Consider the following 72089-nt stretch of genomic DNA (forward strand, 5'->3'; position numbering starts at 1 on the left):
GGCAAACATTATCGTATCGGAGGTTATGTTTTTTTTTTGCTCTTTTTTGGGCTTCTTCTTATTTTTCTTTGGTATCTACGGTAGAGACATTCGATTCATGAACCGAAAACCTATCTCCATAGCAAGCTCCTCAATTTGACTCGATCCGTCACGATTTGGACATCGCCACCGGGATCAGATGGGCGCTTAATTCTAATACAATAGGGGTCTATCAGTGCAAGTCAGTTGTCAGAGAACCAATAAGAAGCATTTTCGGGCCTATCAAACAAACTATAGGTTTCCCTTTCCATGCAATAGGGAGACGGACGACGAAGCCTCCTCCTTAGATAAAGATGTCTGACGCTACTCTCCTAGCAAGCAAAATAAAGATATTTTTATTTTGTTCCAAACGTGTTGCAGAACCATCTAGAAAGCAATTGATATTGTTGCAGTTTGCTTCCTTAACTCAATTAGTATTCCCGCCTACGGCTACATGCCCATTAAGAGCTATACTTGGAGTCGAGCTAACTACATAGGCAGAGGAGAGAGATGGAATAGATAGGGCCCCACAAGTTTGAAATTTGCCGCTGGGGAATTCACACGACTGGACCTTGGAGACTTTTGCCCTCGCCATGTAAACTGAGAGCCTAGGTACCCAAGATCCGAAAAGCTCCACAGAGTGTTGTATGCGGGTACTACGAGGTCCACAGGCCCCATTGACCAAGCACTCCCGCCCCCAAAAGCAGAGATCAAAGAACCGCCAGGTTGATGATTAGGATTTGCTTTCTCTATTTGAAAAAAAGAGATCTGTGTCACTCTCACTATGATTCACATATGAAATTATACAGCTCCGGAATGGATTGCACCTTTCTTTTCCACCGATTTCAGAGCGCTGTTTTCAACCCCATGAGGAGTCAGTAAATGCACGATGAGGAACTACCAACCGGTAACTAATTGATATCGAATTTAGGTGAAGCAAAAAGCATCGGAATGGATTGCACTTTTCTTTCCCACCGATTTCAGAGTGCTTATTTCAACCCCATGAGAAGTCAGTAAATATACGATGAGGAACTACCAATCGATAATCAATTGACGTTGGATTCAAATTAACCCATTACTCAACCGCCCACGTGTGTGTCTGAGTTAGTGCTGGCAGTGATTTTGAGAGTAATTATGTTTTTTTTCAATTAATTTCCTCCAAACCAACACATTAGAGAATTATTTGCTCCATCCAAGCTTAATTCACAAACTATTTTCCACAAAATTCCCTATGTTATAAATTAAACTAACTTAGAAAAGTAAGAAAGGAAGATAATAAGAGAAAGATAGAGTTGAGAAGATCTCAATGTGTATTCATTACATAACACATAAGGCTATTTATAGTCAAATGTGAGTTAAGGAGAAAGCTATAATAATAGAAACATAATGATGGTCATTAAGTGATAACATCATTATGTAGGAAAAAATAAGAAGAAATATTATAGGGTAGGGAAAAGTGATAATGGACAATCACAAACCCACAAACTATTTCACAACACTCCCCCTTGGATGTCCACATATAATATACCTCATTAAAAACTTTATAAGAAACAATATATATAGTTATACTGAACACCCATAGATGTTGTGTCTCGTTAAAATCTTACTAGGAAAAATTCAGTGAAAAAAAATCCTAGTGAAGGAAAAAGAGTACACACATCTGGTAATATGTCTTGATTGCTGGCTCATTAAAAACATTGCCAGAAAAACCCAATGGGATAAAACTTTGGTTAAGGAAAAAGAGTACAGTGCGTATTTTACTCCCTCTGATGAGAAAATTACTTAATATCTCGAAGACGATGCATTCCAATTTTGTGTCTCATTTTCTCAAAGGTTGAAGTCGGCAATGCCTTGGTAAACATACTGCTAAATTTTCACTTGAACGAACTTGTTGGACATCTATTTCACCCTTCTTTTGAAAATCATGAGTAAAAAGAAAAATTGGTGAAATATGTTTGGTTCTGTCTCATTTGATGTATCCTCCCTTCAGTTGGCCTATACATGCAGCATTGTCTTCATATAATATTGTTGGAGCATCTCTTTACAAAGAAATGTCACATGTTTTTTGAATGTGTTGAGTTATTGATTTTAATCAAACACATTCTTGACTTGCTTTATTAATGGATATTATCTCTGCATGATTTGAAGAAATGACAACCATAGTTTTCTTTGTTGAACGTCATGATATAGTTATACCACCACAGGTAAATAAATAGTCTATTTGCGATCGACCTTTATGGGGATCAAATAAATATCCTGCATCTGCATAACCAATCAATTGTGACATGGATTCATTTGAATAAAATAATCACATATCAATGGTTCCTTAGAGGTATCTAAATATATACTTAATTTTATTCCAGTGTCTTTGTGTTGGAAAAGAACTAAATCTTGCTAACAAGCTCGTAGAGAAAGCTATATTTAGTCTAGAATTATTGGCAAGATACATTAGTGCACCAATTGCACTAAGATATGGTATTTCAGCACCAACAAATTCTTCATCATTTTCATGAGGTCGAAACGGATCTTTATTAATATCAAGAGATCTCACAATCATTGGGTACTCAATGGATGTGCTTTATCCATATAAAACCTCTTTAAAATATTTTTAATATATATTGACTGATGGACAAATATCCTATTTGCAAAATGTTTAATTTGTAGACCAAGATAAAATTTTGTCTTTCCGAGATCTTTCATTTCAAACTCTTTTTTTAGATATTTTATTGCCTTTGAAAGTTCTTTCGGAGTTTCAATAATATTCAAATTATCAACACATACTACTATTATGATAAATTCAAATCCAGACATTTTCATAAAGACACAAGGGCAAATTGGATCATTTATAAACCCTTTTTGTAGCAAATATTCGCTAAACGATTGTACCACATGCGCCCTGATTGTTTCAACCCTTATAAGGATTTCTGAATCTTTATTGAACAATTTTCTCGAGAATCCTGATATACTTCAGGGACTTTGAATTCTTTGAGAATTTTTATTAAAATACTGTGATGCAATGAGCCATATAAATAGGTAGTGACCACGTCCATTAGGTGCATTTCAAGCTTTTCATGAACTGCCAAATTCATTAGATATTTGAAGCTAATTGCATCAACCACAGGGGAATATGTTTCCATATAGTCAATGCTAGGTCTTTGTGAAAAAACCTTGGGCTACAAGTTGTGCTTTATATCTTACGACTTCACCCTTTTCATTTTGTTTACGCACAAAAACCTATTTGTACCCTACTGGCTTGACACCTTCAGGTGTTCGGATTATTGATTCTAAAACTTCACGTTTTTAAGTAAAATTAACTCTGCTTAAATTGCATCCTTCCATTTTGGCCAATCATTTCTCTGTCTACATTCATCGACAGATTTTGGTTTAAGATCCTCATTTTGTTGCATTATTTCAATGGCAACATTATAAGCAAAAATATTATCAACCACAATATCATTTCGGTTAAACTTTTTTCCTGTCGAGAGATAACTTATTGAGATTTCTTCATTCTCATTATTTTCAGGTACTTTGACGTCCTCAGTGGTATCACCATTTGTTATGTCTCTGGGATCTTTTTGATCAATTGCCTCTAAATTATGATCATTTATTCCTTTTCTTTTTTGAGGATTTTAATCTTTAGAACCAGTTGGTCTTCCACGTTTTAAGCGTGACCTAGACTCATTTGTCTGAACAAGTTTTCCTATCGGGACATCAACTCGAATTTGAGCATTAGCAGCTGAAATATGCAATTTAGTAACTCGTGGAAGGTTAGTAAATGCATCTGGTAGTTGATTTGCAATATTTTGCAAATAAATCAACTTTTGAACTTCTTACTCACATTGATTTGTTCGAGGATCTAAATGATATAGCGACAATGAATTCCAATCTATCTCATTTTCCAATTGCATATGTTCTCCCCCTAATGTTAGGTATAATAATTCATCAAAATGACAATCAGCGAATCTTACCGTAAGTAAATCTTCAGTCATAGTTTCCAAATATTTTATAATAGAAGGAGATTCATACCTAACATATATTCCCAATCTTTTTTGGGGACCCATCTTTGTACGGTGTTGTGGAGCAATTGAGACATATAACGTACATCTAAAAATTCTAAGATGGATATATTTCGCTCCCTTCCAAAAGCCAACTGTAATGGAAAAAGTTCATGAAAATTTATTGGCCTTATGCTCACAAGTGTTACTGCATGCAAAATAGCATGCCCTTATACCGAAAGAGGAAATTTTTTCCTCATTAGCTATGGTCTAACTATCAATTAGAGGCGTTTGATCAATGATTCTGTTAGGTCATTTTGAGTATAAACATGAGCGATCATATGCTCAACTTTTATTCCAACTGACATACAATAATCATTAAAGAATTGAGATGTAAATTCACCAGTATTATCAAGACAAATTATTTTTATTGCATAATCTGAAAATTGTGCTCTTAACCTTATAATTTGAGTCAACAATCTCGCAAAAGCCATGTTGCGAGTTGATAATAAACACACATGTGACCATCTTATAGATGCATCTATTAAGACCATATAATATTTAAATGGTCCATATGAAGGGTGAATTGATCCACATATATCACCCTATATAGTCTCAGAAATGCAGGGAATTAAATCACAACCTTAGTTACTGATGGTTTAATAATCAGTTTTTCTTGGAAACAAGCAACACAAGATAATTTCTTAGATTGAAGAGTTTTCTAATTCTTCAAAGTGTGTCCATGTGAATTTTCAATAATTCTGCGCATCATATTATAACCGGGATGTCCCAACCAGTCATGCCAAATAATAAAATCATTATAATGAGTAAACCTTTTGTTTACTATGGCATGTGATTCAACAGTACTAATATTTATATGGTATAATCCAGAAAAAAGTGCAGGTAATTTTTTGTGCACAATTTTCTTCTCCGCATTTATTATAGTAATTTAAAGGTATCCAAGATTTTCTTCATTCGCACTTTCAATATGATAGCCATTTTGGCGAATAACCTTGAAAGTTAAAAAGTTTTTTTGAGACTTACTACAATACAATACATTATTAATTACCAATACCGTTCCTCCAAGTAGTAATAAGGTTGCTCTTCCAGAGCTCTCAATCAATTTTGTACTACCAGATATTGTATTGACATAGGCCTTTTTCATAATCAAATGACAGAAATATTTCTTTTCTTTTAATATCGTATGAGTTGTGGCACTATCCAAAAGGCACATATCTCTATTACTCATCTTGGATCCAATTGAAGACTGAGAAATTTATTTATCTTCATAAAATAAAAATATTTAAGAGATAAAATAAGTAATAATATTGCTAGAAAACATAAGTCCTTTTTTTCTTTCCTTTTTTTTAAGTAGATAAAAGTAGTGTATAAAAAGACAACATATTGTAAATCGTACAATAAAATTAAACATCAATTACAATCTCTAAAGAAGTCTTCAACCTCCAAATGAGTAATATCCTTGAGGTCATTAAAATCGTCATCCTTCAAAAATCAAATTTGCTTCAATATTATCATTATGCGAAGGTCTTGCCTCAACATTTTTTTCAGACGTTAAGTGTGACTCTATCCGAGTATTAGAAGAATATTCACCACCTCTATTTACCTTTCTTTTGAAGGAATTTTGATAAAGCCTCACAAAATATTCATGCGTCCGAGATTCATTTTTTCAGTGGCCTTTCATGCCACAACGATGACAGTTACTTCTTGAAGGACCTCTTTGAGAACTCATATTGTTCTCCCTTTTATGTTGACCACCATCACGATGATTATTATACCGTCTTATACTATTGTCACGTCTACGCATATTATTGTGGCCTCAATTTTTATTTTATCTTTTTTCAGACTGGCCATGTGCTTCTACCATATTTGCTTCCGGTAATAGAGTAGTTCTAGTGGGACGGGCTTCATGATTTTTCATTAAAAGAGCATTATGTTGCTCAGCCACCAGAAGGCATGAGATCAATTCAGAGTATTTCTGAAAACCTTTTTCACGGTATTACTGATGTAATATCAAATTAGAGGCATGGAAAGTAGTTAGTGTCTTTTTCAACATGTTTTCATCATTTATAGTTTTCCCACATAATTTTAATTGGGAAGTTATTCTAAATACAGCAGAATTATACTCAATTACAGTTTTAAAATTTTGAAACCACAAGTGCATCCACTCATAGCGAGCCCTTGGCAATACTGTTGCCCTAAGGTGGTCATACCTCCCTTTTAAACCTTTCCACAATTCAAGTGAATCTTTCACTGACAAGTATTCAACCTTAAGGCTTTCATCTAGATGATGACGAAGGAAAATCATAGTCTTCATTTTATCCTGACTTGGTGCTTCATTTTCTTCAATTATAGCATCAACAAAACCCTTAGCAGTAAGGTGAATTTCGACATCAAGTACCAATAACAAATAATTTTTGCCAAAAATATCAAGTGCCATGAAATTCAATTTTGACATAATGAAAACTATCATAAAAATATTTAAATTAGATTAAACTAATAAAATTTTAACTATTGAAATTTAAGAACTTATATGGTATTTTAATAATAAAATTTATTTTCATTAATTAATAAAACCACCTTATATTATATGAATAAGTGAATTAAATTTTAAGAAAATATATCTCAAATTTTATGTCATTTAATAAATATGTCTCCAATATTAATAATCGACCTTTTCATTTTATTTATCTTTTATACTTGTTATAACAGTTTGTTGCTATGCATAATTGGATATCCTTTTTTTGCAATAATGCAAGGGAAAGGTGACCATGCAGTAACAACACATAAAACAAGGGACCCAATTTTGGCAGTTCTTGCACTCCAGCAACTCGTTTCTCGAGAAACTGATCCTTTAGAGCCTAGGGTATTTGTCACTTATTCGAACAGTTAAAATATAATTTATTTTTTGTTCAGAATCCTAATTTCAAGTAGAAGGATCTAAAGATTTCTGTTGATTTGTAGTACATGCAGTATACAATGAATCATTCATTCAAAAATATTAAGATGAAGATAACTTCACATACCTTATAAGAGACTTAGTGCTGATAATGTGTTATAAATTAAACTAACTTACCAAAATAAAAAAGGAAGATAGTAAGAGAAAGAGAGAGTTGAGAAGATCTCAATGTGTATTCATTCCATAGCACATAAGACTATTTATAGCCAAATGTGAGTTAGGAAAAAACTATAATAATGAAAACATAATTATGGTCATTAAGTGATAACATCATTATGTAGGAAAAAAAAAGAATAAATATTAATGGGTAGGAGAAAGTGATAATGGACAGCCACAAACTATTTCACAACACCCTATCATTTGTTGCAAAGAAATAAAGGAAAAATAATGTTGAGAGTGGGATTTGAACCCACGCCCTTTCGGACCAGAACCTTAATCTGGCGCCTTAGACCAACTCGGCCATCTCAACATATTACTGAAAATCCCTCATTATGTTTTAATCCAAAAAATATTCAAATCTTTTCATTAAAAGCTATCATTCATTCCAAACATACCTTGAATTATTGAAAACAACAATGTTATTATTTAATAACTAGTCATAATCATGAACTTCAAAAAAAAATTAAAAAAACAAATCACAATAACAATATACTCAATATAATTTTATAGATGAGGGTCTAAAAAGATAATGTATACGTAACTTTATTTCTATCTTAAAAGGTAAAGAGATTATATATGATATATACCAATAAGTGGAAATTAATCTAAACACTGAAAAGTAATTTAAGCTTTAAAAGATTTTGTGTCTCATGCACGTCTCCTTGACAAATTTTAGACAAAGAAAATAAAAATCTTTAATTTGATTTAAGATAGGAAAGAAGCTTCGGAATGACTACTAATTAATCACATTACCATTACCAACAACCAAAAATAAATAAAATAATTAGCTTCATTTCACGATCATCTACAGGGATTTATTCACCTGTCATATATTAAGACTACTTTTTGGCTTTCAATAGGAGTAATATTCTAAAATCTAATTATGAAAAATCAAATATGCAATGCATGTATTGAGAAAAAAAATTGATATGGTACCTTTAATTTCCAAGCTATTTCTTATTTTAACACTTGTGTATATAAGTAGGAAAATTCTTATATAATTCATATCTCCACAACCACATGTATAAAGTTATTTCATGGATGCGTCATTGCTTTTAAATCAAGGGAGGACTAATTTCATAGGTCATTTTATAATTTCTTATATATTTTTTTATAAGAGATCTTATTTTTATACATAAGATTTTTTACTTTTTGTACATAATAAATTTGAAAAGGTCATTTCTTTTATTTATTTTGTAAGTGGCCAAGATATTTAATTAATTTCTTTTAAAATTAATACTCGTCTATGAATTTAAAGTAGCAAGAGAATAATAATATGTGAGAAAATATTGTAGAAATTTGTGACGCTGAAAATATTGTAAAAATTTGTGACGCTGTTAGGATGGGATGACGAGGATAGGTTAAGCGGGGATTGCCAGACTTATAGGACGACAAATTTTTGAAAATGAAATGTACATGACACTACAGGCAAATCTGACATCAAAATATTAGAGGAGAAAATTAAAAAAATTTATAAGGCACAACTCAAGTTCACATAATATACACACTTTTAATTCTCGATGTGAAAATAATCCAAAAAATAGATCCATGTTATAAGTCAAGATTCAAAACAAAAAATGCGTGTTATGAACTTGAATTGTAACCATACAATATCTATAATTCAAATTTCGTGATTAACCAAGTATTTTACATTTGGAGAGACATATTTTTTAAAGTTAATTTCTGTCAATGTTTTTTAAAACAATTAATAACACCCACTTGATTTAAACTCAAATTTCATATTTGAAATTCAAATCTCACTTCTTCAAGCTTGCAACAATAATGACTTTAATACTGAAAACTTTTTTTACTTACTTGCTATAAATACAGTTTTTTGAAAAATGGTTATACGACAAATTCCACTAGTTTAGAGTTTAATTACATGTCTTTCTTTGAATTTTTAAAATTATCATTCGTTCTAGATTTTGGTCCCTAGTCCCCAGTTCCCAGATACATATATCTAACGCGACTGAATACATATATCTCGGATACCTGGGTCAAGGTGTAATTTATCAGATACATTATATTCAAGTGGATTCGCATGTATTTGGAATATAATGACCCTCTTATTCGCCTCTCCCTATATATTTGTATCTCAGAATGTATGTGGGATACATTGACTCTCTCGCTTGCCTCTCTTCCTATATAGACTAAATCTGGTAGCAAAAATACACATATCTAGGTATATCTTATTTGAAATATGATATAAATTATTAATTAGTGAGACAATATATAATTATTTTAAATTATAGTAAAAATTAATAAATATAGCAGAAATATTTGTATAATTAAGTAATTTTCCTAATGTTTGTGTACTAAAGTAGTTTTTCCTACCTTAAATGACGCTGCACAAATAGGCTACAAGCTGAAATTACTTCGTCTTAAGGTCTCATATTTGGTTGCACCCGGAAAAAAAGATTAAATTCATTCTGCAAAAACTTTGTTTAATTAGTATTATAATATTTAGGAATGTGCAAAAATAGAATTGATCAATAAATCAAACTAAAAAAAATGTTATTGGGTTATTGTTACTGGGTTATTGACTTAACGGGTTTTCAATGATTTTATATAAATAAAAAAGAAAAAATTACCCTTTTACGCATATTCTAATACTATATTTACTTATATTTCCTATTATACCAAAAAATTTCTAAAATTCCTCTTTTTCCTTTAACTCTCTCTCCCTCACTGATACATCACTCTTCCTCCCTAAATCCTCGCCCTAATTCGCTCCTCTTCATCAATTTTTGAGATTTTGAATTTATGAGTGCATCTGTTACTCAATTTCAAGGTTCTAACTAAGGTATATTTTAATTTTTCCTTATATGGAATCTCACTTCATCCTCATTCAATCTGATTTCTCCTAAAATTTGTATCGTTTGATTTCTTCTGTAAATCTTTGAAAAATCTTCTAAAATTGATATCATTTGCTTTCTTCTGTAAATCTTTCTGTTTTTGTAACTCATATCTTCAATGATACATATGGAATCCGTTCATGGTCTCAAACAGTCGAATAAAAATCAAGAAATTCTTGTTTCACCTGGTTCTGATTCATCTTGGAAAGATTGCGACGAGGTTAGATCCAAACATCGTAACGATCCAGTAGTAATGGATAAGCTACGTGAGAAATTGAAGTCAAAATCTCCAGTTAAACATGCACCCAAAGAACTAGACAACAAGATTGAAGGGGTTAGAACACGCCCTAATCTCCCAAAGGTATGGGTTCAATTAATATTTTTTTTAATGAAGTTTTTATGAAGGTTTTTTGATTCTGATACATATCATTTATGTATCAGCTTATCATGTATCAAGCGCTAACTCTTCTGATACATAGTGTGTGTTTTAAATGCCATTTTTTGGAGATTTACTACTTCTGATACATCGTGTTTAAGTGTCAGTTTCTATTATATCAAGTTTTAATGATTCTGATACATCTACATTTATGTATCAGATTATAATTTATAAAGCCTTACTGCTTCTGATACATCTTCTGTATGTATCAGAATCTCATGTATCAAATATTTTAATGCATATGATACGTCGTATTTATGTATAAAGTTCAAGTTGTATTTAACCATTTTTCATGTCAATGCAGAGAATGAAATACGTCATCAAGAAGATCTCGTCCCACCCATTGATATTCAGCACGGCATATAGGGATAATTTTCTTGATGATTTTGAATCATCGATTAATTGATGAAACACGAATTTTGTTTTGAATTGATGCTCTGTTGTTTTTCTTGGAGTCGATGCTCTGTTTTTTGGCTTGAAACTTTATGTACATAACTGTCGCCTTCTTTAACCAATTAATCCCATTAATTAGATCAGTAATTGATTTAAAGAGCCAATCATACCTTATCTCAATCTACTATCCATAAATAGCTAATGCGCATTAACTATTCTACAGCTAAAGTTATGTATCAGTTACATAACTTATGTATCAGCAAAACTAAAAAAATAATTGAAAACGACTTCGGTTTGAATTGATGCTCTGTTTTTTCCATTCGAGACGATGCTCTGTTTTTTGGCTTGAATCTTCATGAACATAACAGTTGCTTTTTTTAACAAATTAATCTCATTAATTAGATCAGTAATTCAATTAAAGAACCAATCATACCTTACATTAAGATACTAACCATAAATAGCTGATATGCATTAAATATTTTATAACTAAAGTTGATGTATCAGATACATAACTTATGTATCAGCAAAACTGGAAAAACAAATTGAAATCGAATTTGGTTTGAATTTATGCTCTGTTTTTGGGCTTGAATCTTCATGTACACAACCGTTATTTTTTTAACCAAATTAATCCCATTAATTAGATTTGTAATTGATTTAAATAACTAATCATACCTTATATTAAGATACTATCCATAAATAGATGATCTTCATTAATTATTCTACAGCTAAATTGATGTATCAGATACATAATTAATGTATCAGGAAAATTAAAAAAAAAAGGGAAATCGGATAATTTTGATACAATGAGGGATGTATAGTATTTAGACTTTTCCATTATGGGATTTAGGTAAAGTTTACAATAAAAAAATATCGGGTTATTGATTGAATATTAGTTTTTTAATATTAGGTTATTGGGTAAACTAATAACCATTAAGACAGTAGTAATTTACTACTTTACCCCTACATAAATATTAAATATTAATATCAGTAGCTTATTGATTACTACCTTTGCCCTTTAGCCTTCAATTCACATTATTGTCTTAATTTTTTTATTTATGTTGCACTAGTATAGTTCTTTTCATTTTAATTACTACTGTTTCTATTTTATGAGCATTTTATAAAGTTACATTATTGTCTAATCGCACCAAATTGTTGAAAAAGTCATATAATTATTTTATGAATATTTTTTTATTGATTAAACTGAAAACCGAACCGTTAGGAGATACAAAAAATCAATAAATGAAAAACTAATCAAAAATATGTAAGTTATTGATTTAACATATTTAAAAACCAATAAAACCGAACCATAACCGATGCACCTTAGAAATACTACTAATGTTTTCCTAATCATAATTTCCAACTTTCTTTCTAAATAAAATTTATGTCCAAAACGCCAATTTAACCTTTATTTTTTTTCCCGACCACTTCAACCTTAAAGTGGTACTATTTTCTAGCCAAAACATCTAATACTCGTGTTTCAACTTTAACCAATTATCGTCCAAAAACTACTTCCTATGTCCTAATTTATGCGATACCATCTGAAACTCGAGAGCTAAAAAATTTTAATTCTAATCATAAATTCAAAAATCAAACCTAAAGTTCTTTTAGTATTTTTTAAATATATTTGCAACTACAAATAAAAATATTATAAATCACAATAATTGAAAACTCAAAATATTTCGCAATAAAAAAACTCTCAAACTCCAAACTGTGGTATTTGCAAATATTGCTTTTGTCTTTTAAACAAAATAACTGGACAATTTTCGGTAACTGTTCAATGCTTATGGACAGATATTATATTTCTTGGACATTGTATACATTTTTTTTTAGATGACCGTGGTGTCTGGATCAACTTTTGCTGACTTCGACTAATTTCACAGGACACTTGCCACCTTCCACCAGCAACAGATACCAAAGTTGCAGGTACCAAATAACTTTGTCCATCAATCATATACTTTTTAGAACATTGCTTTGTAACATTGATAAATTCCCAGAATGCCAGAGCAAGAGCTGGTAAATTAACAGCCAAAATGATGGATTTGTCATATATAATAAGAATTCCTAATTACAATAACATACCCAATGTAATCTCACAAATAGGCTCTAGAAAGAATAGTATGTACGCAGACATTACTCCTACCTTGAAAGGTAGAGAGGTTGTTTATGATAAACCCTCGGCTAAAAGAATATCATATCGAAGCGGTTCAGGGTCAAAAATAACGGAAGTGAAGAAGCCACAACAAATACTAAAGATAGCATAATAAAGCATTCTAGTAAAAGGAGCAGTAACAATAACAAAATAATACTAATCATCGATTTAGATTTAGCTCTATTCGGGTCCATATTTATAGGACCATCAGCTTGAATTGGACATCAAGCAAGAACTTACAACAAGAGTGCATCCCAAATTTAACTATGCATCTCACATCCAAAATACACATAATACACCATCTATAAAAAGGGATTGCAGGACACCCAAATAAAGAGAAGAATTCCAACTATTTTGCGGCCACTAACCAGTGACAAGATGTAATGCTTTACTTAAACTTAAATCCATAGCTCATAGAGAAGGTGATACAGTAGCTTGCTTAGGGCATACTCTGACGTTGCAGTTCGAATAGAAATGCAGCTCGATGATTTTGGTTCAATGGCAACAGTTGCCCAGCAGAGGCGAAGCTGTGATTTCAGCTTTATGGGTTCTGAGGTTTAGAACGGCAACTTCAAGTGCTAATAACTAGCACTTGGGTTCTAAATTTGATGTGTACATATTTTATGAATTTTCTAACACATACATTATTTGAGCAAAGGCTAATGGGTTCAGCCGAACCGCATATGGGCTTCTACCTCCGCCATGTGGCTCAGGACAATGTAAGATACAAAGGATTCAACCGAAATCGGACAACATGATGCCAAAAATGTAAGATTGTCATCTCATTATCACTTAAAGGAAAGCCTAGAAGAGGCTTAACAAGGAAGATGCACAAGCAGTACAAGTAAATTGTACTGAACCTGGATACCTTGAATTAGCATACCCCGTGCAATTCCTTTTAATCCAAATCAAGAAATCAGGCTTTCAACTCCTGCGAATTGAAACAGTGGTATCGAATATAAGTCAAGTAATGATATCTAATCCAATCAAGCAAGGAAGTAATCACAGCCTCACAGCTCACAGTAACTTGGGCAAAGAAAAAAAATACCAAAGAACAATATCAACTACGACAAGCACAATAAAGAAAGTTGGCAAGTCCTAGGCATAATAAAAGGAATGATGGATCCCCAGAAACTCTCTGCATTAAGATTCATCGTCTTTATGTCAGTCCACTGAGTTTCAGTTTTCAACTTAGGCCACAGAAGTTATCTATTTAGGGAACTCAACCGATATCTTAACCAATAAGCACCGAGAACTGAATCAGAAGATAAAAAAGATGACTTAGTGTAAGGGAGCTAAGCATTTGGACCTCATTCAGACACTTAGAGAATCATATTCAAATACAAGCAGAGTTAATCCTAGAAGAAATATATATTCTGTACATTTAACTGTACCAGAGGCATGCTGACATGACAAATACTGTACCAGAGGCATGCTGACATGACAAATCTATCCTTGTTCAATAGCATATAGTGAAACAACTCAACAAGCTTATTTATGACAAATACAAAGCACATCAAACACCAAAAGGTCACCAAAAATACAATACAAACTATATGACACCCTTTCACCGAGTTGATTCAACACAACAATTATCCAAATTTGTTTATACACAGTTCAATCAAGCACAAAAATGTTATACTAAATATAGTTAATACAACACAAATTAAATCAGATCGGTCACTAGGAGTTGAATCTACACAACCATCCTCATTTTTTATTTTATAGATCAGACATGTCAAAGAAAAAACGTATGGTTACCATTGACGTACCAATTTTATATCATACTTAAGCATCCCATTTTGAGAACTTTCTGATATACAGTTCTTGTGGACTATAGGATTCTGAATACCACTTTCGTTCGATGAATTGTTCATGTAAACAGCTCCTTTGAACATCCACTTGTCACTCTCTTCGTCATAAGAATCTTCAAAAAACTGACCACACAAGAAACATATACACTGACCTTCATCAGCAGGAACCATAACCTCAGTGCATTCTGATAGTTTGCTAGAAACTCCAGTTGGTCCTGCCAATATACCACAGTGTGGGACGCTACCGGTTCCAGCAATCCATTCCCCAGAATTTAAATACCACCTCCTTTCACCATGCAACAATTTCCCATCTGGATTCCTTAATGCGTGCCATTCCAAGTGTCTATCAAGTCGCACTTGGAGCTTAAGTCGAAGACCACATATGCCACATTGATGTGGAACGTCATCAAGAAGTTCACTGATGACACCAGGATTGGACTCCCGAATTACACCTGGTTTAAATGCAACTTCTCTCTCTTCTTTGTTGGACTGAGGTAAGGCATCATGGATTTTAGCAGCAGGTTTAGAGAGAGACAGTTCATCCTTTGGAGACGAGAAAGCCGGTGAGAAAACTGGAGCATATACACCAGGAGTTGAACTGATGCTTGCAGGAGGACTCTGGAACCGAGTTTGTGGAGGTGTAGGCGGAGGAGTTGAAGTTGGAGACTCCTCCTTTGACGCAGATATCAATCCCTTTGCCACCAATGAACTCAAAAGTCTTGCAACGGGATTAGAAGCAGAATTAACCACATTTGGAGCCTGCAATGATTCACTATCTACCAAAGCTGGAGCAGGGTCAGGTGGCAGTCGTGGTTGTTCTCCATTTCTCTGGGAATAATTTGGGGGATTTGAAGCATTTCTGTCTAATTGTGCGCTCGCAACAGAAGGTGAAGTCTTTGGTCCAGATGACAAGAAATGGATAGGAGGACCACTTGGTAGAGGAGGCTGTGCACCGGCTTCGGATGACAGAGGCCCCTTATCACGAGAATTCAGTGGTGTGCCGACACTAGAGCTACTACCAAGTACTCCACTCTTCATAACAGCAGCCAACAAACTACTCATACTGGTTTGTCCTGAGGATTCAAAGCCAGGAAGAATGGAAGGCACAGTGCCAGAATGATCAGCTAAACCAGAAAGTTGAGTGACTATTGACTTTTGGGTGTGAATGGAAAATTCAGACTCAGGGCTTTCTTGCTGGATTTTTTGAGGAAAGGGGACATGATGCTCTTCTTGAAGAGATGACATCAAGGAAGATGGATTATATCTTGGAGTCTGTGATATCTGTGAACTAACCAAATGAGCACTCTGAGATGTCATTGGCAGAGTGTCCTGGGAGACTTGGTTACGGGGATCTAAATTTGACCTCCTTGAAAATTGAGACATTCTTGGATCTGCATGAGATTCCGTCTGTGTATGATACTCTGTAGTAAGACTGTTAGCTACTTGATTGAAATTGCCAGTCAAGATTGATGGAGACGGAGGAAGATGACGCATTGCTGACTCTAAAGATGGAGGGGCAGCTCCCTGAATTTCTCGTGGTTGCATCATGGGTCGCCTGGATCCATTTGCAGTCTTTGCTATTCCAAGACTTGGTGTCCCCACATGACTTGAACCTTTCTGTGACTGGAAAGATTTCCCAGCTATGGAGTTTGTAGCTACTGACAACCCACTGAAAGAGGTTAGATAACCTCTTGGATGATCTGGAGTACTCCGAACAGAAGCCAAATGCCTAGCTTCATCTGACCACATCGATGACATTTGATTCTCGGAAGACGCTTGGCCTTTGTCTTCTCTGGAAAGAGAGTCAACCGAGGCTTCACTTTCAGCCTTTAACCTAAACATACTTTGGGGTCTTGGATGTTGATTATCTAAGCCCTGTACATTCATGCAAATAACAAGATAAATTGCCCAAACTAGCATAGAGAGGCTGTCTATTCACAATTTCACATTGCAGAAACGCCAGACCAAAAGAACAAGACAAGAAACCATGGGCGAGGTTCATTAAAAAATAGGACAAACATCCAATCGTCCAATTAATAAAAACCTCCCCACAATAAAATTAAAGCATGATTATAACAAAGGTAGCCAACTTTTCTCTGGGGAACTACTTAAGGATTCATCCTCAGTTCACCCTAGGTCAGAAGAAAGCTCATAGATATAAGATAATAAGTAGATTGGTAGGGTAGAGAGGTACACAAAACGTGCTTTGAGATCTCAATAGAGAGAGAGAGGGAGGGAGGGAGGGATAGAGAGAGAGAGGGCAACAAGGATCAGAAAGATGGGGATTAAAATTTCTTTTCATGTCTGACAACTAGTAGTCTTACTCAAAACTGAAGTTAGTTGTGTAATGCGAAAATTACACAAAAGGTTGTCAGCCTACATAACCAACTTCTCATACCAAGAAAGCCAGGTATCAGATCCCTGTAGTTCGAGAGTGAACATTTTGAATTGGATGTAAAAACTACACTAATAGGTTAGATATTGCTGAAAAAATTTAAGGATATAATCAGCAATGTTGTCAATTTAGAAGGGATAATCTACCCGGAACAAAATCTACAAGGGAAATGCACTGCATATGAAGAACAAACAGGTTGCTTTCTTTTTCTTTTGGGAGGGAGCGTGAGGGGCAGAATCAGGTAAACACTTACACTTACAGATTTATATGAATCTTCGGATGCCCGTTGATCTTTATCTGCACTATTGGCATCATCCCACATATACTCCTCTTCATCAGAACTCTGCCAGCTCCGATCCATCAAAGTACTACTTCGATTGGCAAGGGAGTGTGTTGGTTGTGGATATGCATCAGAGTTTGCAGTATTCTGGGATAGACTTTGGACTCCATGCTTAAGGTCCAAGCCATTTCTTTGACTTAATATTTTACCATTTGCAGAATTGTACCAAGATTTATCACATTGCTCTTCCTTAAGCTTTTCACCTGTTATTCTTAATCCAAAGCCAGAACCCCTTGACAAATCAGAAACATATTCAGGATCTCCATATGCTGCACTTGTAGTTTTCTCGCGGATTCGCTCATTCAACTGCTCTTTCTGAACACACTGCATATATTGCCAAATCAACTGGCTTAGACTCATAGAAAAATCATGCATGTATATGTTAGAAACACATACATATCACACACCTTAGTAGACATATCGACCCAAGATCTTCCAGAACCTAGACTGGCTGCTCTCTCTGGTTTCTGTATGTCCCCTGGAGTGATGTCATCAGCTGATCCTTTTGCCTTAATCATAATAAACCACAATAATAAGGATAAATGACCAGGAGAGATATGCGTAAGGAAAATCCTCAGAGACATTTATAAACATGCCAAAGCATTGATACTACTTGCTTGAACCAGTTTACATGACAGGTTGGCAAAACATCATTAAACAAGTACACCCATCAATGAGAAATCCAGTATTGAAACCTGTTGAATCACATTTATATGTGTATCTATATTTTAAGTATTACATGATGTAATTCCTTACATATTTGTATTGTTTTGATGATAGATATGCAATGAAGGAGATGAGGAGGAAATACACAAGATTCAAGCGAAAGAGATGCAAGAAATGAAGAAAAATTGGTTGAAGAATAACTGGGCACAAAACAGCCCTGACCGTTGCAGCGGTCAAAGTTTTGATAGCTGCGATGCTCCTTCAGAATTTGTTGGGCAGCCCTGCCGTCACAGCAGTCAAAATTTCTGTCACTGCGACTTGAGTACGAAATTCCAGCCCTTTTATTTTAGGGTTGCAGGAGGGGATAGAAAAGATAGACTTTGGAGGGTACGTAAAAAGGAAAGGAGGCCGCACACTATAGACAAACACAACTTTTGACAGAAAGAGGAGAGAAGAGAAGAGAAAACTCAAGATTTTTAAGGAGTATTCAAGAGATTTAGAGTTTCGTCTAAACCTTCTTCTCTTAATCTTTTTGTTATGAACATGACGACTCTCAACTTTTCTAGGGTTGTTTTTACTCCATTTATGGAGTAGCTTTCTCGTAGTTGAGTTTTGATGAAACCTATGGTTTGATTAGTGTTTGATTTACCTTTCATCTCATGTGTTCAAATGATTTCTTGAGGAGTTCATTGATTTATTACTTGCAAGATGTCAATTTCTCCATTGATTTGATTGGGTGTATGATATTCTTTTGTTGAATATTTATTGATTCTATTCGCTAGAAGGGATAGGTATTTTAACTTAGTAGTGTCACATAGATATTCAAGAGAAGTCTATATGTTTCTATATATAGGGAATCATTCAACACTACTTTCTCATCTTTATACATCTAGTTCTTTCTATTAATTGTATAACCGAAAGGATTACAATAATGATAAAGGATTAGATAAATTGAATGTATTCATGAGAAACGTTCATATTTTAACGAGGTTTGATGAAGGTATTGAAAATCGTTAGTTATTCCATATGTGGATTCTTGACTCAACTCATTTATCTCCCTATGTTATAAGTGTTTGTTCTAATTTTGTTGATTATTTCTTTTTCCAATCATTTTTAAGTTTTATAATCATATTTCCAAAATATCAGATTTCCCAAATAGAAGCAAAACTAATTAGCATATTAGAAACTCAATCCTCGTGGGATCGACATTATCTATACTATCTTTGACAAGCACGAGTTCAGTTTTATACACCGGTTTTGTGCTCGGCAAGACCACTAATATTTTACCATCTAGACTCCACTACACAAGTGGTCAATAGTTCACTTACCTAACAATTCATCCCAACTCCAAAATAAAATTAAAACTGCAGGCACTATCATAAGTGCTCCACAAACATAAACGCTCAGAAAACAAAATCTTTTTTCTCCAAATAAGAGTTCCAAAAACAAAATCTGATAGTAAAAACAAACAGAATTTGCAAACTTTTCCAAACCAAGCATAGCAAATACTAACTCTGGTTGGTTGCTGTAGGCACTGTCTTGCCTCCAAATACTTGGGATTTACATGAATGCTATGTGCAGTCTGTTGAGCCTTTGAATCATCTCTACGCGTTCCTGATGAAGAGCCATTGACACCAGTTGTAAATCCAAGCTCCTTCTCAATTAGTTGAAGTTGCGGAGGAGGGAATACTTTTCTCCAGGTTACAAAAAGGCGCTGCATCCCAGAGTGTACCGAAGGTTCAACCTGTCTATAAGCCTTGCAGAAAACCTAAAAATATAAAAAGGAAAACCAATAATGACTAAAAACTTAAACAGCCTATTATGCACCAATTAGCACGCTTTCCAAACTACAGGTATTTACTTCTATAAGAGATGAGTAGATGACAGAATAGGTCTCATTTCTACATCTTCATCCATTCAGATGTGTATTACACCATGGGGGGGGGATATGAAAACCAGAAAGCAGACAAGAATATTCTACAAAGCCTTTCTCAGGAGAAGAGGCAAGACATAAGAAACTACAAAATTTAGAGAGAAAAAACAGGATCTCAATGAACTACATATGGATCAAATTCTGACCTCAGGCAGCCTGGCAGCAAAATACTTAATATAATCCCTCCCGATGTTCTTCACAATACTGTCCAAAAGATAGAGAGATGGCAACTTTTGCTCACTAGGAATCTGTAAATGATGTTCAGGGTAGATTAACATGAGCTTGTCATAGCCATCGACAGTCAGGTGATACAGAGTACAAGCAAGGAAGAGCATGAAAGCAAATTCTCAAAATGATGACAAAAAGCAAACAGCAAGATAGACAGCATAATCAGTCAAAGAAGGGCAGAGAAGACTGTTATGCCCCTTTTCAATGTGAAGTCACACAGGTCAGTCTAAAATGATGGAAGGAGTTACTGGACACTCATACATGTCTATATAATCTGCATACAGAAACTGAGCAGTAACATGGCTGAAGAATCACCATATACTATTTGAAATATTACACTGTCCACAAGTAGCAAGCTACAACTAATATCCAGAAAGATGGACCCTATATGAACAAAGACTTCCTCATGTTAACATAGGAAACAACTGAATCCACTACCTACAACCAGAAGAAGAACTATGCCTCGATTCCGAACTAACTAAAACAGCATGGTAAACTAGTTTTACCTGCATAGTCCTTATTTTCCCAATGCAATTTAATGTTACAAGGAGAATAACCATTCAAAGATTAAAGAATCCAAGACTTTTGATGAGCGGTAGAGTGAGAAACCTGTTTATTGAAACAAGTCATGAAGCAGCTGCAACTTCTTTCAGACATAACTGGGACCATAAATACGAAATAAAGGTACGAGAACCCTACTTTTATGCTGAGTTAGAGTACTTGAGACACCACCCAGAGATTGAACAAAGATTCTTCAAGACAACATCAACTCTTGCTAAAAGGGTTATTCAGGTAAACAAGATCAGAGCTGATAGGGGCTAAGAGTGCATTTAATCTTATCCTTCTAATCTAGGCGAAGAGGGGATCTAAGACTTAGCAATAGTCCAGCAACCAGTGAACAGTGATGAGTTGGAGGTATTTTTCTAGGTCATGAGCTACCGTATCAGAAAAATAAAAAATACTGCGAGATCGCATGATTCAAGAATGTAACAGAATTAATGACCCTCTTTGTCGAGATGTTTAGCAGCTATGAGGTTTACTGTCTTTGGTAAAAAGACAAGCAAAACTTAGCCCCAAGTGAAACTAAGGTTCTGAGATCTCAATAAAACATGTACTCAAAGAAGATTTTCCGCAGAGAGACATTGATTTGAAAGATCTTATGATTATCATATGATATTGTCCCAACAAGATTCCTCCATCTCAGTTTGGTATCACAAGAATTTCTCAGAATCAGAGGTGTCGCTAGAATTACTTGAAGGTGCATCATAGGGTCTATTTCCTACAACTCCAACATAAGTCAATTTGATGAGAAAGATTTACTAACATGTACCATAAGACAGCTGGAAATTAGATCCCTAGTTACCCTTTAAAACCCAAAGATCCGAGATAAACATAGAAATATCAACTTCTTTCAAAAATAAATGGGCTGAGAAAATTGCATAATTGAGAAAAGCAACATTATTTGAGACAATATGCTTTTATCATGGAGAGCACTTCAATACTTTTTTGAACAAATAATAAAAGAAAAGGAATTTATCCTGCATACATCCTTCATACAGGTTAAGTGTGCAAAACAGGCCCCAATGATGCTCTATGTAGCTGAATTATTTATAGACATGTTCCCAACAAATTCAATTACTAGACAAGTAATAAGAACTGATTCACGATTATGCGACTGGAGCATCCCTTTCACTGTTCAAAGTAAAGCAAGACTGGGAGTTGCCTTTTTTCCTTTTTGATAACCATAGTTCTCCGGGCCAGCTTGCCCATACCCCAACTAATTTCACGGGGTACCTGCTACCTCCCACAAGCACAAAGTTCCGGGTGCTTGGACATATGAAAAGAAACCACCTAGTAATTGTTGTTGGATGCTGCCCTTCCAATATCTAACAAGATTAATAGAGTTGAAAGGACCTTGAGTTGTCTAAAACCAAGCGGTAACGAATAGTGCTTGGAATTCAGCAGATGAGATAGCTTTTGCAAGTCTGAACAAAAAACTCTAAATTGTATCCACAAGCGCTTACACAATTGATTACTGCTAATAATCACAGTTAAAATTTTGTTTTTGCTCATCACTCAACGTTCGTAAACACAGCAAAGAAATTGTGACTGACTACTGATCTCATAAGCATACCATTACAATCACCATACAGAATCAACTATATATTAAAGTAAACGACCAAATTGCTTCCACAGCCAATTTTCTTTCACCTAAATCCATATTTGTTACAAAATTGTGCACTCTACTTTTCACTATGCACTCACATTTACAATAAGCCAGCTACACTAATCTAAATAATTTATCGTCATAATGTCTACTGAACACTAATTGAAGTCAATTAACATACACAGAACAGCACTTAAACCGGAATATCACCTCAAGAATGTTCCCGCAGATAATAGCAGCAATCGCCTTCGCATCGCGCAAATTTTCACCAGCAATAATAGTCAAGTTCGTGATTATTGGCTTGGAATTAATGGTGAGCTCAGCTAAAGCTCTCTTGTATTCGCTGATAAGCTGCACCTGCTGTTGTTGGTAAGGTCCACGGAGTGAATCACTGTCCTCGGGATCTTCCCAGCTGTCAATTACCCGAAATCTCGAGGCAATAGAGCCCGAATTCGCCTCCCGTTGTGGTACAAAACTCCCTCCATTTGAACTGCGATTGGTTCCAATAGGATCTTCGGTTAATCTGGGCTTCTTTATACCTGGTTCCAAACATGATCTACGAGAACTTTTCATCTCTAAAACCAAAAACCCAACCCTAACCCTAAAAATGCAAACTATTTTACACGAATTACATCACAAATTGGCAAATAAAAACCGGAAATTAAACATATACTACTTTTTAACATCAATGGTATCAGAATTACAAGAAACATTAAATCGAAGCTCAAATGCAACGAGTAATATTAAATAAAATGATGAAATTTTAGTTCGATCGGCGATTTAGAAACTGAGCAATCGGAGAGAATTGGGAATTTTGGGGGTGCGGGGGAGAAGGGGGGTGGGGGTGCTCATATGGTTTCGATTGATTTAAGCTAGAGAAACAGTACCAGCTCTTATCCACACGAGAGGAGCCCTTGTTAATAAAATGAGGAAAAATTGGTGTACTTTGACCATTTTGATTGGTAATTGGCAAAAATTACCCAAAATCAAATCCATTTTTATTTGGTTTGGTTTTTATTCTTGAAAAAATCGATAATATTTGATTTTGAATTTGAATTTTGTTTTAAAAAATTGAAGAAATAACTGAACCGATAAATAATATATATTGTAGGACTCCGAAAGCTCAAAAGTCAAAACGAGAGAAATTTGATGATTTTTGGACTGTGCCAGTTTAAACGAGTCGACCTACGACTCGTAGAGGATTCTACGGATCGTAGGATGGATTCGTAGGATTGGCACTAAGGAAGAAAAAATTTGACCTAGCGTGAAAGTCTTCTATGGGTCGTACTACGAGTCGTATCTACGACCCGTAGACTTGACTTGTAGGGTAGAAGTGCAATTTCCAGTAGCTTCAGTTTTGTGTACTTGGATTTGACAAATTGGGTCTACGACCCGTAGAGTTGGTGACGATTTGTAGAAGCCAGTCATGGAGTCCTCCGGCCAGATTTAATGAAGGATATTTTCATCTTTTTCCATTCCTAGTTCAATGAATCTAGGCTCTTTTTGGGTACTATTCATAACCTATAATTACCCTCATTCTTCAAGATTTCCTTACTCTCATTCATTCTCTAAAAATTCTCTAACGCAAGAAGAAAGGCTTTGATAGTTAAAGTATGTGGGTATTCATCCATGATTTCTTCCACCCATGGAACCCAAATAAATCTCTACTTTTCTACCCAATTCAAGTATGTAAATTTATGGGTTTTCTCAATTTCCATTCAATTGCATGAATTTTGATGATTTACAAGTAATTTCTCTATAAATCTATTTAGGGTTCATAAATTCCTTAATGGATCCTCTCGATTATGATTTAATTGATATTGTCCTATATGATTAAACATGATTTCCATTTAGTTACATGATTTTAAGATGATTCCATATAGTCTTATGCATTATGCTATGATTTCCAACGATAAGCTATGTATTATGAGTATGATTTGATAAGGCTTTCAAGCAAGTTACATGAAAAGTATACAACAACAATAGCCTAGTGAAATCCCACAATGTGAGATTTGGGGAGGGTAAAGTGTACGCAAACCTTACTCTTACCAAGATAGGACGACTGTTTTCGGGAGACTCTCGGCTCATTAGAAACATAAAAAAAAGTCAGATAAGGTTAAGAAGTTCCAAGCAATATGAGAAAGCAAATAACGAATAACGCAAATAACGAAAGCGACACAGATACAACAACAACAACAATCTAGTGAAATCCCACAACGTGGGGTCTGGAAGGGTAGAGTGTACGCAGACCTTACTCCTACCAAGGTAGCACGGCTATTTTCGAGAGACCATCGGCTCAACAACAAAAGCGACACAGATAAAATAGAGTAATAAAAGTACAGAAAATAATAGAGAGATAATAACAGAAGTTAGAGTACAAGAAATTATAGTGCGCTAATGATGGTGGAGAACTATAGTGCACAAGAAATTTATACATGAAAAGTATAAATTGAGTTTTTATGATGAAATTCAAATTAAGTATGAATGATGGTGGAGAATCTCTCACATAGTTAATGATTAAGGAGTTACTCTATGATTGTATTTTTGTACATAGTGGACGGGTAGTAAATATGACCCCTTCTATATGATGTTGACTTTATGACTTATGATTTGTTTATTCCGTTGAGAGTTTACCTAGCACCGAGTGAAACTTGGGATAGGCAATCTCTATCGTAGTTGAGGCAAGAGACTCGTAGTAAGATCCCATTGTCCCATAACTACGTGCCACCGTAGGATAAAGGATTGCCCGTAGTAGAGGCTAGATTCCTTAAGGGTCACTCATAGTTGAGACTCGATCCTTCATGTAGCTTAGTTGATCCACTTAGGCATCTAAGCGTCTATATTGACGAGTAGCCTCCCTCTTTACTCCGATATATGGGTAAAAATTAGGACTACATGTTATAGCTCACATGGTTTATGTCGGTTAACAGTATCTCTCACAAAAAGGTTTACGTGAAGGTATAAATTTCTTATATTGATGATGATATTTTTGATGCATTGACCAATGAGTTTAAATGTTTTAATGCTTTCATGATTTTACTCATGTTTTAAAGATATTGGTCTTACATCCATGATTCATATTGACTATGTCCTATGTTTATTGTTCATGCATCTTCTCACATACTTAGTACATTCTATGTATTGACGCATATTTGCCTACATCGTATCATAATGTAGGGACGGATGACCACACGATGCATCCTATTTGTGGCTAGAGCTTTGCTACTATTTCTAAAGAGTTGGTGAGTCTTCATTCATCGAGGACAAGACATTTCTTCATATTGCTACTTTTGACTCCTCATATGTTAGGGTAAGCTAAATGCTTGTCCTAAGCCCCCGTCTAGTATGTAGAGGCATGTTTAGACATAGAGTGGATGTAGTCCATTTGTACATATGACTTGAGTTTTCTTCGTTCATATCTAGATTTCTATGATTGAGATTGTTCTTCCATTGGATTTCATTATATCTTACTTGACCTTATGAATGCAATATATGCTAAGAGGCTTGGTTGGAATCCTTCAGGTTCCCGATCATCGTGTCACTCCTATGCTCTAGCTTGGGGTGTGATATACATAAAATATTATTTTATAATTATTTTTTATTCAAAAAAATATAGCACTCTAATAAAAAAGAGTACGGTATGATGTGCCTTTTATTTGTGCAGCAATATCAGTAGTTTATGTATTTTCAGTAAGTTTGTATATTTAATACATTGGATTAGCTAACAAAATAAGTAAAAAATTAAACACAATTGAAATTCTTATATAAGAAAATCTCTCTAAATTAATATTATCGGGACTATAAAATATTATTATTTTGTAGGGATATTATATTTAATCGTTAAATTAATATTTATTAATTTAAAAGTGGTTTTCGAAATTCAATGAAGGTTAATTTTGATTATATCATTCGGGGGATGAAGCCTCAAAGAATTTAAATAAACTCTCGTGTGAAAAAGACATATATTAATGTGAGGTCATGATTAATAGTCTATATTACCCAATAAAATGAATGTCAATAGCATGTTAGATTATTCAGGTGAAAATGATACATATTTAGAGGTCCAAACTTAGAAGAAATTATAGATATCATCAGAGAAAACACTATTGATTATAAAGTTGAAACGATACAATGTCTTTGGAGCCAGCTATGCATAAGGAAATACTTATCGCGTCTAGAACTCCTCACAATTTTTTGGTGCAGTTCGAGAAGATAACTAGAGCTGTCAAAACGGGTTGACCCAACCCTAAAGAGCTAGCGAGTTAAGTGGGTTGGGACAGACTGACCCTTTTAACTAAAGGGCCTATAAAATAGCCCAATTCAGCCCTAACCAGGTCGCAAGTTGGGATGGGGTGACCCTTTAATCCAAAGATGGACGTCCTCTTAGAAAGACCATCGAACATTGATCAATACAATACTAATACGTCAAAAATTCACATGTCCATGAGTTCCACACACTTTAGTGACTTACAAAACAATAGAACATTCATGATACAACAGTCAACAATCATAAGATTCATCACAACAACATACATTACATGATCATTTTTTCATAAACTAGACAAGAAATGAGAAATGAGAAATTAGGCATAAACACAAAAGTAAAAGAGGTTAAAGATTCATCATTATAATAACTTCAATTGCCTAGTGTTGAAGATTTGACAAAATAAAACACTACTTAAAATATATATAATAAATATTTTTAAAATTCATGACCCACGGGCCGACCTCTAAGGCTCGCGAGTTGAGCCCACGAGGCTAGCAGACCAAATGAAGTTGTGCTAAAAAACCTCGTTCCTAAATGGACTGCAAAAATTTAGCCCAACCCCACTTAATTCAAGGGTTGGGTTGGGCCGACCTCACGGGTCAAGCCCATTTTGACAGCTCTAAAGATAACGCCGAAATTTTTGGATGTAACAAGAAAAGTTAGAGATGAGCTTCAATTAGGTTTAAATTTTAACAAAAAATAAGAAACATTAAAATCATATTTCACTAAATTGTCTTAGATATTTTTATAATTTTTTAAAAATTATTAATTTATTATATTAATGGGACCATATATTTATATCGAGACCTTCCAAAAATATATTATCTTATCGAAATCAGTGATTTTTTCATTGGCCCAAGTCGGGATCGTAGAAAAATATTATCTTAAAGAGCTTATTCATTTATCGAGTACTGATTTAGAGAGGTTCTACTGTAAGAATTATAAAATCCAAAATAGTATAAAGACAATTTATTTCGTATTGAATGAATTGTTGTCTTTTTTCTCTTTGAATAAATTTGTGTGTATGATTGATAACCGAATCGATAACAACTAAATTGATAAATGTATGTTATAATTCATCTATCACTTCAAATTTCAACAAATTAGGACTGAAATTCGATCCAAAACTAACTCAAATACCATATAGTCCTAGATTTTAGATTCAAACTTGCTTGAATGTTCCTTTTTTTTTTTTTTGAGATACCACTAGCTCAAAACAAAGTATGTTTGCAAAAGATCAATTGCGTCGAGCTCTTTTAATGTTTGACAATAAAGTTTTCTTGTTGTCCAGGTTTTCTCCAATAGAACAGACTCTTGCTCATTTCTTGTGCATAGACAAAATACAAAAAGTGAGAGAAAGTAGGAAAATGTACAAAGTAATTATAAAATGAAATTTTTTTTCTTGACCTTTTTATTCATTCCTTTTCATATTTGGGTAAAACAAAAAAGACTCAATTTGCCTTTTTTCTTTTTTCTTTTCTCGTTATGTTTTTGCTCCTAATATAGATGTGTTTTTTTGAGTATCAATTACTTCACACGATTGTTTTGTGGGAAGGCATGTTGCCTCTTGAATTTCTTCAAAACGGAATAGGAGATGCAAATCTTCTTTGTTTTGTAAATTTTTGAGTCTGTTCTAATTGACTTATTTAGATGTTTTTTGAGCTAAAATATTTTTAAATTAATTTTTTGAATCTTAATTTATAAGCCAAAATTCATAAGCGCACCCAAACAAGCTCTTTGTCATGTTTGTTAAATAAGAACTCTATTTTTATATGGGAAACTTACATAAATTCTACTAGTTTATGAGTTAATTACTTAGATACACTCTAATTTGCAATATTAATGTATTTTATCAGATTTTGGTGCATCTAGGTACATTCAGATCCATGTATCTCGAGATAAGTCGGATCAAAATTAAGTGAACTTTGTTCTAGATAAATCGTAACCACATGGATTCACACGTATATGAGATACATAACAAATCTCCCTCGCCTCTCTCCCATCTCGCTCAGCACTCTCTTATGTATCTGATATTCCAGATACACGTGAATCACACTAGATCTGATATCCCAGATACATAACGAATTTCGCTCATCTTCCCTTCTCGCTCTCGTCTCTCTCTGTTTTAGTGTATCTGATTGCAAAAATACATGTATCTAAAGTGTATCTTTCTCAATATATAATAGTAAACACTTAAATACTGGTAAGATATGTAATATTTTGAAAGTATATGTAATAATAGTATATATCGTAGTGAAATATGTTTAATTATGTAGTTTTATTTAGTTATAGCCAGTGATAATTTCCTTCGTCTCTTTTGGTCCATCAGATATTAGCCCAATATAGTTGGGCCTATGCATGTTTTTCATCACTAATAGGCCCACGATTGAAACCCGCACAAAACCTCCGAACACACCTCTTAAACCCTAATATTTGCATCTGTTGTTTCTTCTTCCTTTCTTCACCAGTGTTTTCCCCCCCTTCTTTTGGTGAGTTAATGCTTAACTTTTTTTTTTTTTTTGAAGAATAAATACGAGGGATTCGTAGTGCTAATACGATAATTGTTTTTCGGCTTTTTCTAGTTAATCATGATGAAATTCAAAACCCCTCAAAAAGGAAGAATCAGGAGGGAGCTTGAAAAGCGTGCTCCGAAACTGGTGAGTTGCCGGAGCAGAATTAATGGGGTTCTTGAGTTTGTTTGTTCCATTATTGAGCTCATTTTTTATTTTTATTGGCATTATTATAGTGTGATTTCAAAAAAATGGTGATAATTATTAACTAGCCTGATCGCCTACATGTTGTTCTATGTGGTATATGTAGGATCCGAGCTTGATTTATATTTGGTTTAATTATATTGCATATAATCGTAAAGACTTTCTCTTTGAGGAGTGTATTTGGGCGTTATCAGTTCTAAGTTTTCGGGTTTTAAAGATGGTGTTTTGACTGTGATGACAATTGTTTTTGGCAGGTTGAAACTGGGAAGAAGACTTTGATACTACACGGTACGAAAACAAGCCAAGTATTGAATGATGTGATGACCGAAATTTATCACTTGAAGAGGGATAATTCTGTTAAATATACCCGGAAGAATGACAACATTAGACCATTTGAGAGCGGAGGCGAGACTTCTCTGGAGTTTTTCTCTCTTAAGACAGATTGCAGCCTTTTTGTGGTAAGTGGGGTTAGGGGCTTTTTTCCTTTTGAAGCATTTTTTTGGGTTCATGGGTAGAAAGGTGCTGTTTTATAACTTGTTCCATGCTAATCTGGATTTATTTTGTGACTTCCTGACTATAATGGCTTGTTACATATCAATCTGAATTTCTTTTTTTGGCTCCCTGACTATTATGTTGTTTTTTTGGGGCTTGTTCTGAAGCTAGACATAGCTAATCTTCCCCAACTATCTAGCAAAGGAGTAGTAACCTTTTTTTCATGATAAAGAGTTACTTGTGTCAAAAGATATTAAATTAAATACAAGAATAAGAAATTAGGTGCAATATTGAGCAGTTATTACGTTTTTCGGAAACACTCCCCCCTAACCCTGACCAAAGGAAAGGTGCTCACTTTTACATGGATTGCCTTATATTCTTAATTAGGTTAAGCCTCTGGCTCCTAAGAGACAAGAAACAGAGACTAAGCCATATAATGTTTTTTGATGGGTAGCTTGCAAGAATGGTGGCTAGTAGTTGCTGCCAAAGTTCTTTTTGCTACTGTAGCACTTCTCCAGAGTCCACTTTTGATCCTTAACTGTTTGAGTTATTAGTTTCTAGATTTGCAGACAACTAAATAAAGATATGATGGATATGCTTTTGTAATTTTCACTATGTAATCAAATTTGAATGTTAATTGATTGTCTGTGTAATTGACTTTTGGAGCGCAAATAGATATCGTGAGAGGGTTATGTCTGAGTGGTAAAACCATATTCATGTACCCAAATGTCTTGACATGATTTTAATCGGTGATTAACAGTAGTCTTCTGGTATCCTGTTGCTTGGTAAAGCGGTTTTCTTTTACAGTTAGGATGAGAGCACATTTAATCAATTGCATTATAAAATAAAGTTTTTTCCATAATACTTTTATGTCTAGTTTACTCATTACTCTATTAAGTTTTATGCTTTGATGAGTAATTCTCGGTCAAGACTAGCATTTAACATTCAATGTTAGAAATTACTAGTTTACTACTTAACCATGGCTTGCTTATGATTTCCACTTGACGCGAAGTCTCAGGTTCTACATAGTTCAGTTCCAAGTCCTATTGCTCTTGTTAAAGCATCTATTACATTATTATTATTATTATTAGTAGTAGATGCCAATTCTTTATGCAAATGTACACGTACTTTTACTTTAGATACTCAGAATGAGATGAGTCCTTTTGAACTCTAGTTACCGTGTTGAATAGCTTGATTTCAGCAATAGGCTATCTTTGTATAAACTGTTGAACATATCCCTTTATCAAGATTTTTTTTAAACCCTTCCCTAGGAGCTCCCACCTTTATTCTCGGTTGGCAACTCGAACCCACAACCTTCGGGTTGGAGGTGGAGGGTGCTTACCATCTGAGCAACCCCCTCTTGTCATCATGATTTTTTTCCTTTTGAGTTTATGTTCATGACATTTTTGTTGTTGCTTTCTACCTTTTGTTTTCTGTGCCCACTTACAGTTTCTGGTTGTTTTTCAGTATGGTTCTCACTCCAAGAAGCGCCCTAACAATCTTGTTCTTGGACGAACCTATGATCACCACATTTATGATCTTGTAGAGGTAGGAGTGGAGGAGTTCAAAAGCATGAAGTCTTTCAAATATGATAAGAATTTGGCTCCTAAAATTGGGTCAAAACCCTTTTTCACCTTTATAGGAGAAGGATTTGAGAGTGTTGAAGAGTTAAAACATTTAAAAGAAGTTTTGCTCGATCTATTCCATGGCGAGGTTTGTTCTTTTTCTCAATAACTTCTCTGTTTGCTTCTTTGATTCGGAAAGAGTGCCATTAATTATTTGTGGGTTCAATAATGCAGGTTGTGACCAACTTGAACCTAGCTGGGTTAGATCGTGTATATGTATGTGTAGCTGTGTCACCAAATAGGGTTTTCTTCACACATTGTGCATTACGTCTTAAAAAATCTGGTACAGTAGTTCCAAGAATAGAATTAGTGGAGGTTGGGCCATCCATGGACTTAGTAACTCGGCGACATCGTCTCCCAGATGACAGTTTGAGGAAAGAAGCTATGAAAACTTCTCTTGAAAAAGCAAAGAAGAAGGTTTGATTGGCTTAGCTACTTTTTCAAATCTTTTCTTTTTTACTAACATGAGTTGTGAGATACCGATTTTACTTGCGGTCATTTTCAGGAGAAAAATGTCGTCAAAGATGCTATTCAAGGAAAACTCGGGAAGATTTACATTCCTGATCAGAAGGCAAGAAATTACCCCTGGTTCAGTTTTTTATATAAAGATTATATTGTCTCTGTTTACCAGTGAAAAATCATTCTTTTCTGTAGGTTGGAAGTGTGGCACTGCCTCACAAAGCTAAAGGAGTTAAAAGGGAGCGTCGTGAAGCTAAGTTGAAACATGGAACAACAGAGCAGCTGCCCGAGGAAAAGAAGCAGAAGCTGGATTCTGAGTAATTTTTATTCGACCCTTCTGCAGTGTGATGCCTTAGAGGGTTCTCTCCTGCTGGATCAAATCAATTTTGTTCTATCTGCCTTTGCTTATATGACAGAGGCACAACTTATTTGGCTCTAACCCTCGCTAAACAAATGGTCACAGTAGGTTTCGGATCTACTACGTTCAAAGTAGTCTAATGCCAGTTGATATGTTGTGAAAAATATCATCTGGGAGCTTTCTGACCTCAGAGCCATGCTAATCATTGTTGTTTTGATTTTTCTTATGTTTGAAGTTCAGTACATGAATTTTTCTCCATTTGGTATATTTGACATGTATTTCTAGTTATATGGAAACATCATTACTAGTAAAATTCCTATTTAGTTATTTTTAGTTCATAATTAACTTGAGAGTCTCTTCTGTTAGCTTTATAGTTCAACTAATTGAAGTCTGAAAGAGAAGTAACTATGCTTAAGCACTTGTGTTTTCCAAGTTAAAAAATACTCTGTAGCACTAATTATACTGTCAAAGTACTAAATCAGACTACGGTTTGATGCCACTCTAGATAATGGGTATTCTATATGAAAGAAACGTATTTTTCATGAAAAATACAATGGGCCTCTTGGGCGGAGCAACATTTATGAAAAAGTTTACGTTCTGTAAAAATAGAATTCAGTTATTTTCTTATACTCACTACCTTTAAAAATATTTTTTGCATATAGTTTAGACATATAGGGGTGGAGCAGGGGTAGGGGGTAGGGAGGAATTGGGGTGAATGTGAAGTGTGTTGAAAGGCGAGTACACAATTAATATGAAATGTCAATATGTAAAACTTTTCTCCTACTCACTAGAGTTATTTTCCTCATTTTAAAAAATCAGCCATCATTCTGTCCGCAACCAAAACCATGTATGCACAATTACAAGCCATGTACAATTGCAAGAAGGAACTCTATTTCCCAAGTTGCGCGTATTCTCTATTTATTCCTTAAGGGAGAATCAATCAGAACAAAGGAAAGCCACATGTGAAACAAGCGTACATCGGTACATGCCATCATAAAGCGCACACACTAACATAGTGTGATTTATGTGAACATTTCTATGACCCAAATTTCCATTGTAATGCTTTTACATACAGCTCTGCAACATGAATTCTGGGCAGAAATTACAAAAATTGACATTGAACGAAATCACTTGTTCAAACAATGGTTCAAGAGGAAATGGACATGCCCAGTATAAAGGATCTTCTGTAAGGCAGTGACTACTGCTTGAGCTTGCGAAGAAAACTTAGCTTTCTCCGCAGGCAATCTGAATTAATATGCACAGATACATCATACAAGCCTGCAAAACATACAATGTATCTATCCATTAGACTTCACCACCATATAAACGGGCGGAAACTTGCTTAGAAGTATTGTCATAAAACATGTGCCGTTGAACTGCAAGAAAGCAAAGAGCTACACCATATAATTGAAAATAAACTCCGATATCACTCAAGCTGAAGCTTGATGGTGGATTATTGACGCCTATCTAGGTTCGTTAGGCTGGGCCTCTCGGCAGAATACCAACTGCATGGCAGTCTAAAGTAACGCCTTCTCAATCCACAAACAGTTAAGATGCTCCAGGCTCGAGCAGTTTCCAAAGCATCCACCAAAACCCAAGAAAGTGTCATGGAGAGAAGTTATTCCAAATATTCTACCAAATTATCCAACTACTGCTGGACCAGTCACCTAGAGTTAACTTACCTAGAATTGAACTAAGATGTGACATCACATACCAAGGGCAATAGCTTTAAAATTCAGTATAACGAGGAAACAGATATGGAGATAGACAAACCTGACATAATCCAAATGTTCTTCCTCCCAAAAACATGGCATGTAACGAATGCAAAATATGTGCAGAAACCATCTAGTTATCACACATATTCATGAGAACAACTGCATGTCTGTGTGACCTGGTTGAGGTAGAGGAGATTTAATTTGTGGTCTCAGCATATCCATGATAGTGGAAAAGGAGGGGCGTTTCCACGGCTCACTGCAACATTATCAAAAGTAACTTTAAGATAACACATCAAAACAATCACGAAACTAAATGGCGTAAACTTGTAGACAAGTAAAAGAAACACACTTAGCCCAGCAAGCTTCAATAATAGTTGCCACTTGAGGATTCAAGTCACTTGGAATGTCAAGCCTCTTCCTGTTAAAGCCGACAGCAGCTATAACCTGCAAAGCCGGATTCATTACAGCACACTTCATGCCATTTACAATATCAAAAAAGAAAAAAAAAGGAAACAGTTCATTAATCATGAGGCTTGACAGATGGTCCCCTATCCGATCTTTCGAAAAACAAACTTTTAGCAGAAGCTAGAATGTACTATATCAAAGAGAAACAGTTTCAATAATCATGAAGCATTGATATTGTATCGTAGCATTGATATTGTATCGTCTCATTTGGTCTTTCATAAATCAAACTTATTTCTACATGAATATAGGAGTCTCTAACCCGATTAAGAAAACTCCTCACAAACATTGGACACAACACAAGAACAACTAAGCCTTAACGAGTGCTTTTCCTAGAGTAAGTTCAGATCACAATCCCCTAGTTTTGCATTGTGGAGAACTGACTCCAAGGAAAACCTATTTCAAGTTTGAACAATGGTGGATGGGAGTGGAGGGTTTCAAAGAGAAAGTCATAGAATGGTGGACATCCTTTTCAGTCACTGGTACAGCTTCCTATATGCTGGCCACAAAGCTGAAGATGTTGAAAGGAAAGCTAAAGGAATGGGGGCTTGAAAACAGAGGTAACTGGAAGCACAGGAAGGAAGACATCCTAAATCAGATAGCCAACCTTGAAGAAGTCTAGGAACAAAGACCACTGAATGAGGATAAGATACTTCACAAAGTCAATCTCACAAACGAGTTTGCAGAAGTGTCTAGGAATGAGGAAGTAGCATGGAGACAGAGATCAAGGGCACAGTGGTTGAAACAATGGGATAAGAATACCAAGTACTTCCACAGAGTTGCCAGAGCTCACAGAAGGCACAATACAATTGAAAAACTAGAAGCGGAAGGAGCAACTATCACTGAACCTGAGGAGATCAAACAGATGATTGTAAGCTTTTATCAAAAGCTTTACAAGGAACCAGAGCAATGGAGGCCAGGTTTCAATTGGCAGGGAGAAGGAGGAGTTGATGAAGAAGAGAAGGTTTGGTTACAGAGACAATTTGAGGAAGAGGAAGTTCTGGAAGCACTCAAGTTGTGTGCTAGTGACAAAGCCCCAGGCCCTGATGGTTTCCCTATGAGTTTCTACCAGAGCTTCTGGGAAATCATCAAGGTAGATATCATGAATACAATGCAACAGTTTCATCATCAACATGTTTTTGAAAAAGAGTTTGAATGCAACTTATGTAGCTCTAATCCCTAAGAAAGTGGGAGCTATTGAATTAAGGGACTTCAGACTATTAGTGTAATAAGTGGAATCTACAAAATTATTGCCAAACTTTTAGCAGAAAGACTGACAAGGGTGATAAGCAAGCTAGTCATTAAACATCAAATGGCCTTCATCAAAGGGAGATAGATCATTGACGCAGCTTTGATAGCAAGTGAATGTGTTGAATCAAGAATTAAAGGGGAAGATCCAGGTATTATGTGTAAATTGGACATAGAGAAGGCATATGACCATGTAAACTGGGAATTCCTACTAAAAATTCTAGAGCAAATGGGTTTTGGGGGAAAATGGTTGATGTGGATTGGTTTCTGTAAATAAACCGTTAGGTTCTCCATTCTGGTAAATGGAGAACCTGCTGTTTTTTTTCCATCAGAAAGAGGACTCAGGCAGGGAGACCCATTCATTTTAGCCATGGAGGGTTTTAACAGCATGATGTGAGTGGCCATTCAAAACCATTGGATAAGAGGTTTCGTAATTGGCAATATTTCAGGGGAGGAAATGCAGATATATCATCTGCTATATGCAGATGACACAATCATATTCTGTGAAGCAAAGGCAAGTCAGATTACATTCATAAGGATGACCTTGGTGGTTTTTGAGGTAGTTTCTAGGCTATCAATAAACTGGAGGAAGAGCTGCATATTTCCCATTAAGGAGGTTCCTCAAATACAAAGTTTGGCAAATATTTTGGGGTGTAGAGCTGAGAAGCTTCCAACAACCTATTTAGGGATGCCGCTGGGACACAAACACAAGGAGCTAGAAATATGGGATGGCAATCATTGAGAAGACTGAAAAGAAATTGGCTAACTGGAAAGCCCAATACATTTCACTGGGAGGGAGAGTTACTTTGATAAATTTTGTTTTGGACTCATTGCCTACTTATGTAATGTCATTGTTTCCCATCCCTGCTAAGGTGGAGGCAAGACTTGACAAGCTAAGAGGGGATTTTTTGTGGTCTGGAAACAAAGAAGGAAAGGGCCTACATTTAGTTAAATGGCAGGTTGACAATTTCATAAGCAATCAGGTGGACTTGGAATCAGAAATCTGAGACTACAAAATGCATGCCTTCTCTTAAAGTGGCTATGGAGGCTTACCAATGAAACACAGGCTTTGTGGAGAGAGGTGATAGTAAACAAATATGGTATGGATGAGAATTTGTGCTCCAACCTAGTGAACAATCTATGGTGTTTCAGTGTGGAGAACCATCAGGAATTTGTGGCCCAATCAAAACAAAAACATAGGCTACAAAGTGGGATCTGGAACCAAAACTTCATCCTGGAAGGAGAACTGGATTGGAAATGAGTCATTGATGGTCTTGTTTCCAGACTTCTTCCTCCTGAGTACTAATCCGGAAGAGACAGTGGCTGATGTTTGGTCCCAACAGGGATGGAACATTGTGTTTAGAAGATTACTTAATGACTGGGAGATTGGGAGAGTCGCTGCTTTATTACAAATATTGGAAAGGTTTACAGGGACAACAATGGAGGAAGACTTTATCAGATGGAGACATAGCAGAGATGGGGTACTATCAGTTAAAAGATTGTATACCAAGGAAGTCAAAGAGTTACAAGGTGGACCATGCTAGAGTACACAGCAGACTTACTCAGTTGTTGGATCAGGGGGGGGGGGGGGAGGGGGGAAGTAAAACTCAGAAAAAATGGAGGAGTATAATACCATCATGTATATGGTGGTCCATATGGAAGGAGAGAAACAGTAGGTGCTTCAAAAACAAGGCTAATCCATTTGAGAAGGTCAAATGGTTGTGTATGACAACCTTTTATTTTTGGTGTAAAGAAGAAGGAATAGAACAGAATGCACAAATTATAGACTTTATAGGAAATATGTAATCTAGTAGATGCTTTATCGTAGTTTGAAATGCTGTAACTCAGGTTTTGGAGCTCTCCAGCATGTCCTTAATGCTGATGAATACAACTTTACCCTTGTCAAAAAAATAACTAGGCCTTAAAAGTTCATCCAACTAGCTAATGTACCCTATATGGATCTTTTGATTCCATTACGCTTATTCTTACAGAAGCTTGTATTGATCTTCTGAGACAACTTTAGTGCTTGTCACCTTTTTATCACCTTCAACCTGCATATTGCCGCACCTACAGAATGGTGCATATGGAGGTCTACAAAAACATGAGGAAATTGTCTTCTTACATTGATATACTCTTTAAAGGCTTTTGATATTCATAATTCATTTGTTGGTAACTTCCTACGTAACTGTCTTTTTGTTTTAACAGCTCTTTACTCATTTCATTCAACAATCATGACTTCTCTAGTCGAACTCCCAAGTCCTAAGCATCCAAATGCACCAAACACTTCTCTTATTCCTTTCTTAATACAACTTGTCATTTACTTCCTCGCAATATCAACATTAGCTTCTAACTCCCATTCACCTTCCTTCTATGGCCTCTAGTCCCATGGGATCTCTTGGACCAAGGTTATCCTACTATTCATATCTTCCCAAATTTTCGTTTTAGTTTTCTTGACTAATTCTATTTGTAGTACATAGACACTCATGATGTTGAGTGCATACTTTTCCTACAATAAACTTAATGAGATAATCATATCGCTAATTTTCTTTACTTCGACAACTTCACTTTAAATCCTAATACTGCAATGAGTCTCACCTGCTTCCCAATTTTATTTATCCCCATAATACCACAATTTATAACATATGTTGCCAATCTCTCTAGATTTCCCCATCCACATTTTTTTTGAACTGAGGAAGTGTTGTGATTACATCCAGAAAGAGAAAACGAAAAGTGAACCCTGTCCATCTATACAAAATATCTATGAACTGTAACAGGGTTTCAGAAACCTACACAGAAACAGAAAGCAGTATCCCTGGAACTCTTCCATTCAATGGCTCATGAATGCCTATCTTTCTACATTAGCTACATGAAGAAGAGAGGTAGATGACGTAAAGCAAATTGAAAAGACTCCTCCTGGAATGGCTCATCCCAACTTGTGGTGCCCTAGTTCCTGGCAGAACCATATGAGACTGACTCATTTTCACATCCAAGAGATAGCTTTTGGTCCTTTTATTTGATATATTAGCTATTCACCTCTAGATTGCATTGTTTAAATCATCATTTTTACCTAAAATACTCTTATCATAAAATAATTTAAACTAACAAATACCAACCTGTGGTGCGTTCAATTTACTCCATGGCTGTTGAAGTGTTGCCAGCTCCCACAAAATGACACCAAAACTGTATATATCAGATTTCTCATTTGACGGTTCATCACGTATAACTTCAGGCGCCATCCATTCCGGCTGTCATAATAAGCACCAAATCATTTTTTTTATTTCAATACAATCATCATGAAACAAGTCAAAGACCAACAGAACATAAAGGCACCAGAGTCGAATCAAGAATTTACAGTTCCAGCAGCAGTCTTTGATGAAAGGAATGTATTCGCTTTGAAACGAGAAAGACCAAAATCACAGATCTGATGAAGACATTAGACAAGAGAGAACATTTAGTAACTTTTACTGAACAAAGAGAAAGAATAGCTTCATATAATATCCATATTCTGGCCAAACTCGAGAGTAAATTATAATGCAATATATTTCTCATCGTTAAGCATCAATCACAACTAAACTCAGGGTAATATAAGACACAGTCACACTACATTACAGATACTGCTGAGCTATAAAGGACAGAGCCTTCTTAAAAGTTACGGACATTCCAAAACGCCTACTCTTTCTCAAGCAAATTCTCAATCAGATCTCAAGAGCTTTTGAGTTTTCTTTTAAAAATCTTTTTCGGTTGTGTTAAAAAAGTCAAATTGAAGGATCAAGAAATTATTTCTTTCCCTCGATGGTCCAAGTTGATTAAAAGGAAGAGGACCAGACACATGTTTCCAGAGTAAGAGGAGACACATCTACCCTAAATATTTCCTGTTAAGAAAGAAACTAATACACCAAGAGATTGAAAAAGAGGAGAAGACATGTCATGGAAAAACATAAGAAGAAAATTTGAATGACAAACTAAACAAGAAATAGATTCTTCCTTCTCATATTGACTCCTCAATTTCTTGAAATATGCTGGATTCATGGCAGTTGAAAAAAGCACTCTAGAGATTGGCATATATCTAGAAGATCGCAAAGAAAGATTATGGACCGGGATCCGCCCGTTCCAATCCTTGCGTACTAAACAGTTGCACCCCCGGATATGTATGTTGGGAGAAACCCATGATCCTTCCCAATAAACGAAAAAGGATTTCTGGTGACACGAAAGTTGTGCTCCACGCTCTCTTTCCTATTCCACTGCGCTAAGTGGTCTTTCCCACCCCAACGCTATCTTCCTTATCAGTGAACCGGAACATAGTGCATAGGTACTCTTCGATGCAGCGGGGACGAGACGACAGTAGGGGGCTTAGCCCGCCCGCCTATCAATCAAAGTCTTACCAGCAATCTTAGCGACCTCTATGCAATGCAGCAACCTCTTTGATTGATAGGCGAGCGGGCTAAGCCCTGGCCGGTGCATTGGCCTTACCGTAAGAAGTCCGACTTCCTTTTCATAAGGTATAATGATTTTTCCCTTTATGCAGAATTTTCAAGATATATCCCCTCTTATCGGAAATTAATCCATTTCATGGAATGCAAAGTTAACTCTCATCAGAGAAAGCTGATAAATACTTGCAGGTTCACCACTTGCTTTATGTTCTTCAGCAAGTTTGATTAGTTAGAAAGACTCTTAAACTACGATTTCTATATGTTTCTCTTGACCCTTGGGCAAATGTCTGAGGAAGTTGGCATTGAAGACGCCTCTCAAATGGAAAAAAAATGCCCTATCCAGAATGATGCTTCCTTCAGATTTGAGTACTCTGACAGCCAAGTCTGAGAATATATCCATCATTAAAAAGAGGATTGAACCTTTATGCTTGCTAAAGAAGTTCTTACTCTCACCTTCACTGTATATTTTTTGTCCACAAGAAGATTTGGAGATTTTAAATCTCTGTGCACAATGGGAGGATTGCGTTTGTGAAGATAATTCATCCCATTTGCCTGCACGGGATCATATTAAGCGATCAGCCCCAGTTGAAAAAATAAAATGAGAAAGAAGAGGGGAGTAGGACACATTATCCATACCACATCGTAAGCCATACACAGCCGCTTCCTTTCATCCAACACCTCTCTGGCACCAGGTTTATGAAGAAGTCTAAATAAGCTACCTCTGAAATACATGATAACATGGCAACCAGTCAACCAAATTGGGAAAAAACATAATGCTTTCTCTAATGACCTGAAGAGGGAACTAGGCTAAGACCTCGATAAATATTCTGTGACTATGGACAAATTTGGTGGCTGAATGACAGCACCCATAAAAAGTACAATATTTGGATGTCGCAACCGCTTCATAATTGCAACCTAGAACAACCAAAGAAATAACAAAATTAGAAGAGCTTAGAACGAAAACATATAACAAAACTGATGTCCGCAGATCCTCAATCTCCATGCATTCTGGTCCCTTTCTTGTTCTTCCTAATTGCTAGTTGGGAGTTGGGGGAGAAAGCCTTTCAGACTTACCTCCCTCAAAAATTCCTTGAATCGCTCCGCATGAAAATCTTGTTCCATGAGAATCTTCACGGCAACATCCTAAATGATACAAACTTCCATGAGATGCAATCAGGAAGGAATAAGACCAACGTAATATAGCAGGCTTCACATGGTTGTATCTCCAGTAGACATAAAAAAAAACCTACCCCTCCTCCCCAACATAAAAAAAATGAAAATATGAAAGAGAAAAAAAACAAAGCCAGTAAAAAATATTTGAGAGGGAGATTCAGAGCTAACTCGTTTAAACTACAATAAAAATATGCCCCCCCCCCCTCCCCCCAACCAAAAAAAAGAGTACAATAGAGATGGAAAAATTCAGATTGCAAAAAATGGATCTCCAAAGTAAAAGATACGTTGAGATATTTTTCCAGATAGAAGATTTCCAAAAACTGAGATCTAAATGGATAATTATCTTACAGAGCCATGCCAATCACCGCGGTGAACAGTACCAAAAGACCCTGAAAATAGACAAACAGTGTTAGCTTAAATCAAATAAGAATGTTATGGTACTATAGAATCCCAATATAATGTGTCCCCTCAAGAGAGAAAAAACATCAGAACATAACTGACATTTAACCAAGCGACCACAGAGCTCACACTATTCAAATGGCTAAAATCCAGGAGACATAAATTACCTGCCCCAATTTTCTCCCTCAAAACCAGATCATTCCATGGAATATTGAACTCTTCTACATCGAGAGCAAGTTCTTCACTTGGTATAGCAGAAATGACATGACCTCCTTCACCAAGAAACCTAGTATCTTTTACTGTATCTGCTCTTGCCATCAGTGGTGGAGCATCTTCCCGTATTGGAGGGACATGTTTCACAAGAACCAGGTCCTTGTCCATGTTCACTGGGTTTAAAATTCTTGGAGGATTATACATTTTAGAAAGTTGAGATTCTTTATCTCTTCCTTTTTTCCATGCATTTAATGGAGGCAGAGGTAACTGAGAAATTTCATCATGATTACTTGAACTAGAGACTGCATTGTTTCTGTCTATGCAACTTCTGTCTGATTGTCCTGTATCTCCATCAGCTGCAGCTTCTGCGTCAAATACTAATCATTATGAATCCCTAAAACAGGACTTGATGGATCTAGTATTCACTAACAAAACTGAAGAGAAATCATCCATAAACATTCATACTTTTCTTGTACTTACTTTCCTAGACAAAGGTCAAGGCACAAGGTAGAGCACTAGTGTTATTAATTTTCCTTTGCATATTATAACTTTAGGTTGTCCTAGAAAAAAAGAAGAAAGAGCGAAGTATATAAATATACATGTATATATGCAGATGAATTTCCAAAGGTTGATCGAAATTCTCTACAAACAAAACTCAACACTCACTAGATATATGGAGGTAAGAAGCAAGAATAGATGGAGTTTTTCCAATTAAAGTCACACTACCACAAGCTTTTGGCGAGAAGGGTGGGCTTCCTGAATATATTAATTTGGATTCCTAGCACACGTAAAAAGGTGTGCTTCGCTTGGTTGGCAGCAAGGGAGCAGTTCTGACAGCTGAAAAGTTGAGGAAGAAGAAGACAACATATGTTAGCTAGTGCTTTATGTGCAGATGTTCAAGCGAAAAAGTGGACCATCTCTTATTGCTTTGTCAAGTGGATGCACGATTATGGATTGTCTGGAACTAGCTCGAGGTGCAGCTGACCATGCCAAGCACTAAAGAAGCTGCTCCTTAAGAATAATAAAGAGAAGAAAGAGGGGATAGGATGTCGCCCCTACCCATCATGTGGGTCCTGTAGACGAAGAAAAATAGGAGAGCTTTTGAGGGGATAGACGCACAATTAAGCAATAGCCTTTTATTCTTAGTTTTTAATGAACCCATGAGGTCCCTGTTTGTACATAAGATAGGAGTCATTTGTAGACAACCATATTTTGTGTAGGCGTTCTACTTTCGGGTGTACTACTTCTATACGTCAGTTTCCAAAATGAATAAAATCATTTTACCTGTAAAAAATGAATATACATGTAGCTTTTTAAAAGAACTGCCCTGGAAACTGATCTGGAAAACCAAAATTCCCTATAAACTTGTTTTACTTGGCTACTTGCTAAACAGGCTGTTTTGACTCGGGAAAATCATGAAGAGGGGAATCCAATTGAGCCCTAGATGTTTCCTATGTGGGGAAGAGGCTGAGACTGACTCACCTATTTCTTCACTGTAGGATCACCAACCTGCTGCGGGACCTATTCATCAATACAAAAGGACTGAATTGGGTGATGCCAAGGAGAGTAACTCAAACCCTGAAGATCTGGAGCAGTTATGCCAACATCTCTGGACATAGGGAGAGATGGAAAATCATCCCTGCTTGTATTTGGTGGTCAATGTGGAAAGAAAGGAACCTTAGATGTTTTTAGAACAAGAGCAACACTATCCAAAAGATGAAGATGAACTGTCCTGTGTGGTTTCATTTTTGGTGTAAACAGGAGTTTATGGAAGATCTAGAATCAGTTGTGAATGTCTTAGGATCCCTGTAATTTTTGGCATAGGATTGAAGATCTTCCTATATACCCTTTAATTTGTAATTAGGAACCTGTAACATGTTGTGGCAGGTTTTGATTTTTTTGGAAATAGAAACACAAATTGTTACTGTCTCAAAAAAAGATCAATCAAAAGAACAATGCAATCTTCAAAAAAACTCAAATGTCAACATCTTGCATTAATATATGAAGTTAGTATCAAGCCTTTAATGGAAAGAACATATATACATATATATATGTGTTGTGCGTGTACACGCGTGTTGTACACATAAATATTATCAATCTTTAAGAAAATCAAAACACCAACATCTAAACTTCATGAGTGGAGCTAGTTTCAAGCCTTTTAATCATATCTAAACCAGAGGATAAATCAACGGAAAAAAATCAAGAAAATAGAGCAAGATGGCCTGTCGAAATTAAAAATTATGGTCTAGACTGAAGGCATTCTGGTACCAGATAAATGGCCAAGCTTGGCAGTCTAAACCTTATGTATATATTTCTTTGCACTTTGCTGATAACTCAGTAATACTCACTTACAGTTTTAAAAGTTTTGGAGATGTACTGGCAGATAAAGAAAAAGAAGCAACAGTAGGCTGTGAGGGATCAAGGATGCCAACAGAAGTGTCCTGTTGGGTTTAACTCAAATTGGCTACCTCCAGAAATAAACATGTATTCAGGGACAAAATCAAGGTTGCTAGCCTATTTGACTGTGAATAATGTTCAAGTACCATTTCTACAAGAGGAATTCAGTGTAATCTGGAGAAATCGCAGGGCAAGTGTCTTGATCTTTATGAGATAGAGAAAAGATTTGTGTATGACCCATTACAGATCCAAATGGAAAGGCATGTACTTTACATAAATGAAACAAAAAATAAGTCTCTGGAACAATATAAACAAAAAAAAAAACAAGATAACTTCTTTTTTTTAGCGGCTGCAGGTTTTCCTTGTCATAAAAAAAAGAGTAGAATAAATGCCGGGAGCTTAGTCTCAGATTCTCGGAATGGAAATAACTTGTTTCGCGGAGATTGTTTTGATTAAAAGGTTCTAGAATGGCGCTGCTATTGAACGATTTAAACAAGGTGGCATTGAACGGAAGAAGTACCTGAAACTTTACGATGGATTAGACAGAGTACTGGAATTTTCTCTGTTAATTCCTGATACAAGGCACTTGACAGCAAAGCGGACAGCAGCTTAGTTTGGCCTTGGAAGCCATCATGGAAGTCGAAAGCGCCCTATAAAGTCAGTTGTTTTTCTGTGGCTATCCTCGCATGATGCATGTCTCGCTCGAGCAAAACTCCAGAGAAGAGGTTTATATATTTGCAGCAGATGTTTTTTGTAAAACAACGCAGAGGATAGCAGCAGTCAGCTTTTTTTACAGTATCTTGTGACAATCCAGATTTGGGGCCTTCTCTTTAATCTATTAGAGTTCCATTTGTAATCCTTCACTGTAAAGGATCTTTTGACAAGCCAGGGGATTGAAGGTTTGAAGAAATCAGTTAGAAAAATATGGAAGACTCTGCCCAGTTGTGTGTGTTGGGTTATATGGAAGGAAAGAAAGATAGATGCTTCGAAGGGAAAACAGAGACTGTTCCAAAGATTAAATTCAAGTGCTAAGGGCTTTTGGCTTTTTGGTGTACCTTACAAGATGTTAAAGATGAACAGAGTATGTTAGAGTTCATAGATTCACTATAGGAATAGGTGCTTATTCTGGTGAAAACCCTCTTTTGTTTTTGTACAGAAGGGTTTCGCACTTTGTAATTATCCAGGCACCAGCTTAGTACCAGGTTTCTAATTTCATTCTATAATATACACCACTTTACCTGTTCCAAGAGAAAACGTGGAACTCTGGATTGCCGATGTATTCGATTGTGTTTTAGGTCATTACAGCGTTGAATAAAGTTACAAGCAAGCTGAAAGTGTACTCCTCAAGTAAGACAAATAACTACATATACTGCCAAACTTTTCAGGAGATTCTAATAAGTTCGACAGATTATCAGATCCCAAACACTTTTGATCCAAAATGACAGGAAACTTGGGACAAGGTAGTATTTTGGTGGAATGAGCATGCTAGACTGGAGCAATTCTAAATTTGTGTATGAACCTGAATATCTCTCAACATATCATGGCAAAGGCCAAGTAAGATGTCGGGAAAGGATAATTCAAAACAAACAAAATAAACACCAAGGATGCATCTTTTAAGCAGTTAAGAGTTAGATAATCACCAGCTGGAGAATCATCAAAGAGTAGATTAAGTGATTGACTATCCAAGAAATACTGTTTGGCCAGTGACCTGAAATCAATTGTAGGTTCAACTTGTCTGTATCTTGAAAAGCTCAAAGGTGAAGAAATTGAGATGGAAGATGGACCATTCAGCAAGGAATCCGGTTCGCTTAAAACTCCGGGCTTACCGATCAAATCAACCAGGTACTCCCTGTATGATCAAGAGTTACATGTCAATACTAGTACTCCTTTCTAATATGAGGCTAACCAGATAGATAGCCCACAAATGTTTAGCATATTTTAAGACTATATATGTCTATCATGTAAACTGAATCCAGCAGAAAAGTTCAACAGATGTAGATAACAGACATATCTAATTACTAATCTAATTCCAACTTAAAGTAGCAGTGAGCAAAATAATTTCCTGTTATTCACTACACCATCTGCTTTGGATATCTGATCTACTTGCTTCTAGTCCTTTGGTTCTTCTTCTCTGCATTTGGGGCTGCACGGAAGAAGAGAAGGATCTTCTTTGCATTGGAATTTGGATAATGATTTAAAATCTGAGTTATTAAGACCATATGATAAATTAAGGTACATTTCCTATCTCGTCAACAGTGGATCAGTTTTTTCAAGTTTCTTTTAAAAAATTTCCAATCTCTGCATATTAGTAAGAACTACCATTCCACTAAAATATCTTAATTCCAAAATTTCTACGAATGCTGCAGCAGGTACTATATATATTGAACTGCTTTTTTGACAAATAAATCATATTTTTGAACTTCTTGTTCTTCACCAGCTTTACGAAACCAAAGAAAGCATTCAAAAAAAGAAAAAATGGAAGTTGAGCATAGCATAAATAAAATACCAGGTAAAAGAAGGCAGAAAGCATTTATACAATGTTACCAGCAGACGCATAATAGCAAAGTAAATCTTGATCCTTTCATACAATATACATGAGGGGTATCAGTTTTCCAAACAAAAGTAAGTGGCGCAATCAATTACCCTCCATTAAGGACTCAACACACCATCCCCAAAACTGTACTTGTCTAGGACAAAGGTATACAAAAGGTGAATTGAGTTTTCGTTCCCACTTACTATCCTACTAGGATTTCTTTTCAAATGAACCTGTTAAGAAGTCCCACAACAGTAGAGGGATGGGAAATTGATATCCTTATATGGACTTGGAGAAACCTCCCCTCATGAGCTAGCTTTTGGGGTTGAGTCAGGTTCAAGATCCATCTTTACATGGTATTAGAGCCAGGCCCATCCCAATTTGTTGTTCACCGATGTTGGGCCCCCAAATAAGTGTTCATACTCCAGTTGAGGTCTGGGCGTGTGGGAGAGTGTTGTTAAGAAGTCCCACATCGGTAGAGGGATGGGATATTGATCTCTTTATATTGACTTGGACAAACCTCCCCCAATGAGCTAGCTTTTGGGGTTGAGTTAGGTTCAAGATCCATCTTTACAGAACCAAAGATTATAATATTCACCATATTCTTTTTTTTTTGAGAATGGTATACTTTACTTCTATATATCCACAAGTATACTACAACAAAATGTAGCCCCCAATCACAAAAGTTGTCACTTTACAAAATCCTAATATCTCAATTACATTATAACATACACCATATGTAATCTGAACTTTTACCTGTCAAGTCCAAATCGAACTAGACATGAGGAAGCATCGGAGCTATTACAATATTTACATCCCTTGGCAATTCGACATGGTAAATCAATGATGTCAGCTAGCACCTGTAATGATTACATTGATGTTAATGATAAAACATCAACCTTGTACCGCGGACATCCAAGCAAAGACTCTATGGATTGCAAACAATATTCAATCTAAGCGCAGAAGAAATAAAACATAAATACACTATCAGTAAGGTTTCTATTTAGTGATAAATACACCATTAATCTGATTCTTATCCTTAGATTCCTTTAGAAATTAGATATACTGTCTTATGACAGAACCAACTAAACAGGTACATACTTTAAAAAGCAAAGCTCGATGCCTGCAAAGCCCAACAGAAAGGCTACCAATGGGAAGCACGATAGATCCAAGACAATCCTTCAGGTCATCACTGCACTCCTTTGACATGGAAACCAAGTCCGCTTCTCCAGCTGGAGCTGCACCCCTTTATAGAGAAAATAAAGCTAATTACAAAAAAAAAAGGAAAAAAGGTGCGTCTGTTGAGTTTCTAAGAAAAAGCTTTTAGTACTCACCCCATATGATCGCAAACCAGCTTGGCAAGCTGATCAACAGCTTCTTTTGTGGTGATGCAACTAGGGGATATGCTATGAATTCTATTCTGCAGCTCCTTCAAGCTGAGATCATTACACCGATCAATTAAAATCACTTCAACAGATGGTGCTTTAGAGGGATCAACTGCCTTCAATGATTCAATTGATGGAATACCACCACTTTCTTGCAGAATTGAGCAGAGAGCCCAAACATATGGATCCATCCCATAAATCCAATAAAATCCATCAGGGACTTTGTCAAAGTACGACAAACATCCATTTATCTGGCATAAAATAAAGAGACCACAGCAAAAAAATGACTTTATGAATGATGACCTGGAAAATCTGGAGACTGTCTCAATTGAGAATGAGAAGAGATTGATAAGATCATAAGATAATAAAATCACAATAGAAAGCCAATCTCTAGTTAATGGGTGAGTATGACTACATTCAAAAAATCATCAAGGTAGTATGAAGTAGCTCCTATTCCCACAAAACATGAAACTAAAAGAAGAATATGTGATCAACCTTCTTTTTTTATCATATCATTTTTTAGGGTCTTGCAGAAACAACAAAGGAGGTAGTGCCGAGATCACATTTTGGGCTATAATAAAGGCTTGAAACTTTTGAGGTAGTGTAAACAGCTCAGCCTCATTGTATTTGGCAACAAAGAAAAAAGAAATAAAAAAGTAGGAAGAAGAAAAGAGGTGATCGAGATTAGCACTTAAAAAAGTTTGACTTCCTCCATTCCCCTACCCAAGAGGTAAGAGCCCATCTGTTGTCTTTTCCCACTTCACTCCTTTAGTAACTTGAACCCCCAACCTTAGAGTTGAAGGTATGGATTACAACTAGGTCATACTCCCTTGTCACAAGCAATCAATTATTTTTCACCTCCATATCAAATTTTGAGATTTAAGAGTCTTGACACATAGTACAAAAGAAAGATGTTGTGAGTAGAATTATTAAGATCTCTTGAAACTGGGAAGGGAAGTTAAAGAAATGGACAATAGGCCTAGCTCCACCCCAAAAGCTAGTTTAAGCAATAAGAATTATGTAAAACCATATAAAGAGAATACAATCTATATTCTCAACCATATGGAAATCTAAGACACCCTCAACTCAATCCACACTCTCAACCAATATGGAATTAACAATCAATCGCATAGCTGGAGTTGGAGCTACGGATCGTGGACTACGGGTCCAACATTGGGCAATGTACATAAGGGATGGGTCTGACATCTGAGAATTTACGAAAAAGCAGGATTACATGTGTTTGGCTAGTTGTAAATAGCCCCAGGACTATGGAACATGTGCTTAATATTTCTATTCAGCGGACGTTGTTATTGGCAAGAACTTATTGAATCCATTGTTTGGGCTCGTAATAAATTAAGAGTTGGTCCTGCTACTCGGCCGAGAGCCTTGAGCATTATACAAGGACGTGTTGTAAGAGTAACCCATTACCTTCTGGGTGGAATTGTCACAACATGGGCATTCTTCTTAGCAAGAATTATTGCAATAGGATAATGGCTAGGTGGATTTGAAAAGCATTATGGCACTATGATTCGTAAAAAAAGCTTTTTATTTTGTGGAGCTTCATGTGTAAAAGTTCAGGCAAGACATGAATCACTTCCTTTCATATCATCAGATAGCTCTTCCTTTTGGTGGAAAATACTGTTTTGGTTTGGTCTTCAATGGGTGATGTCAGGCACTGTCAGAGAAGCATTGTTTTAGCCGGGCCTTTAGAAGACGGAAGAGAAGACAAAAGGTATGGACTATTGCTCCACTAACTCTTATGTGGACGGTATAAAGAGAGAAATAGGAGAGCTTTTGATAGAGTAGAGAAGAATTTTGTACACTTGATAATAGTCCTTATCCCTTATTTCATGCACCCACGAGGTCCTAGTAGGTATAGAAGATAAGGTGTGGTCCATAAATATTATATATTTTTGTAACGGTTCTAGTTTTGGTATACTTCTTGTATACTGGTATTTTTGTCCATTATTAATAAAAAATTATTACAACAACAACATACCCCGTGAAATCCCACAAATGAGGTTTGGAGAGGTAGAGTGTATGCAGATCTCACTCATACCTCATGGAGGCAGAGAGGTTGTTTCGGGAGAACTCTCAATGCGAGTAAAACAAACTAAAGCAGGAAAAGGAAAAACGACGATGAAGAAAACATAGCAGCTAATAAGGAAGCTGTAACAACAACAAAATAGTGCGACAATAGATGATGATAGAAATCAAAAGCAAGACACTACAAGAATAATTGATAAAACTTTATTATGATAAAAAAGGGATGGGTCTGGTTGTAATACCATGAATATACCTTGGGTCTAACTCACCCCAAAAGCTAGCTTATGATGTGAAAATTGTCCAAAACCATATAAAGAGACTTTAATATAAAATACTCAACCAACACGGGACTCTAACAAAGGATCCAGCAATCACAATATATAATCATTATGCATGTATCTGCATTGAAAAGCATTCACTGCCCGCTTAATCGCCTACTTTATGGCATGGAGACATTTATAGTCTAAACCAAATCCTGAATTGAGTTATATTGTTGTCCTGCATAGGTTGTCTAAGAACTTCTAAAAGGATTTTAAAAGGTCACAGATAATTCCACTTAATGTCAAAAGAATTTAGGTTGGACGATCAATTTTTTTGACCTATCAGAGCCAACATTTGGAACGCCCATCCTAACTCCCATATAGCCATGTTATAGGTCATGTGTGGATGATATATAGTCATTTGTTGTTCTACGTAATTATAAAGGTCTTGACTATTTCACGTATTACCTTAAAGTTTTGGATTGGAAACTCAGAGCCTCTCACAATCCACCACTTAATTAGCTAAGACATTTGTAATCAGATATGGATCCAGGATTGAACTTTATGAGTTTGAGTTCAAAATTCTATCATAATGCAATAAGTTCGAAGTCTATTTATTTGTATTTATTTAATGATTTTTAAAGCATACTAGTTTGAGCCAACTAGCTTCTACACTACATCCGTCCCTGTTGGTAAAGTTGAAAACCATTGCAACAAATTCCTCTTAAATCTCTCTTTTGCCATTATGAAATGCTCAAAGGATTCCTAAATCATACAAAAGTCAAGTAATAAACGCCATACCCACAATCGATGTGACATTGTTTCCGCTGATACAGAAGAATCTGAATCTCGGGACGCCAATACATCAGTCGCAGGATCCAAAAAGTTTGGACAATCAGCACATGTTGCTTCTGAAGAGAGCCTTATTGCCAACGCTAACTGCAGCTGATAACTCTCCTCCATCTGCAGCGCCCAGCTCCTTGCCGCCGACGAGCCGCAGCCGTCATTCTTATGCCCAAAGGAGGTCTCCGTGAAGTTCTCCCCAGAGAGCCAGCTACCACCGAAGCTACCGTCGCTTGATTGCCTCTGCGACCCGATCGAACCGGGTACCGGGAATGATCCGACCCGACTCTGTGATTGCATCATGCTGTGATCAATCAAGTCCCAATCAAATACTATATCACCTTTACCTCTGTTCCTCTCACCGGAATTAGACTCGAAGTGCGGCGTTACACCAGCTCCGGCGAAGAACTTCGGCGCCGGCGGCTGGAAAATATTATCATCAGAAATTTGATTCAACAAAGTATAACTCGATCGTCTACCAGACATTTCCCTATATAAAAATGTTCAATTCACAACTGCCATTACACTGTAACCGTGCAGTTTTTCAGCTCAAAAACACTTTTCTCTCTCTCTCTCTCTCTAAATTTTCTCACACTAAGAAAGAGGAAGGAGAAAATGGATGTATTTGTAATATTCTGTGAATTTTTGTGGTGTAAAAAACTATTAAAGTAAAATTGCGGACTTTACTTGTATTTAATTATAGCAAGTGGGGCTGTTTGGTCATGAGGCGGAAAGATGCATAGAATTTTGTGCGTGAATAAGTGAAGGTTTCTGGTTTCTGACCATTTACTTGTTTTTTCCTCTTCTGGGGAGCTGAACTTAACCGATGGCTTTTAGCCTCTGCGTTGAATTAAAGACACATGCAAGCTCTACTACTCTCTCTCCGTTTCATAATTAAAATAAATATTTTACTTTATTTATTTAATTTAACAAATTTACAAAGTTCTTTTTATACTATTTTTAATATTAAATAAGAATTTAAAACATTCTTAATAAGATTAATTTAATAAAAATAGACTGTTAATTAGTTTTCTTATGTTAGGTAAAATGAAACAGAAGGAGCACATAGCTTAATGATTCATTTAAGTTGTTTTTTAATAATTGTGGTGTTCATTGTTTAAAAAAATAAATTGCAGTTAGATACAAATAGATCAAAACGAATAGGCAAGGTATGATGAAGCCCACGGAGTGAATATACGATTGTGCTTATCAGTTTTGAATTGGAGATTGATAATTGACTGAGTGTACTTTAATATCCCAAGATAAAATATTTTTTAATATACATCTTGATTAATTTTATGAAATAACTACGTAAAACTAGACAAATAAAAAGAATGGCGTAATTTTTTTATATGTACTATTTAGTACTCCATTAGATTTTAATTTTTCTAATGATTCTCCTCTCTCTTAAATTATTCCTTTTAGTACTATTTAGAGATTCACTTTATCAAAAAGAAGAAAAAAATATGATTCTTGTTGAACTTCAACGTGAGACACATAATCAAATTACAAATGATAAATACATTACTTTTATCTGGTATGCTTTTTTTCTCTCAAATAAAAAATAATTTACCCAACACATTTAATCACACGTTGTTAGTTGTAACGAGCTGTTAATAAATCTATTGCAATGTGTATAATTAACAAATTTATCAAGATACGAATTTAAAAGGTGACATGATTGTATTTATCATCGACGTTGATGCTTCATCTAAGTCAAAGAGAGTCAACTTATTAATTCGGTACAATTATTTATTTCCTTATCTGCTTTTTTTCTTATTTATGTCATAAAGATAAGTAGAAATTTATGATTTTAATTAAGTGTACTTATTAACATTTAAAGAATTAAACCCTTTGATGTTATTCATTTAAGGAAAAATGGTCAAAAATAGTCCTTGACTTTTATTTATTAATTGATTTTATCTTTACCGTTAAAATAAAATTGTTGCCGTCTACAAATTTGTCACTCGTACCCTTCAATTGAATGGAAAGCCCCAAATCAACTAAAAATACACAATTTCAATTAAAAGTACATGATTTTCACTTTTAATTCGAACAATAACGTTAATCATTTTTCTTTTCCTTTTTTATTTATATATATATTCTATTCTATATACTCCCTCTTCTGCCTTCCTTCACTTTTAATTATCTAATATTTTAAAAATAATTTTTCACTCTATTTATCACTTCTATCATATTAACAAAAAAATAATTATTATTTTACTATTAATTATTCACCAAATTATTTTATAAAATTTAAGACTAAACATCAATAAATATGAATGTTATGATAAGTTATTTATATTAGTAATTATTTTTTAAGGGGCGCGCAAAATCTAAATTGAAAGTGTGAACGGGGTGGAGTAACTTTTTTCTAATGAACTAATTTATTACACTTTCACAAAAAAATGAAATAATGATTTTCAAAATTAATTTATTTATTTAACTAATTTTTGAAGAAAAATTCCGTTGAAAATATACCCTCATGGTGTTGCTGCTATTGAATTTTCGACCGTTGTTCACTTGTGTACTAGTACTATTAAGGAAAAATGATTTTTTAGTCATTTACAAAAAAATAGTTTTATGTTTTTTATTTAAAAAATAATAACATATTTTAATATAAACGATCTGAAAATGTAAATTTTTTAGTGTCGAGTTTGGATTAAAAGAGGAAATTGGGTAATTTTAATTGAATTTGGGTAATTTTAGTTGATTTGTGGCTTTCCATCCAATTGAGGGGTACGAGTGACAAGTTTGTTAACGACAAAGGTAAAAACAACTTTACTTTAACAATAAGAGTGAAGTCAACTAATAAATTAGAATTTAGGGATATTTTTGACCATTTTTCCTAAATTTAATTATAAAGTCTTAATATCAAAAGTAATTTCCATGGTCAAACAAAATAGCTTTAAGCACTAGAAAAAAAAAGGTTAGAAATCCTAACTTTTCATTTTTGACTGACTTTAAGAACTTTATGGCTTAAAGTTAGCATTAGGCAAACACGTCCAAAAGCTAAAAAAGGACTTTAAGTTGATTTTGACCAACTTAAAGCCAATCCAAACGGGCTCTTAATATCAAAAGAATTTCATTTAATGATTTCTGTTAAGATGAAATTTCAACAACACTTTATCCATTGGCATTGCTAACCATTGTTACCGTCGCCATCGTTGTCAACTATTGTGATTACGATGTTCCATTTTGTCAGTTATCCTCACTTACTACTCATAACTACCTTCCTTGTGTGTTGCTATTACGGTCGATCACCATAGTCGATTGTCATCATCACTATCTATCAATTATAATCATCATCATCAACAATTATTATCATAACATTTATCAGTCACCACTATATATCACCAACAATCGTTATTAGTCACATTATTATTATTATTACTATTATCGACCATTATCTTTGCTAACTATAGCCCACAACCATCACTATCAACCATAACCCATAACCACAATCACAATCATCATTATAATCCATCGCCGCCGTCAATCATCACTACTATCAATCGCCATCATTGATCGACAACCACAACCTCAATTGTTATCCATCATCAACGTCAACTATCATATTATATTTTAAAAAATTCTTTTATTGATATAGTATAGGTGAGCTCATGTTTTTATGAAATTTTTATTTATTATTTTTCCAAACAAGTTAAATAGTTTAGATATTGAAATAAAATAATCAGTCTTAACTATCTAGTGTTTAAATTTTAGTACAACATCTTAATATTCAAATATGTGTTTATATTTAGACGCATTAATTTTAATATTCATATTGCATCCATATTCAAGCGGTTTATTAATTATCTAGATATTAAGACCTTGTTACGAGTCTCAGTCATCCAGATCTATTTGAACCAATAAAGTGATTGTAATGTAAAGAAAAAAAATTGAATAAGTGAGATCCAAATGATTAAGATACAAACCCAAAAAGAAAACAAATATACATAATGACTGAGATCTAAATGATTACTATTCAAACCTTCATTATGTGTAGACAAATGAGGTTTAAAAGTAAGATCAATGAGTCGGATGCAAAATATTTACACCACCACACATTACCATTGAATAGATTTATATCCATTTTTCTTGAGCTGATTTTTAGGATTAAGATTTTTCGATTTTCACTTTTAGGGTAAAGAAAAAAGAAAAACGTTGTTTTCACATGTATGTCATAATTTTAATTGTGACTTGACAAAAGAAAGAAGAGAAGGATCGCGAAGCACTTTTTGAATTGAAATTCTCGATGATAGAGGTTTGAGTATTCTTTTCTTTTATCTCATGCTATGTCTTTTGTGTTTTAACATCTATTTATCATAATTTAGGGTTCATATTTCTAGAGAAAACCAAAGATAATGTATCACCTCCCCCGTATGAAAACCTCTCGTCTACATATTCACAATTTTTCTATCTAAATAATGTCTTTAAAATGCTTAGTAAAATTTGAACAAACATAAAAATTAGCATGCATATAAAAAAAACCAATGTTTGGGGATTGGCGTGCTTCTTTTTGTCTATTTTTTACCATTCTCATATTTCAAAATTTAAAGGTCATTTTTACAAAAATTGATTCCCAACCTTCTTTCTCCAAAAATTTATCGTATCCCAATCACAAACTAATCTACCCAATAAATACATACAAAACACTTGAGAAAATTAGAATATAGAAAGAAGATTAATACACTCATAAGATGAAATCCACATTTTTCCTAGAAAATTTATTCTCCTACTTGCTAAGGTTATTCTCCATCCTGAAATTCTGTTAAATTTATTCCAGTTTGTGGTCTTTAGGGAATTCTGCTAAAGCTACTACAATCTATGATCTTTAGGGAAAAGAGTCACCTGGAACCACCATGTATATATGCTCCAAGCAATCATAATAGTCATGACTCTCCACTTTCACGTAACCCTATGACGTCTCTTTTACCTCCTCTATCAGATAGTTGTCGGACTAGCTATTGTTTCACCAATTTATCGTAACGAAAAATCAACTTGTATCAATCAGTCAAATTTGTTGAATATTTTAATTAGCATATTTGCTATGTAAGATATGATCTCTCATATGAATCAAGAAGAACTACTTTGCAAGACTAAATATTCTTGTTAGGCTTTGGGGGAGAAATTATAGACACCTTTTCATAATTTATATTCTTGAAGAATCTTTTTTTCTTCTTTGATTATATAACTAATTGGTTGCCTTTCTTTCAGCTATTCTTTCACCAATTCTAGTCTATTAATTAAAAAAATCGAGTAGTCATGAAGAACTCGCAAGGTCCATATGTGCATCCTATACCATACGCCACTAACAAAATGTCTCAAATACAACATTCTACATCGAATAAATCTTATACATCATCAATATCCCGAACGACCCTTTGTCAGAGACTTATCCTTTCGCAATGCCAACATAATATAATCCTATGCCAGATTCAAACCTCAACACAAACAATCATAATCAATTATCATTCAACAATGAGAGTAAGAAAGTGAAAGAATAATCAAGTAAACAATTTATCAATATGATATGAATCATACTCATGTAATCACAGAATTCATCCGTTAAGAAAATAATCATCATTTTATCCAAATCATAACACTAACACATGCATAAATAATCGTCATCTCATTTATATGAGACCCCCATTATCTATTGCCCCTCAACTAAGTAATTACCGACACAAACACTTCAAATAATAATTTAGAAAATTTTAACTTATCTAAATTCAAACACAAAAATGTCAAACTATGAACTCACCTTTTCGTTAGAGCCTTTAAATAATTCCAATCTAATCAAATATGAAATCTATATAAGTGTACGAGTTCGTACACACTCATATTATTATACTTTTATTTCGGGCCCAAAAAAATAATCCTAAGCTCTCAAGGTTCAAACAATACTTTTATTTTCAAAATTAATTTATCCATAGTACAAGAGTCTCAAATATGAAATTTTATTCAAAATTGAGCTCAAACCGACCTCTAAAACTCAAATATACGATTTCTCCGTGCGAAGCCTTAGTCTGGCAAGCCATATGATTTAATGATGAACTATGCAGATGCTGAGAATAAAAATAAGGGCTAGATGTTGAATGATAAAATAGTCTTTTATAATAAAAAGAGAACTAAAAATAATTTTAACAATGTTAATACTAAAAATAACTAATTGTTAGTGTCTAATGAAGCCTTCAATGTTTGAACCGAATAAGTCTACCAAAACAAAATCATAGATTGTCTAAAAGCAATATAACTATGACTGAATTGTGACTAATCAACCAGAGGCAAGCCGAAAGAAAATTTTAGCATCTTCAAACTGACAATGGATTGGAATTTTGTAACTTATAGTTCAATAACTTCTGCAACAGAGAAGGAATAGTGAGACACCACACTTGTGTCAGAACACCACAATAAAATGATCTTGAAGAACATATGAACAGAACACTTTGTGATAGGACACATAGTATGCTTTCACACTCACGCATTAGCAAGGTTTTTGGGGTTAAGCAATCAATACAACTTGTTATTTGGTCAATAGATTTCCATCCACGCCTATTAAGTTCAAAACTCCTTTTGAGATTTGATTCAGTTCGCCTGCTAATTATTCAAATTTATGATATTTGGTTGCCCTACTTATGCTCATGTGAGGGATAAAAAACTTGAGTCAAGGACAAAGAAGTGCATATTTTTAGATATGCAACTGGAGTGAAAGGTTACAAATTGTGATGCACAGATTAAAAGACTATGGGGTTAATTATTTGTAGAGATGTGACATTCAATAAATTCACCTCACTCGACAGTCAAAAGAAAAAGGCAATAGCAAAATCAAATTATAGTGTTAATGACCACATAGAGCTAGAAGTTGAATTTCCACTAGCTCAGTCCAATAGTTCAGAAATAAATGAGGTACAAGACATTAATAAAATGATAACAATGATACACCTATGAAACAATAATCATATAGCATTGCAACATGCAGGAAAAAGGGGGTAATCAGCCAACCAAGAAGATTTGCAAACGTGGTTGATAAAAATATTTTTGGATATACAAATTTTGTAAAATTTGCTTTATCTGTTGCAAAGACCATTGACGTGTATGAGCCTAGTAGCTATAAAGAATCTATTTCTAGTTCAAAAACATATCAGTGGATTGGTTCTATGGGTGAAGAGATTGAGTCTCTTCAAAAGAATCAAACATGAAAGTTTTGTTTCACTGTCAAAAGATAAAAAGGCAGTACGCTACAAATAGATTTTCAAAATAAAGAAAGATAATTCAAGAGTTGAACCATCGAGATGTAATGCAAGGTTGGTGGCTAAAAGTTTCACACAGAGGGAAGGGATAGATTTGTCACGATCCAAATCCGGATGTGATGTCACTCATCTCAACCCACCGAGACAAGTCAACCTAATATCCAATGAAAAGTAGATGCGGAAGAAAATAAAATAAATTAAAATTTAACTTAATCAAAAACACATAAAACAAACTCAAATTCCCTAAGATTGGTTGTCATGTGTACAAGCCACTAATACATTACCGAAATACAAAAGAAAATACAATCACAATGTCTTTGTCTCTAGAATAGGACTAAAACATATTAAAGGAGTAAGATGTGTCCGCTAGATGGATGTAACAGCTACCTCAACACTTGAGATGATTGCCTCAGATGTGGTATAAAATGCGAGGAGATCAAGCAGGTCCGGACTCACAACCTACACAAGTGTAGAAGCAAGGGGTGAGTACCAAACAACACGGTACTCAGCAAGTGAATAACTAAAACTAAGCAAAGCTCAATAGATACAAGTACTCCTGTCCTCCCAGCCGAACCTCCTTAACTACAACCTGCATAAAACCAGCCCAACTCTACACTTGTACAATAACAGCAGTAATATAGTCCACGAATACTCATCAATAGTCTCATCAATGAATCATATCAAGTCAAGTTCAGCATATACAGAGCAATATAGGGGTAAACACAAATTCACAAATATCAGAAAGGCGCAATGCAATGCAATGAAATGATGCATGTCTGTCCAATCGGTACATATCCGCTGAATCACAGTCCAAAACCCATGTGGGATTTTCTGTCCATGTAACCTGCCACGAAGCGTGTGGCCCATCCCTTTAATATATATATATATCCTGCCACGAAGCGTGTGGCCTGACCCCTTTGTTTCATAATACCTGTCACAGAGCATGTGGCCCGACCTTTTTATTTCATATCATTTTCAGTCTCAGCACAGCATGTCAGAACCAATGCAATCAATTCATGTTCATATGATTCACGATAATAACATGTCAACAACAATAATTTTTCCTATCTCACATCAACATAGTCATTTCACATGGCCAAAATAAACCCATAATCACAACATATCAATTCCACCATTACATGTCATTAGATCACCATTTTATACCCCTCATCTCCATTTTTAAGGCCAATCATACAGTCAATAATTCAGTCCAATTCTCATTACTCCCCATTATACATAACACGAAAATACAAGCATCTACAAGTTTAAACTGATGTTTAGAAATTCACTTGCCTCAATTAAATTAAATAATCACTTTAAAACTTAAGCCTTTTGTAACGCTTTCGAACGATCAAAATCTGTTCAAATACATAATCTTCATAAGAATATGAATTCAATAACACCCATATTGCTATATTTATTTTTGGATAAAAAATTGGATCAAAAAATTATCCCGAGTCATTGAAGTCAAATTTGAGAATTTTTTTTGATTATGTTCAGTCATGATAAAATAAACTAACATGTTAATTTTCAGCTAAAACGGATCGTTATTCGACCCCAAATCAAGATTTTATGTGAAGAACCCTAGTGTCTATTTTCTTATTTCAGCGTTATTTCTTCACCAATATACCATAAAATATGTTCATAATCATATAAACATTTAATGAAAAGGATGAGAATAATTACTTTGACTCTTTGGATTGAAAATCCCTATTTTTCTCTTCTTGTTTATTTTTATTTTTTCCTTTCTTTTCTTTCTTCCTCCGTATTTTTTTCCAGTTTCTGTGTTCGTTTTCTCGTTTACATCTGATGGCTTAATGCCATCAGATTTTATATATATATATATTTATTTTTTTTTCTTTTATTATTTTTATTTCATTTTTTAAAAAAAATATTTTTAACAACAAAATAATTTTTTTTCATTAATATGAAAATCATGTCACACATTCCCACAAATCATAAATTATTTATAAAAGTTAAGGGTTAAATAGAAAAATCAACAAAAGTCACAAAATAAGATCGTTACATTATCCACCACTAAAAAAACATATTCGTCCTCGAAAATAAAGTAAAGGAATATATCTGAAGATTCAAAAAGATAGGGATACCTTGTACGTATATCAGCCTCCGTCTCTCAAGTCGCCTCTCCGACGGAACGGTGTTTCCATTGTACCTTTACTAAAGCTATCTCCTTGGTTCTAAGCTTACGGACCTACGTATCTACAATGGCTATAGGCTCCTCCTCAAATGTCATGTCTTGACCCAACTCCACTGAATCAAGTGATAACACATGGAACTAATTCGGAACATACTTTTGGAGCATAGAAACATGAAACATGTTATGCACAGCCGATAAGCTAGGTGGTAAGGCCAATCTATAAGCCACCTCTCCGACTCGCGCCAAAATCTCAAATGGGCCAATGAATCGAGGGTTGAGCTTGCCCTTTCTCCCGAACCGCATCACGCCCTTCATAGGCGACACTCGAAGTCAAACATGATCGCCCACCATGAACTTCAATGGTCGAACTCTCTAGTCTACATAACTTTTCTGCCTACTCTGGCTGTCAAGAGTCTACTCTGAATCATACGAACCTGCTCCATAGCATCTCTAAGCAAGTCTGTGTCTAAGAAGTCCATCTCAGCTAAGTCAAACCATCCAATAGGGGATCGACACCGCCTACCATACAAAGCCTTAAATGGAGCTATCTGGATACTCGAGTGATAACTGTTATTGTAGGCAAACTCCGCTAGGAGCAAGTATTGATCCCATCTAGCACCAAAATTAATAACACAAGCTCGGAGCATGTCCTCCAACACCTGGATCGTCCGATCGGACTAATCATCAGTTTGTGGGTGAAAAGCTGTACTCATATCAAGTTTAATGCCCAAACCATGTTGTAATGCCTGCCAAAAGTGCGAAGTAAATACCGAACCTTGATCCAAAATGATGGATACTAGGACACTATAAAGCCGAACAATCTGACTAATATACAATTAGGCTAGCTTATCCGTTGTGTACCTCACCTTAACTGGAACAAAATAGGCGAACTTTGTTAGTCTACCAACAACCACCCATATAGATTCATAACCACGGTGGGAGGTAAACCCACAACGAAGTCTATGGTGATCATTTCCCACTTCCAAGTGGGAATAAGCATCATTTGACTCACACCCCAGGCCGCTGGTGCTCATAGTTTACTTGCTGGCAAGTCAAACACTTAGACACAAACTCTGCGATGTCCTTCTTCATCCCACATCACCAATAGTGATGACACAGATCATGATACATCTTGGCCTCTTCCGGATAAATGGAATACCTTAAACAATGAGCCTCTTCCAAAAGAAGTCTAGTCAGGTCACCCACCATAGGCACACAAATTCTGCCGCCAATCCTCAATACGCTTTCCGAATCAAGTATCGCCTCCTTAGCTTCACCTCTTAATACCTTATCTTGAATGATACATAACTTCTCATCCTCAAACTGTCTCTTCCAAATCTGCTCAACCAAGGAAGAACGTGCCTCCACAAAGTCAAGAACACCACTATCCGATAAAATTTGCAACTGAACAAGTCTATTATCCAGCCTATGGTCGTTCCTCAACTCGGATAGCGGCAAGACTCCTCATACTAGAGGACTTCCTACTCAAGGAATCCGCCACCACATTGGCTTTTCCTAGGTGATACAAGATAGTCATGTCATAGTCCTTTAGCAACTCAAGCCATCTATGTTTCCTTAAGTTCAGATTTCATTGACTGAATATATACTGAAGACTCCTATGATCGGTGAAGACCTCGCAATGCATAATGTATAGGTAATGACGTCACAACTTAAGCACAAAGACCACGACCGTTAACTCCAAATCATGAGTAGGATAATTTTTCTCATGGGACTTCAACTGTCTTGAAGTATAGGCAAACACTTTCCCTTTTTGCATCAATACACCGCCTAAACCAACACCGGAAGCATCACAATACACAGTAAAGCCCACACCCTTCTTGGGTAGCGTCAAAACAGGAGCCAAAGTCAATAAAGTCTTAAACTTTTAGAAGCTCGCCTCACACTCGTCGGACCAATGAAAATCCACGGTCTTCTGAGTCAATCTAGTCAATAGAGCCGCAATAGTAAAGAAACCCTACACGAACTATCTGTAATAATCCTCTAACCCCACAAAATTATGAATCTCAGTAGGAGAAATAGGCCTTGTCCAACCTCTAACTGCCTCAATCTTAGTTGGATCCACTCTAATCCCCTTTTTGGACACCACATGTCCTAAGAATGTCACAAAATAAGGTCGTTACAAGATTACAATAAAGTGTTCTCTCCAGTGGTAAAACATAGCTCTATCAAGGTCGTACTAGCTTTGGTAGCTCTTCATAACTTGGAGCTAGAATAGTTAGACGTGGAAATTGCATTCTTGCATAATGAGTTGGAATAACATATTTATGTGAATCAGTCTAAGGGACTTATCACTCTGAGTAAAGAAAATCATGTTTGTTTGTTTAAGAAATCTCTATAAGGATTGAAACAATCGCTTAGGCAATAGTGTAAAAGATTTGACACATTCATGATTCAAAATACCTTTTCTCGAAGTGCACATGATAGTTGTATGTATTACAAGAAGCTTAGAGATGATTCTTTTGTGTATTTGTTGTTGTATGTGGATGACAAGTTTATTGCTACTAAAAATATTTCACAAATTCATCAATTGAAGCAACAACTAGGTGGGAAGTTTGAGATGAAAGATTTAGGCATTGCAAAAAGGATATTGGAGATAGAAATTGCTCGAGATAGAAGAGTTGGGAAGCTAGGAGTTATCTCAATAGTCCTATATTGAGAAAGTTCTTAAGAGATCGATTTAATATAACATGTGCTAAACCTATGTCTATTTTTTTGGCTTCCCATTTTAAGTTGTATGCAAGCATGTCACCAAAAAAGAGAAGGAGATGGAACAAATGTCTAGTGTTTCATATTCGAGTGTAGTTGGTAGCATCATATATGCCATGGTTTGCACTAGTCCTGACATTTCACATGACGTTAGTGTTGCGAGTAGATACATGACATGTCCTGATAAAGAACGCAGTGAGATGGATATTGAGATGCTTGAAGGGTACTACTGAGGTAGGCTTGACTTTTTTCAAAGACAAGCTAAGTGAATTAGTAATAGGTTACGTGGATTCAGATTATGCAAAGGACTTGGATAAGATAAATTCTCTGACAAGTTATGTCTTTATTATTTCTGATAGTATCATCAGTTGGAAGGCAACTTTGCAACCTGTTGTTGCTTTATCCACCACATAGGCTGAGTATATGACAATTACGAAAGCAGTGAAAGAGGTTATATGTCTACAAGGTATGGTATGCGATCTTGGACTACTTTAATGGAAGACTTTAGTGTTATGTGGTAGTCAGAGATCCATTCATCTTACCAAGAATCAGATGTTTCATGAGCAGACAGAGCATATTAAAGTCAAACATCATTTTGTTCGAGGCATTATATCTTAAGGGGTTGTTGATGTGAAGAAAGTGTCTACACATGATAATCTAGCAGATATGATGACCAAGGCAGTCCCGACCAATAAGTTTAGACATTGTCCAGACTTGATTGGTGTGTGTAATGGTTAGTAAGTCCTTTGGAGAACTGAGAGCAAGATGGAGAGTTCCTATTGGTGAAGGGAATTGAAGCCAATGAGAAGATTTGTTAATTAATTGTAACTATATCTTGAATTTTCCCTTTGTACATTTTAGGAAACTCATAATACCTGTTGGGTTAAGAGATCCTTTGACCTAATAGATTTGAGAATATTGTTCTTTTCGGATTTGGAAAATCTTTCCTTATAAGTTTGGGACTACTTGAGATCTATATATAGAGTGTGTAGTCGGGAATTCTAAAGCATTGTAAACTTCTTCTTTTTCTTTCACAATGGAAAACTCTCTCTGCTTTTGCTTAGAGGATTAAGCCTAGTTTAATCTCGTCAAATTCTTGTGTTATTTTTTATCTCTATTTTCTTTGTTTGTGATTGTGAGCTAATTAATCCGTGATATTTTCGCAGCACTAGGCTTAGCTTTTGAGATACTTTCTAATTTTTTAAGTTTTTAGGAGAATAATCGAGTTAATCTAACTATATTACGCATGAGGGAACTAAAACCATATAGAAAAAAGATCAAAATATCCTTACTTAAAGAAGTAGGAGAAGAATTTCACGTCGGAAAAAGAGGGCCGCGGAGCACCTCAATAGGGTTCGCACCGTAGGGCCCATCATGTGGTACTATTGATTTTATGTTCTCTGAAGTTTTGTTACAAATACAGCATAGGCCTCAATGTGGGGTCCCTAAAATATGGCGTATTGATCACTTCTTATGTCAAAAACTCCCATTTAAGTATCGAAATACTTTTCAAATGATTTCCTATCATTCTAGTGGTCTAATAACTTAATTTTCAAACTTAAAAAAGACATGTAAGACAACATAAACACAAAATAAACTTGTGAGGTATTACAAATTGGTTTAACTAGCATCATGTAGAATTTGCCTCTAATATTTAATGACACATTTTCATCATACCAAACTCTAAATGCAAGCCTTCATTTCATCCACCCAACACAAGTGCAATGTGTGACATCATAATCAATTCCCCAATTTTCTTGTATGTTAGATCCAAGATATTTGATTTTTTTTTTTGGATGATTTGTATATTAAGCTTTATTTAACGCTAGCCTTATGTATTACGTCACTGAACTTGCACTTCAAGTATCATGTCTTGATTTCATTCAACCTATATTCTTTAGACTTTAGGGGTCTATCTCCAAACCTTCCGTTTAGCGTTAACTTTGAAGTGAGTCTCATCAATTAGACCTATGTCATTTACATATAGCATACACCATGATACTTCTCCTTGTATATTTTGTGTCAACACATCTATCATCAAAATAAATAAAAATGAATTAAGAGTTGATCTCTGGTGCAAAACAATAACAACTCAGAAATGCTCAAAGTCTTCTTTCACTATCCTTAATCGAATCTTTACTCTATCATACATATTTTTGATTACCATAGTGTACGCCATAAGGATGCAAATAGCCCCCAAGCATCTCAAAAGGACATCTAATAGGACTTTATCGTACGTATTTTCTAGGTCGATGAACATTATGTGTAAGTCATTCTTTGTCTTACTACACTGATCTGTCAGTGTTCTTACAAGATGAATGACTTTTATAAATGAGCGTCCTGACATGAATCCAAACTGATTCTCAGTATAGCTACACCTCTCCTGCCTCTTATCTTCTCTACCCTCTCCTAATCTTTCATAGCGTTACTTATCAGTTTGCTACCTCTATAAATGTTGTAATTCTAAATGTCATCCTTATTTTATACACCAAGATCATTGTACTCTACCTTTATTCTTTGAATAGGTTTGTCGTCTTAAAATGAAATTAAAAAATACAGTCGAACACTGTGTACTTGTCTTTCCTGTGATCTTCTAATAGTATTCCGTTGAAATTTTATTTGACTCGATCGCTCTTCGATCCCCTTCCGATCCTACGAATAATATCCTTAATTTCAGTGTGGTATGATGGAATATTTTTGAGTAAATATTGAAAACAATTCACTTTCTAGTGTTTAAAATGACTTCTCCTCACTTTAGGAGAAAGCTGTTTTTTGTATACCTATCTCGATTCTTAAATTCACATCACCAGTTCAATTAAAGTTAGCTAGTATTATAAAACTTTAATACTCAAATATTCCATCAAAACACAATTCGATCTGTTAGCATTATTATCAATCTTCAAAAAATATTTTCTCAACTAGGTGTATTTTAATATATACATAGATGGTGATAGTTCAAGTAGGAAAAAGAATTGTTGATAATTGAGGTGTAAAGCTCACCAAAAAGTGATAATTTGGATGTTTATTTGACCATTATCTCTTAAATATTTGAAGTTTGAAAGTTCTTATACCAATTTCAAGCTAATACATAATAATAATTAATTTTATAAATACACATATTATTGAAAAAGACAAGCACAAACAAAGGTGCACGACAGGGCAATAGCGGAAGAAAATCAAAATCTAAACTTTCCCTTCTATTTGAACAAAGAGGAGGCAAACCAATTCAGCATAGACGTTGTTTTGGGCAGCAAACATATCACCAAAAATAAATATAGCAAGACAAAACTAAATCAACATAAGAGACATCAAATTACGTGAAAAACTTCTTCGGTGTGAAGAGTAAAAGCCACGGGACTAAAAGCTCCACTATAATCAACAAGAGTTTCAAAAGTGTCACAATGGCCACCAAAGAAGTGTCAAACAATGAGCAACAACAACTACAAGATAACACCAAAGAACTAGAGAAGAAAAGAGTAAAAAACCAAACGCAGCTACTGTTTACGAGCTAAAATATGGAGTACAGGACTCCAAATCCATCCCGTTAGTTTCCAATCAAAGATTAAGTTGATAAGAACAAGTTGTACAAAAATCAACTCAATCGAACAAGAAACGAAGTGGGAATCGTAATTTGTAAAAGGTTGCTAGAGCTTGTGCGGAATTCTGCACTCTCTTACCTTTCTCTCTCTTGTGGCTGCTGATCTCTCTTGTAAATTATAAAAAATAAGACATAGAAGAGTCTTGAGATTTTTTATTAAAGGTAAAAAAGTTTCAAAACAAAGAAAGAGTGACACAAGTCTTAATTATTGAGTAGATGTGGCAAATTTAAGATTAAAGTTAATGACAGTAATTTTAAAAACCTCAAGTTTCATTATTTACACAAAGGCCCTCCTACCTCCCACCCACCCTTCCCCACCCCTCTTCCTCCTCTACGGTCAACGTCATTCCTACCCCTCCTATCGTCACAGCTGTTGCCATCACCACCATCATCTCTTCTGCTACTACCGTCATCTCCTCCGCTACTACCGTCGCCTCCTTCTCCATTACCACCACATTTTTTCTCCCTCCTCCACTCTCACCATCACCTCCTCCTCTATCGCCACCTTTTCTATTTTTCATCCTCCTTCACCATCGCCAACGCGACCGTCACCTCTTCTTCCACCAACACCATAACTTTCTCCTCTTCCACAATTACTATCTCCTTCTCCAACTCCTCCTACACTTTATTTTCTATTAAAAAAATTAACAATTATCGAAATTGTTATAGCAACTATGCAGAAATTGCTACAATAATTCAATAAATTATTGCATCAACTCAAACAATTGTTAAAGTTGCTGTAGAAATCAAGCAATTGTTGTAGTTATTGTAGCAACTGCGATAGTTATTGCAAAAACTATCATAGTTGTTTGATTTTCTGCATAATCTTTTTTTCAACGACTTAAATATAGTTTTTTGAAATTTTCAAAATCAAAGCAAAACAACTCGTAAAAATAAATAAAATAGAAGATAAAAAGAAAAAATATAATAAAAAAGAGAACATTGACAATGATGACAGTAGTGTCGACGACGGTGACAACAATAACGACGACAAAAAAAGAAAAAGAAGATGATGATGATGAAGGAAGGGAGAAAAAAAGAAAAAACAATACAATGGAGAGAGAGAAAAAATCTGAAAAGAAAGGTAGAAAGAAAGAAAATGAGAGTAAGATTGATAGATCATAAAAAAGGGAGGGGGAATTTTAAATTTTGAAATTTGAAATAAGAGGGAAGACTTTGAAAAAATTTGAAATTCTAATATGTACCCCAAAGTTTTTAATCACTCTAATTAAGTCCATATTTTATTTAATATCATTTGACCAAGTCAGTATTACCTTTTTTTAATTGCGAACTTTTTGTCACCTACTACTCAATGATCTCAAGAGTCTTACATATGCACAATAAGAATTGAGCTTATGACAAAAGTGGACTAGTCCAAACTGAGCTTTTATTAATCCATATAGAAAGAAAAAAAGACCAAAACTCAACACATATAATTATGGGAAAACTACACAAAATAAACCTTTAAACAAGCTATTTACTATCCCATACCCCACCCTAAAACAATTCTTCAGTACCCATTCGGCCAAACTAACTACCCCTGTACCCCTTTTAATTATTTGAATGACGTCAGCGCCCACCCTATAGGGTATCATATATCGATGGAGTATCATAGAGGATTAAACTCAGTTCTATATGATACCGATATGGTATCAATATACCGACGGAGTATCACAAATAATATATTTACTAATTAGTTTAATAAATAAGATTGTGATTTTAATATTTTTTTTCTTAATTGTTTTATTTTTATTTCTTAAGAAAAGAGTTCAATCCCATACCGATAAGGTATCAATATATTGTTATGACATCATTGAGGATTTTAAAAGTGTCTAATTAAGGATTTTCAATATCATGATAATATACGAATATACGTTCGTAGTATCATTCATGTAATATCTAATGACGTAGGAAAACCTTGATGATACCATCAAGTATATATATATACTATGATGGTATCATTCAACATTTGTATGAAACGATCCTTAATGATTATATGAAACGATCCTTAATAATACCATGCCAGTATATGATAGTTTCATGCAGATGCAGTTAAAGGATTAAAGTAGACATCAATGATACCACAACAGTATATAGATATACTGTAGTGGTATCATTAAGGACTGAAGCAGCCTCAATAATATCATTTCAGTATATGATACTGCGATGGTATTTTGGTCGCGAATCTCTTGCTTTAGGGGTATGAATTGTAAAAAAATATTTATCTGTAATTATTTTGCTCTTACGAGGAATGTGCTTAGTTTTCCCTATAATTATTAATTAAATATTGCTGAGTTCACAATGAACCCAAGAATTACATCCTACCCAAAACTTCATCATTACTAATCGGGTCGAGTTATAAGAGCCATCAACTAATCGAGTCGGGTAATGGTTCGGAAATGCTGAATCAGTGCAACCCAGTCTCGCGAATGGCGCGTTTGCTCAAAACACCGAGACCCAAAAAAAGGGAGGGAACTCCAAAAGCTACAAGGAGGGAAAAATTGCCCATAAATAAATAAATGCATTAAACACAGAGACTCTGCATCTATCCACATTTTCCTCTCCTTCTCTACCATTTACACACCAATACACTGCTCTTATTTCAAACAGGTAAAACATAGATCATACTAGAATTTTGAATTCTCAACTCATAAAGTTCGAATTTTGTATCCTTTTTAGATTTATGGATTGAGCAGAGGCGGATTCAGGATGTGTTCAACCTTTTAAGTTTCTCATGTCTATTTTCTTTTGCAGTTGAAAGTTATGGGTTCAATTGAGCTCGTAACAGAGACGATGCAGATATCTCCATTAATGGATCGAGTTACCCTGGAGGCGAGAGGATGCAGATATCTGAATACCAAGGTATATTTTAGTTACTAACATTTTATGCTCTGTGTACTATTTGGATATTGATTAATGTTCAATTTGTTGTCAAATTGAAGTTGTAACTTGTGACGTTCCGAAATGAATATGTGATGATTCATGAATGTGTGTAGTTTCTTTTATATTGTTAGTCCTGAAAAAACATTATTATCGCCTATTTATGTGCTTATGATTTAAATGTGAAGCTTCATCTGGGTGAGTTGTTGATAATTCTGGTCCACATACACTTGCACATCATTGTTACCGCTCTCATTTTTGTATTCTTTTTTTCAAGTTGTTTGAAAATGTTTTCTTTAAGTCGAGTATATATTGGAAACAGTCTTTTATCTTTAGTCTTTTATCTTTATGGGTTAGGGGTAAAATTATATTATTTTTGTATAGCACATCATATATCAATATGTGAATGGTTGAATTTATTTCTTTTGTGAATCATGTATATGTATATATGCGAAAAAATTACGTATAGTATCTGTGTGCAGTAACCACTTTTGAACCAACTCGTTGTAAATGTTGAATCTACTTCTGCACTTGTTCAGGTTGAGAATCTGCCATCAAAATTGCTGAAACTGAATGTAGGATTTTCTCAGCTTCACAAAGTTGCAAGGTAAAAAACTCCTCTTTTTTCCAGTTAGTTCGCGTAGTTTTAATGAGATTTCAAGAAGTTAAGATATCATTAGCAGGTGCATTCACATGTTTACTTTTGAGTATTACTATTACTTCAAATTATGTGTAGCAAAGAACAGAAAATATTACAACGTTGTCCAATTTAGGCTATTACATAACACAATATGGTGTTGTCTATCTGAATAAAGTTAATGGGGCTCTGTAAGTCCGTTATACAGGCGGGCTCTGTAAGTCCGATATACAGGCCAATATATAGATATGGTTTTCTTACTGGTGTCAACTCAGTTTTCTTTCCCTTGACTTGAAAGAGAAAGGAGATGTAAATTGCAGAATTCAAGCGAACTAATTGGGAATAAACTGATTGAATAATTCAATAAATTGTTGCTAACTAAAGAAACTCCATAACTTTTACCTACAAAAAATACTTATTAATTCATTTACAAGTTAACCAGATACCTTTCTTCTTTTTACTGACTCGTTTTGAACTGCACGATATTGAATGTTGTTAGATTGTTTTGGCTTTGGCATGAGTACCTGGGTAGCTATATTCAGGAGGCTACCCCTTTGTCTTCATTTGTTTTCCCATTAGTCCTATTTAACTTGCTGGCTGGAAAATGAAACCTTGCCAATAGCGGTCGAGGTGCTCGTGTCTTATGATCAAATCCTCGCACACAAACAAACCCTGGAAAAATACAATAGCTATTCATCAGAAAAGCAAAAAGGTTTTGCAGCAGGGGACGTCAAATTCTTTCTGTTGGCTAATAGTTTATTGTCATAGCTAAATTTTACCATTTGTCCAAACTTTGTGGAACAAAATATTAATCGTCAAAAATGGCGCATTTTTACTATTATTGTATGCTTTTAGTATTTATCTCAGACCTTTTGTAACATATGTTCAAAACCAATGCCCTTTTTCAAATAAATCTTACAGCTACATGTGTGTGTGTACCTCATGTTTGTGGTCCTGCTTCATATATACCAAAAAAGGAGCCCTAGGAATGCTTGTTGTCCAAAGGGTCTCACTCTTTAAATTGAAAAGATAATGTTGAAAACAAGATTCTTGTTCATAGTGTAAATAAGTCATTTTTGCATTAAAATCAATCATCACATGAATTAGACAAAGAATAGAACAACATAAATCGTCATTGTAGACTACCATGGTCCCAAGCTAAAAGTACAACTATTGTATATTCTAGCCCCTAGCCCGGGGAACTTTTTTTTTTTTTTTTTGGGGATCAGATTGGTGAATGTGAGGGTGGGGGGACTCAATGTTGTGAGAGGTAGAAAGCAAACAGAAAA

The 72089-nt window shown here is 35.0% G+C and overlaps 4 protein-coding genes, 1 long non-coding RNA gene and 1 other non-coding gene across 10 annotated transcripts in view; 2 read left to right on the forward strand and 4 right to left on the reverse strand.

Annotated features, from left to right (window-relative positions):
* Positions 1–7378: 7378 nt before the first annotated feature.
* TRNAL-AAG (transfer RNA leucine (anticodon AAG)) lies at positions 7379–7459 on the reverse strand. Its single transcript has one exon. It is a non-coding gene; the product is annotated as a tRNA-Leu (tRNA).
* Positions 7460–13145: 5686 nt separating this feature from the next.
* LOC129875885 (polyadenylation and cleavage factor homolog 4-like) lies at positions 13146–23408 on the reverse strand. Of its 2 annotated transcripts, none has more exons than XM_055951109.1 (7): positions 22736–23408; positions 20277–20378; positions 19711–19965; positions 17939–18040; positions 17445–17855; positions 14755–16671; positions 13146–13913 (listed from the first exon to the last, which is right to left on the reverse strand). In XM_055951109.1, exons 1-7 carry the CDS (start codon positions 23096–23098, stop codon positions 13899–13901), a joined length of 3165 nt encoding a protein of 1054 aa, XP_055807084.1. In that variant the 5' UTR covers positions 23099–23408; the 3' UTR covers positions 13146–13898. The 2 variants fall into 2 exon arrangements, with proteins under 2 accessions (XP_055807084.1, XP_055807085.1); XM_055951110.1 differs by having other exon boundaries at positions 17451–17855; positions 22736–23407.
* A 5767-nt stretch (positions 23409–29175) lies between these two features.
* LOC129877464 (ribosome production factor 2 homolog) lies at positions 29176–32785 on the forward strand. Its single transcript, XM_055952969.1, has 7 exons — positions 29176–29281; positions 29375–29449; positions 29761–29964; positions 31466–31711; positions 31798–32040; positions 32129–32194; positions 32278–32785. The coding sequence occupies exons 2-7, from the start codon at positions 29381–29383 to the stop codon at positions 32401–32403; spliced, it is 954 nt and encodes a 317-aa protein (XP_055808944.1). The 5' UTR covers positions 29176–29281; positions 29375–29380; the 3' UTR covers positions 32404–32785.
* Positions 32786–33314: 529 nt separating this feature from the next.
* LOC129875875 (serine/threonine-protein kinase CTR1-like) lies at positions 33315–52367 on the reverse strand. Of its 4 annotated transcripts, none has more exons than XM_055951097.1 (16): positions 51503–52363; positions 48345–48646; positions 48112–48256; positions 47767–47870; positions 46118–46326; positions 42035–42436; positions 41817–41857; positions 41370–41438; positions 41110–41210; positions 40932–41016; positions 40749–40847; positions 39218–39286; positions 38979–39110; positions 34505–34599; positions 34214–34411; positions 33315–33718 (listed from the first exon to the last, which is right to left on the reverse strand). In XM_055951097.1, exons 1-15 carry the CDS (start codon positions 52028–52030, stop codon positions 34303–34305), a joined length of 2490 nt encoding a protein of 829 aa, XP_055807072.1. In that variant the 5' UTR covers positions 52031–52363; the 3' UTR covers positions 33315–33718; positions 34214–34302. The 4 variants fall into 4 exon arrangements, with proteins under 4 accessions (XP_055807072.1, XP_055807071.1, XP_055807074.1 ...); XM_055951096.1 differs by having other exon boundaries at positions 42035–42445; positions 51503–52362; XM_055951099.1 differs by lacking the exons at positions 33315–33718; positions 34214–34411; positions 34505–34599 and adding an exon at positions 38648–38815 and having other exon boundaries at positions 42035–42445; positions 51503–52365.
* Positions 52368–69823: 17456 nt separating this feature from the next.
* Positions 69824–71024, forward strand: LOC129876600 (uncharacterized). Its single transcript, XR_008763388.1, has 3 exons — positions 69824–69893; positions 70038–70145; positions 70703–71024. It is a non-coding gene; the product is annotated as an uncharacterized LOC129876600 (long non-coding RNA).
* A 112-nt stretch (positions 71025–71136) lies between these two features.
* Positions 71137–72089, reverse strand: part of LOC129876599 (DNA glycosylase/AP lyase ROS1-like) — a 10633-nt gene continuing 9680 nt past the window's right edge. The window contains exon 20 of the mRNA XM_055952076.1: positions 71137–71472. Within this exon, the coding sequence (XP_055808051.1) occupies positions 71339–71472 (134 nt within the window). The 3' untranslated portion in view covers positions 71137–71338. The remainder of the gene's footprint in view (positions 71473–72089) is intronic.

Source organism: Solanum dulcamara, chromosome 12 (assembly GCF_947179165.1).
Source record: "Solanum dulcamara chromosome 12, daSolDulc1.2, whole genome shotgun sequence".
In the NCBI taxonomy this organism is placed as follows: domain Eukaryota; kingdom Viridiplantae; phylum Streptophyta; class Magnoliopsida; order Solanales; family Solanaceae; genus Solanum; species Solanum dulcamara.

What these genes read in the sequence shown, in the direction of transcription:
- LOC129875885 (XM_055951109.1), bottom strand. Translation starts at nt 23,098, where the DNA reads ATGAAAAGTTCTCGTAGATCATGTTTGGAACCAGGTATAAAGAAGCCC. An exon ending in GCCTACAGCAACCAACCAGA is followed by an intron (nt 18,041 to 19,710) that starts GTTAGTATTTGC and finishes ATTATGATTAAG; the next exon opens with GCAAAAGGATCAGCTGATGA. An exon ending in GGGTCGATATGTCTACTAAG is followed by an intron (nt 17,856 to 17,938) that starts GTGTGTGATATG and finishes CAATATATGCAG; the next exon opens with TGTGTTCAGAAAGAGCAGTT.
- LOC129877464 (XM_055952969.1), top strand. Translation starts at nt 29,381, where the DNA reads ATGATGAAATTCAAAACCCCTCAAAAAGGAAGAATCAGGAGGGAGCTT. An exon ending in CAGATTGCAGCCTTTTTGTG is followed by an intron (nt 29,965 to 31,465) that starts GTAAGTGGGGTT and finishes GTTGTTTTTCAG; the next exon opens with TATGGTTCTCACTCCAAGAA. An exon ending in TTTACATTCCTGATCAGAAG is followed by an intron (nt 32,195 to 32,277) that starts GCAAGAAATTAC and finishes TCTTTTCTGTAG; the next exon opens with GTTGGAAGTGTGGCACTGCC.
- LOC129875875 (XM_055951096.1), bottom strand. Translation starts at nt 52,030, where the DNA reads ATGTCTGGTAGACGATCGAGTTATACTTTGTTGAATCAAATTTCTGAT. An exon ending in GTTCGATTTGGACTTGACAG is followed by an intron (nt 46,327 to 47,766) that starts GTAAAAGTTCAG and finishes TTGATCATACAG; the next exon opens with GGAGTACCTGGTTGATTTGA. An exon ending in GAGGGAGAAAATTGGGGCAG is followed by an intron (nt 41,858 to 42,034) that starts GTAATTTATGTC and finishes GTCTATTTTCAG; the next exon opens with GGTCTTTTGGTACTGTTCAC.